The following is a 61,573-nucleotide window of genomic DNA, read 5'->3' as shown; positions in this document are numbered from 1 at the left end:
CGTGTGCTGGCCCGCCCTCGGCAGCCGAGGAACTACTGTGTGTGAAGCGGGCAGCACATCCGAGCAGCGCCAGAGGGCCTACACATCGGCTTTTGATTAATCACGCAGACACGTCTTTAATCGGTGCCAGGGTAGCGGCCGGGGAGCTTATGGGAAAGCAGAATGTTATGCTTTCGTTCCCTGCAGTCCCATAAAGCAATGAAAGATGAGGGACCGAATCGCTGCTCCTTGAACGTTTATCGACCATGCAGACCTAGAAAACACAAATACTTATCTGAATCCAAACCTGACCTTATTTTCCCAACTCGCCGGAAACCATGCGTGTTCCCCTGTGCCTGACCTGCCTGCTTGCCTGTCTACCGAGGTGGAGAGCTGAGCAAAAGGTATGAGTTCTAAAAGTGCTTCAGCACTGAGCGTATCCTCAGTTTTCCGCAACCTTCCTGAGAAAGATGCCTGGAGGTAACCGGGAAGGTATCTACCTCAAAAGGTGCCCGCCTCCAGCCCATCACTATCTTATGAACTGATGTTAGAAGTGCTCATTCTTGCCAGTGGTGGTGGTCAGAGGCTAGGACTAAAGGTTTGGTGGTACACCCCTTTAGTCCCAGGACTCAGGAGGCAGAGGCAGGCAGATCTCTGTGAGTTCGAGGCTAGCCTGATCTACAGAAGAAGTTCTCGTTCTTTCCCAATCTTTGGAGATTTAAGTAAGACATGTGCAGTGAGCTGGGCATGGTGGTACATGCCTTTAATCTCAGTACCCAGAGAGACATTGTCTTAAAAATATATGTGTGTGTTTTGTTGTTACTTTTTTTTTTTTAAGGCAAGGTCTCACCATGTATCACTGGCTGTCCTGGAACTCACTGTGTAGACCAGGCTGGCCTCCAACTCACAGAAACCTGCTTGCATCCTGATATGGTGGAACATGACTTTAATTCCAACACTCCAAAATGCAGAAGCAGGGAGACCTCTGTGAATTTAAAGCCAGCCTGGTCTTTACAAAGTCAGTTCCACCTCAGCCAAGGCTACACAGTGAGACCGTGTCTCAAAAGAAGACACATACTTAGTGTAGCCAATGGCAAACCATGCTCTGTTGCCATAGGAAACAGGGAATGGAGTCAAATACAGAGCTTCCCCTCAAGGATTGGTGATCCAGGAGAAAAGGGTGCGGGTCTACAGCATGAACTGATGTGGGACTGGTGACATCACATGACAGAGAAGATCAAGTATCTGGGTACCGTATCAGGAGGACTTGGGGTCATAGCTCAGCTGCAGAGGTTGGAGAGATGGCTCACAGTTAGAAGCCCTTGCTGGAGCACTTGCTGGCCGGTGATGGTACTCGCCTTTAATCCCAGCACTTGTGAGGAAGAGCCAGATGTCTGTGAGCTTGAGACCAGCCTGGTCTGCAAAGTAAGTTCCAAGATAGCCAGGACCACACAGAGAAACCATCTTTAAAAAGCCAAGAAAGGAAAAAAGGAAGGAAGGAAGGAAGGAAGGAAGGAAGGAAGGAAGGAAGGAAGGGGAATCAAGCACTTGCTACTTGCTGCTTTTGCAGAGGACCTGAGTTCCATCCCCAGAACCCACCCTGGGAAGCTCACAACCACCTTGGCTCCAGTTCCAGGGGGATGCTGCCCTCTTCTGGCTTCCTTGGGCACCTGCACATATGTGTGCACACAAAGACAGATACGCATACACATGATTAACAATAAAAGTACACCTTAAGATTGTTTACTTGTTAAAAGAAAAAAATCTCAAGAGGCTGGAGAGATGGCATAACAATTAAGAGCATCATTGCTCTTCCAGAAGAGCACCCACATGGTAGTTCACAACCACTCGTAACTCCCGGAAGAGAGACAATGGCCATTTCACCTGGGAGACCAGGGCAGACTTTCCTGAAGAGGTGATGCTCCAGCTAAGCCTGATATATGAGAATATTTTATTTCAAAGAAATAAAGGTACCCCAAGCAGGGCAGCACCGTTTCCTTCTGCTATGGCTGGATGTTTTGGGTCCCCAAAGGCTCTTGTGCTAGAAGCTTAGGCCTCAGTGTGGTGGTGTTTAGATGTGGTACACCTTGAAGAGGCAGGACTAGAGACTCAAATGCCAGGAGTATTTATCTGTCTCGCATGCCCTAAAGTCCTGGGTTTGAACCCTAGCACAGAAATGAAGAAATACCTTCTTGGCATTTATGAGCTGGTATTTCCTTTTTAACCTTTATTTTTCTCTCATATATGACATCCCAGTCAAGGTTTTCTCCCCTCTACTCCTCCCAGTCTCTCCCCATCCCCTCTTCCCTAGATAAACTCCTTCTCAGTTTCCCCTCAAAAGAAAAAGAAAAGAGCAGGTCTCCCATGGATATCCACCAAACGCAGCCCAACAAGATGTGGTAAGAATGGGCACAAACCTTCATATCAGGGCTACACAATAGGAGGAAACAGTCCCAAGTGCAGACAAGACTCAAAGATGGTCCCATTCCCATTGTTGGGAGTCCCACAAGAACACCAAGCTAACAACCATAGCGTAAATGCAGAGCTCAGATACATTCAGGGTTCCTGTGAGTCGCTTCCTCTCTGTGAGCCCCTATGAGCCCTGCTTAGTTGATTCTGTGGGCCCTGTTGTCCTGGTGCACTCAACTCTCTGGCTCCTACGATCTTTCCTTCCCCTCTCCTGTGGGGTTCCTCTGGCTGTGGTTCTCTGCATCTGCTCTGATCTTTTTTTTCTAACTTTGTTTTTATTTTATGTGCATTGATGTTTTGCCTGCATGTTTGTGCGAGGGTGCCAGATCCCCTAGAACTGGAGTTACAGACAGTTGTGAGCTGCTATGTGGGTGCTGGGAGTTGAACCTGGGTCCTCTGAAAGAGCAGTTAGTGCTCCCAATCACTGAGTCATCTCTCCAGTCCTCCTCCTTTTCTCTTCCTTCTTTCCTTCCTTCCTTCCTTTTTTTTTTTCTTGAGATAGGATTTCTCTGTCTGTCCTGGAACTTGCTCTGTAGACCAGGCTGGCCTCAAACTCACTGAGATCTCCTGCCTCTGCCTCCCAAGTGCTGGGATTAAAGGTATGTGCCACTACCACCCAGCTCAAGATGATATTTTATTTAATTATGTTTCCCATAATAAAATGATTGATCTATCTAGTTTGGTGCATGTCTATAATCCCAGAACTTGAGAAGCAGAGGCAGGAGTACCAAGAGATGAGTATTTTGTGGGTTGAAGAGATGGCTCAGCAGTTAAGAGCAAGTGCTGTTCTTGCAGAGGAACTGGGTTGGTTCCATGAACCTACGTGGTAGCTCAAAACCATCTGTAACCTTAGTTCTGGGGGGATCTGATGCCTTCTTCTGGCTTCCGCAATACCAGGCAAGTACATGGTGTACATACACACATGCAAGCAAATATATACATAAAATAAAAATTTTTTAACTGAAAAAAAAAATAAGTTAAAGATCAGCCTCAGCTATTCAGCAAGTTTGAGGCCATCCTGGGCAACATGAGACTCTGTTTCAAAACAACAAACAAAGCTGGGCATGGTGGTGCACACCTACTGTGGAATAATTCTTCTGTACACTGTAAAACTGTGTTCTTCTCATTGTTAATACACAGCTGTCTGGCTGATAGCAGGGTTTTGGGGGTAGAGAGAATGCTGGGAAGGACAGAGTCAGAGGAGTTGCCACCCAGGAGGAAAGAAAGCAGGATCTGCAGGAGAGGTAAAAGTCATGAGCCTTGGGGCAGTACATAGATTAGTAAAAAATGGATTAATTTTGACTGTAAGAGCTAGTTAGGAATACACCTGAGCTATTGGATGAGTTTTCATAATTAATAAGAAGCTTCTGTGTGGTTATTTGGAGAGCAGTTGGCGGGACAAAAAGTATGCCTATACACACCTTTAATCTCAGTACTGGGGAGGCAGAGGAAGACACATCTCTCGAGTTTGAAGTCAGCCTGGTCTACAGAGTGAGTTCCAGGATAGCCAGGGCTACATAGAAAAATCACATCTTGGAAAAAAGACACACACACACACACACACACACACACACACAAATAAAATAAAATGCTCCGTCCACAGGCATCTGAAGTCTTGGCCGTCTTTTCCTCCATTAGTTTATGTGTAGAACATACGCTGAGTGTCCAGTATACTTTTGTTAAGGGAGTAAATAAACAAGAGCAGGCACCGGAGCACATTGTGACCAACACAAGTCCTTTGCTGGCCCAGAGCAAGCTTTGACTAATTTTTCCACAGAGGCATTAGAAGGACTCTAACCCCGACCCTGAAGGGGCGCGACACCGTGATGGGGACCCCAGGGAGGGGACCAGGAGAATTAAATCAGAAGACATCAATCGAGAACAGATCATCCGTTGCCACCCAGCCTGTCTCCTGGCTCATACCTCACTCTCTACTCCGCCCTGTCTGCAGACCGTAAGACAGCTAACGTGTCATTTCCTGTCGGGGGTCAATCAGACTCATGTGTGGTGCTTGCTCTTAGTTCTTACCATCCCCCAGGTGGAGACATCCACACCAGTCGGGGTGGAGGCCCAAGCAAAGCTGGCCTTTCCACATGGTGGCAACAGGGGAGGTGGGGTGACTGCTTCCCGCTCCAACCTTCCTGGCTCAGCTCCTGGGTGATTTTATGTCTCTGGTCCTGAATCTGCGTCTTGTGGATGCACCGCAGTTCACTGGCTGCAGCACTGACGTGGGACTGCTTAACTGTGGCTGCTTCCTGGCTCAGAGATCCTGGCCTTTGGAGAGCATGGGAAAGAGACAAGAAAGAGAGCTTTATACGAGGGAAGCCTTGACAGTGGTAATAGCGGCCAAAGACTAACTTACACTTGCACAGAGCCTAACAATTTACAAAGCCCTGGAGGCCTCTATTCATCTTTATGACCCTGTGCAAATGTCACCTCTTTTTACTGAAGGACCGCTCTCCCAGGCAGAGTTGATCCTTCCACCCACACTTGGTAAATTTCCATTATCCTCCTTATTGCCTTGTAAGAAAGGTATGTGTGTATGTATCTCATGCCTCCCATGAAGTCATCAGCTCCTTCGGGGCAGATCGCTTTCCGGCCATAAAAATGTGTATTTTCTTTTCTTTCTTAAAAAGTAATCTTAGTGGTCATTATGCATAAATTTGTAATTGTAAAAGCAATGTTTATGTAAAATAAAAATAAATAGTATATATAGGGTAGCTAGCTGGCCGACTCTGTGGGTAGAGGTACTTGTTGTCAAACCTGATGACATGTTCAGTCTCCAGGACTCACACGGTGAAGGAAGAAAACCTACCTCTGCAAGCTGCCCTCCGACCTTCACATGCACACTATAAATGTGGGATATGTACATTATAAATGCAATTTCAAAAACAGTATGTAAGCCAGAAATGGGGGCACACACCTTCAAGCCCAGCACTCAGACGGGGAAGAAGCAGGCAGATCTCTGTGAGCTCAAGACCAACCTGCTCTACATAGTGAGCTCCAGGATAGTCAAGGCAAGTGCCAATCAGCCACCTTCAGGTTCAGTGAGAGACCGTCTCCTACAACATCGCAGTGATGGAGGAAGATGCCCAATGTTGACCTCTGCACCCTGCCTTCCTGTGGTAAACAGGCAGGCCACTCCACTCAGGAAACTTTTAACTAGAGCAGAGTATTCAGTGTGCCCCTCATAACACCTTGAGTATTTTACCACATCGAATGATTTCGTCTCTCCTTCCCCTATTCTTCCCTTTCTCTCTGCTCGAAACCATCTTTCCTCCTTGGGCTTCCTGTTTTTCTGTTTGAAACATGTTACTATGGAAACGCCGTAGCATGATACAGTGGGGTTTACAAGTGAAGTGTTGAGGATTCTGAGAACCTGCAGAAATGCAAGTCCAAATTATGTGACAGGATTCATGACTTCATACACTGTGTAATAAATACAAACATGGAAATGCGAGCCAGCGGCGAGGAACTAGCTGGGCGCTTTATCAAGATATATGTGCCTAGGTTTTCATTTTCTCACGGACACTAAACACATCCATGAGAAACTCTAAACGCACAAAAGTACAACTTGGGAAGAACATCTGGAAAAGGCAAATGGCAGAATGACCAGCAGGTCCTCATAAAAACACATCTGTGAGTGGACACCCCGGGGATATGGGGAACCTCTGCACTTCGGTCTGTGCCTCGACCGTATTCCTCAGAGCTCTGCACCTCGGTCTCTGTATTCCTCAGAGCTCTGCACCACGGTCTGTGCCTCGACCGTATTCCTCAGAGCTCTGCATCTCGGTCTGTGCCTCGACTGTATTCCTCAGAGCTCTGTACCACAGTCTGTGCCTCGACCGTATTCCTCAGAGCTCTGCACCACGGTCTGTGCCTCGACCGTATTCCTCAGAGCTCTGTACCACAGTCTGTGCCTCGACCGTATTCCTCAGAGCTCTGCACCACGGTCTGTGTCTTGACCGTATTCCTCAGAGCTCTACAAAGCACTCTGAAAAGACCATCTGACTGGCTTGGGTAAGTCCAGGGTCCTTTGTTTCTGTCCCAGCTCTGCCATCAAGCGGATGTGTAACTCAAGAAACTGCCCGACCTCCCTGGACCTATTCTTCATCTATTTTGGGCTTTAATTCTGGTTTACTACTTATTAGGTTCTCTTTATTACATTTTTATTCTCTCTGTCTCTGTCTCCTCTCTCTCTTTCTCTCTCTCTCTCTCTCTCTCTGTGTGTGTGTGTGTGTGTGTGTGTGTAGGGACATGCTTGTGCCATTGCACACATGGAGAGGTCAGAGGATAAGGATGGTTCCTCCATCATGGATTGAACTCAGGTCATCAGGCTTGGCTACAGGTTCCTTTGCCTAATAAGCCCCACTTACTAAGTTCATAAGGTGAGGGCGATGTCCAGTTTCTTCCGGGAGACAGGATTTCAAACCAGCTCCTGAGGCCAGTGCTCGGGGCCTTTCTACTTCAGAGGAACCGGTGTTGGCATGAGCTTCACAGCGACCATTCCACTGCACGCTTTGCCTCTTCGGATCTATTTGCTCATTTACACAATGACTGTAAAGGCGACAATTCCAACCTTTCGTTTTCTTTATAGAAGTTGGGTCCTTATTACTGTGTTCTGGGAAAATTATCCTTCTAAGGCAAGAGTCCACAAAGGCTTTTCACATCTGGTCCTTTCCCTCCGTCCCACAGAGCAAGGCAGTAGTTAAGGACAAGGGCTATATCTTCTGTCTAGAACAGGGCAGGCCCAAAAAAAAGTCAGTAAGTGGCTCTTTGTTAGATAATTTGGAGGGAGGAAGCTGAGGCAGGGATGGGGCTGGTAAAGGCTTTCGGTGCCAGGGGTAAACTTCTGGCTGCTTCTGTAAGCATTTCTCAACTTCCTAAATTCTGGACAAGCAAAAATATCAACAAACCACATGTTAGAGCGTCTTTCCTGGCTTTTTGTCAGCACCACCCTTGTCTCTCATGAATAACACAGTAGCCAATTTTAATGCTGTAAGCCCTGCTTGCTTCTCCAGTGTCTGGTGTGGACGCAGAGTGCAGCTTTCCTTGAAGAGGAGCAACCGTGAAAATGATTGTGTGTTGTGCTTAGACGGCAACAGCCCTGCGTTTGTGGACCTCACACCTGCCATCTCGTCCCGTGCAAGGATGGCAACAGCAACTCCAGGAAAGGTCACTTTGAATTGATCTGTCACTCTGGAAACACACTGTAAGACTCACGGGACATGGAAGAATCTGTCTGAAGCCAAAACAGGCGTAGGGAGTGATTAGCCAGAGACAGAATGAAGTTGCAAGTGGGGTCCACTTTCTGCTGCTTCCCCCCCGCCTGCCCCCCTCCCTGTGCTGTGTAGAGTATCCAGGAATCATCAGGAAGACAACGGGGGCAGTTAACTGCATGCCAGGTCTCCTGCCCTGCGCCTCCTGTTATTCAGTGTTAGAGCCATGTGTAATGACCATGGAGATGCTACATTTGACTCAGTTCCCTCACTTAGACGTATGCCCACACAGATTTTCCTTTGTCTTGCATATTACCATACGCTCTGCCTAGAATGGTGTCAGGCACATATAAGCCCAAGTATTTGTTGAATTAGAGAAATGAACAATGTCATAGGATACGTGGTATTCCTTCCCTCTTACAGACGAATAACGGAGGCACTTGGGGTGTAGATGAACTACCCATTCCCACAGCGGGCTGAGGAGCCAGGACCAAAGCCTGAGCCCCATTAATATTCTTTCCACACACAGAAGGATGAACACGTAGGTGTTGAGGAACTCATGCAGTTCAGGGTATCTATAACCTGCCCAACTCTTAAATGCAACTTTTTACTTTGTGTGCTTGTTCTGAGGCTGGAAATTTTACCATTGTGAAAACGTTTTCGTATTGAAGTGCATGTTTTAATTTCATCTGGGGTAGACATTAGCTACAGTTTTTCATTTAAAATCCTACAGCATAGAGGCTAAAGAGATGGCTTATTGGGGGCTGGAGAGATGGCTTAGCAGTTAAGAGCTCTGGTTGCTCTTCCAGAGGTTCTCAGTTCAATTCCCAGCAAGCACATGGTGGCTCACAACCAGCTGTAATGAGATCTGGTGCCCTCTTCTGGTATTTCACAATAAACAATCTTTTTTTTTTTTTTTTTTTTTTTTTTTTTTTTTTTTTTGAGGGAAAGCTCATTGGTTAAGACAGCCTGGCGTTCTTGTAGAGTACCCAGCACCCATGGCAGGCAGTTCACAACCACCTGTAACTCCAGCTTCAGAGGATCAGCTGCCCTCTTCTGCCCCAGTCCCACACTGCCACCCATATTCACATTCACGCATACACCTCCAAATGTTTAGAATTAAATCTTAAAAAAATAACAACACAATTATGTACAGGACACAATTGTATTATTGTATGTATATCGGGGATACATATTATATATTCCAGACAGCAATGGAATAACATTTCTGAACCTTAAGAGTTACCATGTTAAATATCTTATGATTTGCATGTGGCTTTCCCCATGTAGAATAAATATACAGCCCACAGCCATGTTGCTTGTGTGCCCTGCTATGGGAGAAGACAGATGTGTTAGCGCATTGAAAGCTATTTTTAGCACTCAAGAAATTCTCTGGGAGACTCAAGGACTTTCCAGAAAGCTTTCGTGTCTTCATAATCACCTTGGCATTTCGTAGGGCTTCTGGTCACACTCCTTCAGGGGTGGAGGTGGGTGGGGATCCTTTTTCTTTCTGTCCCACTCTGGCTGCCAACACAAGACCACACAGCCTCCGTGTGACCAAGCCAGTTAACGTTCATGGATCAAAGTGATAGAGTTGTAATCTCTCCACTGCCAACTTTTGATGCTATTTTTTAAACTGTTGTGCTATTTTTAAAGAAATATCCTTTTTTGTGGTTTTTCAAGATAGGGTTTCTTTGTAGCTTTGGAGCCTGACCTGGAACTAGCTCTTGTAGATCAGGCTGGCCTTGAACTCACAGAGATCCGCCTGCCTTTGCCATCCGAGTGCTGGGTTTAAAGGTGTATGCCAACACCGCCCAGCAAGAAATATCTTTTAAAGGCATATAAATCAAGAAAAATTAAGGTTCAACAACTCAAAAGTTAACAAATCCTTTCTAGGCATTTGAATCTTTTTGGATGTATGCATAGACGTCTTTATTTCTTTTAAAACATCACAAGCTTTTCCAGTCTGCTGCTAAGTGTTCACTGTTAGCACGACTGCATACTATCAGCCTATTATAGTCAGACTACAATCTATTTAACCGATTTCTACCATTAGACTTTCAGATTATTAGGCATAAATTTTGCCCATATTTTAGACTATTTCCTTAGGACAGATTCCCAGAAGTGGACTTGGAGGATCGGGGGATACAAACATTTGCAAAGCTCCCCACAGATAGTGCCAAACTGCCTTACAGAAAGCTGTTGCCAATTTACACTTCCAACATTGCCAGTGTGTTTTTTTCTACCAATATGGATCTGTGCAAAAGGATAATAAAATTTAAGTGGAACATACAGTCTGTGGGTTCCTAATGATGCTGGAGAGGCACAGTGACTTCTGGCTCAGAGACCTATGGCAAAGGTCATTCCTATCTCCAGGTCTGCCGTTAATAGTGAGTTAGTGTGAGCACACGTGACCGCAGTCTTCAGCAGTGGGGAGTAACACAATCAGATTTCAGGGGCCAAACTCAAGGCTTTTTTCTTTTCTTTTTTTGTCCGTTGCTCTATTCCAGCTCACAGGATGGTACCTGGCACGGTAGCTACGCAGTAAACATATCTGTTGAGTGAACTAACACAGAATCTTCTTTCAGACGGCTGCAGTAGGGTTTGGTCACTACCAGTTCCTGGGAAACACTGATCAAGCAGTCTTGTAAAGGTCTGCTCCATCTGAAATTCTACCAAAGCCCTGGGAAAGCCGTTCCAATGAGGACAAGAGAGTAAAGATCTGTGTAGGATAAATAAAAAGATTCACCTAAAAGAACACACCCCAGCGCTGGTCACAAGTACCCATACACAGGAATTCCGTTTTTTAGTATTTCGAGAAAGGTTCTCTGTGTATCAGTCCTGGCTGTCCTGGGACTCACTCTGTAGACCAGGCTGGCTTCGAACTCACAGAGATCCCCCTGCCTCTGCCTCCGGAGTGCTGGGAGTAACACAGCTTTATTTCTTAATAACCATACAGTACAACGTCTAATAAGCGATGATGACATGAACGTGCTCAGGGCTGCTCACGGTGACATTTTCAGAATGACTGAGCCGGACTCTCACTACTCACTGGAGTTGGACAGCATCGTCAGCACTGCCAAAGAGGTTCTGAGAAAAATCACAAGAATAATGTGGACGGCGGCTTGTTTAATATCATTTTCAGTGATGGGCAGGGTAAATTCATTTTTGCATCAGAATGTGGTCAAGCCTGGGTTCCCTGGCCTCATACTCTTTTGGCATGAACAATTAATCACCTGTCATTTTTAAAAATATTTATTTATTTATTATGTATACAATATTCTGTCTGTGTGTGTGCCTGCAGGCCAGAAGAGGGCACCAGACCCCATTACAGACGGTTGTAAGCCACCATGTGGTTGCTGGGAATTGAACTCAGGACCTTTGGAAGAGCAGGCGATGCTCTTAACCTCTGAGCCATCTCTCCAGCCCCCCTCACCTGTCATTTTTATATTCGTACTTTATGCACCCTAGACCGGGACAGGCAAGCTGTGGCCCACAGGCCAGCGTCGTTTACCACTTGTTTTCCTCTGGTCCCCATTTACATTTTTTACTTTTATTTATTTAATTTTTTGCATTTAAAATGACTGGGGGAAGGAAATCAAAATATTTTATGAACACTATGAAATTGCAGTTCCAAGATTCATTTATAGAGTTCCACTGGAACGCGGCCACGCTCATCCTTTTCCATATGAGCTAAGTCTGCTTTGCACTAAGAGACTGGATGGCTCACAAAGTATAGAGTGCTTCTCGTACATGGTCTCCTGACAACTGCCCTGGGTCCAAGTCCCCCAGCAGATGTTGGCAGATCTCATTATGGGATGAAGTGTGATACAACTTGCACTATAAATACCAATAAGGCAGAGACCGCAGAACACCAAGGCATGGCCGCCTGGGATAAGATGCAAAAGTCTAGGAAATCGAGGGGGGCTGGTCAAACTGAAGCATCAGCTGGAGAGTGCCAAGCAGGCAGGAACGCAGAGGGCAAAGGCTCTCACTAACTGAAAGACCTGGGGCCTGAGGCACAGCTCCCCCAAGTCTAGCGAGACATGCTGGCAACAATTGGGAAGAGCCGGCAGACCGAGCAGGGCATGCGGTGCGGTGGCAGCTCCCCTACAGTCCTCTGCTCCTTTGCTAAGCGTCTTCAAGTCATTTCCCACCTAGATCTGCAGCTCCGCAGCAAAGGAGGAGTAAGAACAAGAAATGGGTCTGAAAACAGGATCTAGAACACAGGATGTAGCTTCACAATCTTTCTTCCTTAAATGCGTTTCCTTTTCTTTTTCTGAGACAGGGTCTGGGCTACATTGCCCAGATTGGATTTGAACCCCACTTTTCCTGCTTCAGCCTCCCCAGCTCTGGGACTGCACGTATGCACTACGATGTACATCTTGGGGCTACCATTTCAATGACTCAAGATGGACATTGTAGTGCATACCTTCAGGAGACTACAGAACCATCCTCACAGGTTTCTTTTAGTTGTTGTTTGTTTTTTCTTTTTCTTTTCTTTTTTTTGGGGGGGGGGTTTCGAGACAGGGTTTCTCTGTGTCGCTTTGTTGCCTCTTGTAGATCAGCAGGCTGGCCTCGAACTCACAGAGATCCTCCTGCCTCTGCCTCTTGAGTGCTGGGAGTAAAGGTGTGTGCCACCATCGCCTGGCTGTTTGTTTTTTCAAATCAAAGATTTGTTAAACATTTGACCGAAAACACTGTAAAAAATTGCTGTTTAAAAATGTTATTAAAAAAAAAAATAAACTGTGCAGCAGAGGCACGCCTTTAATCCCAGCAGTTGGGAGGCAGAGGCAGGCAGATCTCTGAATTCGAGACCAGCCTGGTTTACAAAGAAAGTTCCAGGACAGCCAGGGCTGTTACAGAGAAACCAACCACCACCAACAACAATAAAAAAATAAAGCAATAAAATGTTGCCCCCCTCCAAAAGATGATTTATTTTATTACTTTGGGTGGGACAGGAAGCAAGCTGAGGTGATTGAGACCGAGAAAAGTAGACAAAAGTCAGTGGCGGAATCGTACCTTCCTAGAAGGTATCTGGCGGGAACACGGAATACAGTAACACGGAACTGACTCTGAATCAGAGTAGGAGTGCAGGTGAGAGCCGGGAGTAAGATCGACGGGAGAGTCAGACGATGAAGCCTGAGAATGATTCAAGGCGTGCAGATGGCCCGCTCTCTCGACGTCCCAGAACGCCAGGCTTGACCCCCTCCCAGGGAGAATGGGACTAGCGACAGCTCTGAAAAGGCTTCCTGACTCTAGGGCCCAGAGGGACCCAATCCTCGTGATTGCTAACGGTGGGAGGGCTTGGTCACTCGCCCCTGTATCATCCCTCCCCATCCCACTCCGGGGATGCAGGAAGACAATTTGGAAGCAGGGCTAGAGCCTAAATGGCCTGCTTCAGTTGGACCACAGCTTAAGTCGGGAGCAGAAAGACGGCCCAAAGATCAGGAAGGAGAGCTGTGTGAGTGGAAAAAATCCACCCGACCAAAGGCCCAAAGCAGCCACACCCGGAGGTGTGGCCCAGAACCAGGAAACAACAGAGGATCCGAGAATCCAAAGCAAACCCGAAGAGAATAGAACGTCTGAAGGGACCGTGAGAAGATGCTGGGGTACGGAGTCATAGCTGAATCTCAGTCTACAGGACCAGGAGCTCAGGTAGCCTGTGGAGTGAGGTGTAGGCCATCAGCGACGACAGGCGCTGCTGGGCAGGACCTCTCCCGTCACCCAGGAGCCCAGGCTCTACTGCTGGGTTCAGTGACGCTGCAGAGCCATATGAGAGTGGACTGAAGTTAGGGTGGTTATTTTACCTCCCCCAAATCTGAGACATCCTGCCAATGCTGAATATTTCTGGGAGAGCCGTGCAAAGTGGTAGTGGGCTGAAATGGCAGTTCAATCTGACTGCTATATGGGACTTGACTTCGGGTAAATAAATAAGTCCCTTTGTGGAAACCACTTAGAACAATCTGAGTTCACACTCCCAACACCCGCTTCTGAGTATTCTGTGCCTAAACCCTAACCGGGGCCATTTTACTTCTGGTGCCTTGTATTTCAATATGGGCCTCAGTCCAGCTTCACTGCCGGGTTCACTCTAACCCACTTACAGGATGAAATAAACCCAGAAATCACTTCTCTCAGGATCTGTGCTATAAGTGAGAGCCAGGAGTGGTGGCTCACGCCTCGAGTCCCAGCACTTGGGAGGCCAAGGCAGGCGGATCTCTGGGAGTTCCAGGGCTGTGAAGAGACCCTGTCTCAAAAAACCAAAATAAAGTAGGATAAAGTAAGATGGAGATAACCCCTGAAAGTGGTGGTTGTGGGATCCCGGTCTCTGCCCACGAACACACTATTCTGTAACGATCACAAGACCAGGGCAAAGATGAAAAAATTTATCAAAATTATTGCAATAGTGGGACCTTCATCCTAAGATGTATTGCCCTGGGTGACAAGCATGGAGGAACCAGAACTTCACCTTACAGGAAGATTTAATGACCTAGAAGTGGGATGTCTTGGAACTACTAAGCAGGGAAAAAGTCTGTAAGTTGCTACTTGTTTTTAAGTTTTTTTTAAAAAATATATATAAATTTTTAAAAATTTTATTATTTTATGCACATTGGTGTTTTGCCATGGTGTTAGGTCCTCTGGAACTGGAATTAAAGACAGTTGTGAGCTGCCATTTGGGTGCTGTGAGATGAACCCAAGCTCTCTACAAGAATAACTCTTAACCACTGAGCCATCTCTTTAGCCCTCAGATATATTTATTTTTATGCCATGTAAACTGAATTGGTGTTTCACCTGCATGTATATTTGTGTGAGGATGTTGGATCCTTTGGAATGACCGGTGAGCTTCCATGTGGGTGCTGGGATTTGAACCCGGGTCCTCTGAAAGAGGACCACCTGTTTCTGCCTCCCAAGTGCTGGGAGTGTGCTGCACCACCTGGCCTTGAAACCTTTTGAAAGCACGAGAGGCAGTAAAGTGAACTAGCCACGGTGCTGGGCACGATTATCAACCTGTATTATTTACGTTAAGAAGCGGCGTCACTAAGTGTCAGACCCCTGGGTAAGGCAGACACTGGCCAGTGCTGAGATGCTGTTGCCTCCCTTCCCTCTGCACCCCCTTAGGCATTCCAAGATGCTTTCTGCCCACGTGGAGTACTTGCAACCCTCTTGAGACAAGTTTCATTTATTCCATGAACTCTGGCAGCGAGGTACGAAGAGACTGTTTAAATTTGTAGGGCCTGCTTTCTTTTGGGGGGGGGGAGCCCAATCAGCTGCTCTAACAAGGGAGTTTATCATAAACCTACCTGCAGACATAGGGGTAGCAATTTATAAACTACTAGCATAAAATTAAGGGCAGAAGAGAGGAAGACCAAAGTTTTCAAATTCCTCAGTTACAACACCACTACCTGCCCCCTGCCTGACCTAAGTATTTTAACTCTAAAAGTGCATTTTCTATTTGCACATGTTCCAAGCCTCATGCTGGACCACTTCCTGTGCATCCTCTCATCTCCTGGTCCTTTCTCTCACCCTTCTTCACACAGATATCGTTAAAAATCATCTCCTCCGTAAACCCCACCTATCCTCAGCAATCTCATTACAGAGCTTCACACCATCGATGCTCAAAACACACTTGACCTCAGTTACTAAATAAATGTTGTTTGTGAATCGGCACTGTATCCCACACTCCCTTAATGTGAGACCTGAGGAATCATCTCATCTCTTCATGGGACATCACGGCCTTCACCTGGGTCTCATGGCTTAAATGTTCTAGGGCCAAACCCTTCTCTTCTAGCAGAAGGAACACCCCAAAGAATGGTGGTCCAAAGTACAGGAGAATGAGACACACCTAGCTCTCCTGTCTGAGAAGGGGAGTTCTGTGAGGTGACTATTGTAGACCAACCCTGAGTCATTCAGGTTAGAGCACACTGCCTTCTGTACCACATTTCTCAGGCCCTGACTGTGAAACAGGCTGAAACAGCAGGATTTCTTTTGGGGTCCCCTCAGAAAATATTTTATGGACATAGAAATAGACTTCAACCAGCGCTTCTCACTGGCATGATCCAGTGGAACAGCAGGATGTGCAGGGTAGCCCCAAGTCGAGCTACAGGCACTGAAGAGAGCCACACTTTGCTGAAATAAAAAACAAACTATCACCAGAAGTCAACAGCCACAAGCCCTCCATGAAGGTTGGGAACAGCAAGGAAGAGGACCCCATAGATCAGTATTATATGTAGATGCATCCTGCCAAGCGTGAAGGAGCCAGAGATGAAAAGAAGATGAGGACAGCTTCCTGGTCAGATTCTGGCGACCTCAGGCTCATTTCAGCAGGATGTGAACCAATCCTGAGCCACCCTAAGGAAAATGCTTGCTGACTGAGGCTGACGCCTGCAGAAGCTGGCTGGAGGGGGTGGGGGTGGGGGTGGGGACGGGGACGTGGATTCTGGGATTCAACACAGGCAGAGAGACATTTCCCTACCAGCTTTCTGCTGCAAAGGACTCCATGTCTCAGGCCTTGTTACCCTTTCCCTCACATATAAGCTGGCTTTTCGCAATTTCTTTTGAATGAATGGTCAGAGGAGAATTCAAATTTCTCGAGTTCAGGCTCATCCTTCAGAATACTCGCTGGAACTTTGGCAGACATTTTTCTCATGTTCAGGTTTTCTTTCAGAATGAGACTAACGGTTTCTTTATCTAAATTTAATCCTTCAGCAGCATTCTCACCGTTAACTGCCTGTTTGAACAAACCGAGTCCTTGACCTTCTGGGTATTTTCATCCTTCCTGTGGGTGACTGGACGACCTCTTCACGCATCATATATAGGCCATCTTCCCGCCCTACCTAAACCCTTTCAAAAGACAGTGGGTCTCACTGGCAGAATTGTTCAATTTCACGCAAAACTTGATACTAATCGTTTGCTCTAGACAGTGACCACTCATTTCGGCATTAAGCTACACAGGAACATGATCAGGCCACGACGGTGAGAAGCCCCGAGGTATCAGTCTCTAGGGTGCTGCTGGCCTAATCATTTCGCTATTCCTGCTCTTCAGGAAGCCACCAGGGAAGTTTCGGCTTTTTCTGAGTTTTCGCCCTTAGCGTCTAGTCGAGATGCGGGGCTGGCAATCTCGCACTAACCGGGTTATAGAGTAACCGAGAGGCAACGCTGGGAAAAATTATCTCTACAACCCACGTTTGCGTCCAACCCGTGCACGGAGTTTGCAAAGCAGTCACCATGGTCGTGCGGATTCTGTGGTCCTAAGAGCTTATGGCGATCCATGCAATGGATGCCTAAACCGCGGCTACTCAAACAAAAAGGATGACGCGGCCGTGGCGTAACGTGGAACTCGCCCCGGGGACCTGAAGAACTACAAACCTACCGGAGAAGCCCGCGCTTCTGCTCGCTCCGGAGTCCGGAAGGCTAGGCCGCATGCGCAAGTTTCCCTCGCGCGGATTGGGCTGTGCGCGTGCGCACTGAAGCAGAGGCGACCGGCTCAGCCGCCTCCAGCCCACGCCCGGTCGGGGTCGCTCGGCTCGTGTGCGCATGCTCGCCTGCAGGAAAGGTCGCCGGCGAGGAGAGGGAGGAGAAGGGCTGAGAGGAGAGAGGGCACCCTCGAGCGCCAGGGTGCATTGTGGGAAGGAGGCGGCAGCGTCCCGGGCGGGCTGGAGGTGCAGCAGCGGCGGCGGCGGCGGTAAATCCTCCCGGCCGCTCACAGCACTGTGGAGCCGCGGCCCCAGCCCGGCCTCGGCCCGCGCGCCCCTCCTGGCCCTCGCGGCTTCGCCTGCCAGCCCCTCCTCCGCGCGCGCGGCCTGGCGGAGCCGGCCGGCCGGCCGGCCCAGCTCCCCTCCCCGGCCCCGCGGGGCGGCCGTGCTGCTGCCCTGACGAGGCGGGGAGGGGAGGGCTGGACCGGCCGGTGGCCGGACGACCATGCCGAACTTCTGCGCCGCCCCGAACTGCACACGGAAGAGCACGCAGTCCGACCTAGCCTTCTTCAGGTTCCCTCGGGACCCGGCCAGGTAGGTGAGCGGGGCGCGGAGGCGGCGGGGAGTCGGGCGCACGTGCGCTGCTGCGCCCTCGGGGACCCGGCCGAGAGGGTGTCACCCCGGGGGCGCGAAGGGGATCCAATGGGCGCCGAGCGCCTTCAGTCATCCGGCTCGGTTTCCTAGCTGTCAAGGGAAGGGTAGGACTCCCGGGTTGCGGTCCCGGCGGCCCTGCCTCTGCTCCTGGGACGGTGTTTTCTGTTTGGAGTCGGGCCGCTTGCTTTGATCTTCAATCGGGTCACAACTGCTGCCTCCTTCGGGGTTGTCATCGCTCGCAGCGTTCAAAGGCAGACCGTTACTCATTGTCTCCCTCGGTTATTGTGGGGAGCTCCGAGGACGCGTGTGAGGGCGTGGGAATAGGTATTGAAACTTCACTCTTCCCTTGGGGCAGCTCATCCTCCGGGTCGTGCTCTGAGAGGCGTAGGAACTGAGTGTGATTGATAGGCAGCAGGCGTTTCACGGGGCTCTCTTGTTGGTCCATTCATTTAAAAGTCAGTGCTTAGCCGTGTTTGGAGTACTCATGTCAGGTGCTGGGGACCCTGGGAATGCTGTCAGGAACCGCAGAAAGCGCCTAATCCGTGGAGGGATCGGGTCTATCAACAGGCGTTGTAATGTAGCATGCTCTTTATTAGTTGGACAAATATTTATCGAAAGCCTACAATTGGTAGAAATTGGTTTGCGCGCAGGGTAACAGATGAGCCAGTGAAAATTCCCTGCTCTCAGAGATTACGTTCAAGTGGTGGGAAACTGGCAAGTAAAATATTTACAGTAGTGTGCCCCAAAATGAGAAAATACCCTGAAGAAAAATACAAGTGAGGTTGGAAGAGTTTAAAGGTAGCCAAGGAGCAACTGGAAAGACGGCTCAGCGCCGAAGAGCACTTGCTACGCTCTTAGAAGACCTGAGTTCACCTCGGGTGACTTAACCATCTGTAACTCCATTCCAGGGGATCTCATGCACAACCTCTTCTTGCCTTTGTGTGTACCAGGCCCAAAGTGTAATACACTCATGCATATAAATAAGTAGATTTTAAAAACACAAAAAACAAAAAAACTATAGCCAGGGAGCTGCGTTTGGTGACATGCTCTATAATCCCAGCCCTGAGGAGTCAGGGAGAATTAGCTTGAATTTTGAAGCCAGCCTGAGTTAAATTAAATTCCAGGACATTTAAGGCTACAGTTGTGAGATCTTGTCTCACCCATTTTTTAAAAAAATTATAAAAGGGGAGGCACAAATGCTATTATAAACAAGAGGGAACAATAAAAGTCTCACCATAGTGAATTTGAGCAAAGAGTTGAATTAGGGCAGGGGACATCCATGAAATATCTTAGGAAATCTGGAAACCGGAAGAGTGAAGTCAAGGCATGCTTGCTGATGAGGTGTGTATGGGAGTCACACACCTCCCATACAGGAAGTTGTCCGTGGGAAACACTCTGGGGTTTATTCTGAGTGAAGCGGGAGAATTTAGAGCTGAGAGAGGTTCTCCCAGGGATTTCTGGCTACTCCTTGTTCATTGTAGGGGAGCAAAAGCAAAAGCAGGAAGACCAGGGATTGACTGTTGCAATAGTCCAGATCAGAAGAGGAGGAAGAGGCACACTGTGCATTTTAGATAAAGTTTGGTGATGAAGCCAACTTGATTTGCCCATAGTTTGGATGTGAGTTATAAGAGAAAACAGTCAAGGGTAACTCCCGAGATTATGTATGTGTATGAGGGTAGTGTAGGTACTGAACCTGTAGCCGGGCTAGTGACCAGCAAGCCCCGGGAAGCCTCCTGTCTCTGCTGCCATAGGGTTAGAGCTACAGACACAGCTTTTCGTGTGGGTGCAGTGATCTGAACTCAGATCCCCAGGCTTGCCCAGTAAGTGGTTCTGCCCACTGAGTCGTCTCTCCCAGACTCCTGAGGCTTTTAACATAAAACAGTTACTGACATAAGGAAGATTGGGAAATACAGTTTGTCGGGGGAATAGTAAAAGCTTGATTTGTAATGCAGCATCTGACAACAGGCTTGTGACAGGCTTGGTGGGGATTCCAAAGGTGTCTTCAGCCAGGGATGGAGTTCAGCACTAAAGACCTTGATTAGCATACATGAGGTCCCAGGTTCTATTCCCTGTGCTGGGGGAAAATAGTTATCTTTATACTACATACAGAAATTAATTTCAGATGGCTGATTTTTCTTTCTCTACATTGTCAATACTTTTTTTTGGGGGGGGGCTTTTTTGTTTTTGTTTTGTTTGTTTGCTTTTTGTTTTTCAAGACAGGGTTTCTCTTGTAACCCTGATTTGCTCAGGCTGACCTCAAACTCAGAAATCTGCCTACTTCTTCTTCCTGAGTGCTGGGATCAAAGTCATGTGCCACACTTGGCACAGATTTCTGTTTTAAGTCTGTTTATAAATATGTTTATATATTTTTAACGAAACTTGTATATATGGACTGTGGCCCTTTAAAAATATCATTGCCTGCTCCAGATGTATTTATTTTATTTATTTGTTTAATCCCAGCACCTGGGATTAAAGGTGTTTATATTAGGCCGGCCATAGTGGCCCATGCCTTTAATCCTAGCACTTGCAAGGAAGAGACAGGTGAATCCCTCTGAGTCCAAGGGCAGTCTGAATTACAAGAGCTAGTTCCAGGACAGCTAGGACTGTTACACAGGGAAACCCTGTCTTGAAAGCCCCCCCCCCCCAAAATATATATACCATGCCTGACTCAGATCAATTATGTTTTGAGATGAGGTTTCCTGTGTAGTTTAGGCTGGTCTCAGACTCAGAGTCTTCCTGCCTCAACCTCCCAAGTACCTAGATTATAGGTGTGTGCTCCTATGCCCAGCTCAAACGCTAAAATTTAAACTTTGACTTTATATTTCATAACTATATTTTGGTTTTGTTTATAGATGCCAGAAGTGGGTTGAAAATTGTAGGAGAGCAGACTTAGAAGACAAAACCCCCGATCAGCTAAATAAGCATTATCGACTATGTGCCAAACACTTTGAGACCTCTATGATCTGTCGAACTGTAAGTAGTAGCTTGGCTTCTCCCCTCTTGCTGTGTCTGGTTTGCAATGTCAGTTTTTATTGAAATGTCTGCCTATACCATTTGAGTTGAAGATAGGTCTGGAGTCTAGTAATACTATCTGTTCTCAAAAACTTGACTTTTTAAACCCCTCTTTTCTTGATGCCCCCTCCCCCCGTCACTAGAGGTAATAACTTTTAAACTTACAGAAAATGTACATGTGTAATACTGTGGCTCTTCATTTCAAGCTACTTTTCTAGAGTTTTTTGTTTGGTTTTAATGTGGTTCTAGGGATAGAACCCGGAGCCTTCTGTACGCTACGCAGCTCTACCACCGAGTTAACCCCAGCCCCTCTCTAGAGCATTCTTGTGAATGGCAGGCTCACCTAGGAATGATGCTCTTGTTCATGGTTTTTAATGTCCTCTTAAGAACCAACACTAACCTTGTTCCCACTGCGTAATTTTAAGGGCTAGCTAGAACAAGAATCTGTATCACATGGGTAACGTGAAACAGTTCTTACACCCAGACCTTTCCCTTCTGGGCTTGTTTCTAAAGAGATCAGAACAAAATCTTAGGGTTTCTAATGTTCTAGGACTCTCTAGTAAGAGAATGTGATTCATAAAAGAAATAGGCAGATTTGATTGGCGTGTGTGGGTCAGAAACCAACAAGAAAGAGTTTGGTAGATCCATAGTGTTCTTAGGTATAACTAACGTTCTGTATTAGGTTTGGATAGACGTAAACTTGACTTGAAGGTACACTATATTATTATGCAGCAATTTATTTTGATATTTTTTTCAGATACATTTTGCAGAGGCATCAGAAAACTAAAGAATGATTGGGTTATTTTATTTCTCAATATTAATTGAAGCAGATACTTGTGAAGTCATTGGGAGGTGAGCCAATTCCGGTTCAACAATTTAATCACAAATATTTGAGGAATTTTTTTTTAACCTTGCTTTGTTACAAGCGTTGTACTGATCAGCCTAAAGGTTTCATATGTTTTAAAGGCAAACTGCTTTTGTGTTCTTGACATTCAGCTAAAATATCATGAATCATTTTAAAATACACAAGCCATGCATTTTTACTTTTTAATTTTAGTATAGTAAATATCATCTTTTAACTGTGTAATTATAGCCTGATTAATCTGAGAAATTTAAAATCTAGCTCACTAATGTAGCTGACTTTAGTCAGAGTATAGAGTAGCTAGTTTTGCTTTTTGTACTTCCCAAATGATTCTTTCACCTTGAGTAAATTAACCTGAATAGGAGACGTGTTCTTTCTGTGTGTGCAGAAAGAACAGCTTGAAGACTGGCCTACATGATAACTGTATTGAAACTTGTGAGCCTGCTGGCTTCGTTAGTTTGGCATTTAAGAGCTTGTTAGCATACGTGAGTAGTTCTGCCAGAGCCAAAACCTCTGTTACCTTTGATGCTAGAGTAAGATAAGTATGTTTCCTTTAAGTTAGGGAAGAGTAACTGTGGTGTGGAGTCAGCATTGTTCATGTGAGTTAGATTTAATCTTTTGACATGTGTATTTATCAATGAATATAGAATATATCATTTTCATTCAAATTCTAATTTTTCTGATCTTTGCTTTGTCTGCTAAATTTGAATTTTGAAAATTTTCTCGACTTATCTCTTCCCTCCTCCAATCCCCCAATCACCTAACTATTTGATGTTGATTGTGTTTAATTTTGAGACTTTGGCTTAGTGAGAAAGATGAAAAACCCAGGCTATCATAGCTGAACTTTTCTCTGTAGCTTTGTCCATACCAATCCCAGCTCAGAGTTCTTAGTCCAGCTTAGAAGCCAAGTATTAAGAAATCGCATTTTGTGCCCTGTGGTGGTAGTGCACTCTTTAATCCAGCACTCGGGAGGCAGAGGCAGGACGATGTGAGTTCGAGGCCAGCCTGGTCTATAGAGTGAGTTCCAGGACAGGCTCCAAAGCTACTCATAAAAACCCTGTCTCAAGAGAGAGAGACGGAGAGAGAGAGAGATGGAGAGATGGAGAGAGAGAGAGAGAGAGAGAGAGAGAGAGAGAGAGAGAGAGAGAGAGAAACTACATTTCAGCCTGGCATGGTGGCTTATAGCTGTCATTCCAACAGTCAAGAGACAGAGGTAGATTGGATCATGAGTTGAAGGCCACTTGAACAGTATGGTGAGACCATGTCTCAACTTATCAAAAAATTAAATATAGTAATTAATAAATTAGACTCTTTTTTGTTTACTGTGATGTATGGGATTGAATTAGAAAACACTGACTCTAACTAGTACTTCTTCCTGAGTGCTCACAGCACCTCTTTGGATGGAATCCAAGCAGATTGTTTCATTTAGATATATTTGTCCTATCTTCCCAGCCTCCCTTACCAACGTGAAAAAAATTCAGAGAAGTCAGCTTTGAAATATCACTACTTCTAAGAAAGTTCTCTGAAATGAAATGTGTTTTGTGTATTTACATGTAACTGGAGGGAGAAATAAAAGTCACTGTCTCCTTGAACTAACTAGTGGGAATAATAGTTATTTATTAGTTACTCTCCTTAATTAATTTCTTGTTGTTCCAGCTTCCTCTTGGCTCACTATGGAAGACTGTCACTATGCAGGTTTAGGTCCAGCCTCTGATGAGACACAGCAGGGCAGAGAAAGCTGCCTTTTTAGTGATCAGATCATTGGGACAAAAAGGGAGTTTAGAAATGCCTAATTGAGTGTTAGTAGAATTGTGATTATGTATTTTGTTATCCTTAGTATGTGAATAATTTCATTTTGGAAGAAGTGATCTACTTGACACCTGACTTCTATTTAGATCAAGAAACTAGAGTCTAAAAAGTCATTGGTCAAGTTCATGTTTTTACTGTGCCTTGATATTTCCCAGTACTAACAACAGTGGAGGGAATGGCAGGTAAGGAGGGAGCATTGTAATTGAACATTAAAGGGCATAGATACTTGGGAGAGCTGTGATTCCTATTGACTTGGTAGCTAATGGAAGGACAGAACAGATAAGATTTCCAGAAGGGCATCGGAATTTGCACGTCTGTACTTTAGAGACAGGTAAAGAAGTTATAGAGAAGTCATTAATGTAGAATTTTATTTACCTTTTTTTAAAGAACCTTTTCTGAATTGATACATTTTCTTTTGCAGAGTCCTTATCGTACAGTTCTTCGAGATAATGCAATACCAACAATATTTGATCTCACCAGTCATTTGAACAATCCACATAGCAGACACAGAAAACGAATAAAAGAGTTGGTATGTCTCTGGCTTCTCAGCTTTGCTCTCTCTGCACATCCTATTAAATCAAGCATGGAAGCACTTGTTAGCAACTCTCCCGTGGTATTCTGTGTCTCCCAGGTAGCGTGCTAGGAAGTGAGCTGTGTTTATTGAGATGGTTAGTCTGTCGTAGTGCTGTTTAATTTGGAAAAGCTCCTCCAGATATAGCCAGCTGATAGTTGTTGGCTTGAGACAAAGTGTGTTGTTGATTAAGGCCACTAGCTCATTGCTTTCCAGGGACTGGTGGCAAGAAAAATGAATTTAGCCTATTTCCAGAATTCAACACAAAGGAATAAAGGAAAGGAGAGAGTTAGAATTTGAGATCTAGATTGTTTTAGATTGGAGAATTTTGCTATTATTGGTGACAGGGTCTAGAAAAAGTTTATAATGTCATATAAATTATATGTGCTTTTATAATCCTTTGCCACCTTTCAGATAGCTAAAACCTACCTATCCTTTGTTGACCTTGGGTGAACACCCTTATACACACGTTACCCCAGTTCATTTCTTTTCAGTTACATAATTATTTATTAGGCACACATGCCATGGCGGCATGCGTGTGGACACCAGAGGAGCCCGGGGTAGGCTTGTGACGCACATGCCATTGCCTGCTAAGCCCCCTCATCTAGTTTTGAAGACAAGTTAGCTCTTACAGTGTTATGTGATGTTTTACTCTTTTGACTTCTTGTGGGGGTCCACCACCCAGCTCCCAAATAAAACACACGGAGGCTTATTCTTAGTTACGAATACTAGTCCTTGACTTGTTTCTTGCCAGCTTTTCTTAAATTATCCCAACTACTTTTTACCTCTGGGCTTTTTCCTTTTCTTACTTCTTTATACCTTACCTTCACTCTTACTCTGTGGCTGGCTGGGTGACTGCGTGCCTGGCCCCTGACATCTTCCTCCCTCTCCCAGATTTCTTCTTCTGTTTATACTCTCTGCATACAGCCCTGCCTATTTCTCTCTCCTGCCTTGCTATTGGCCGTTCAGCTCTTTATTAGACCATCAGGTGTTTTAGGCAGGCACAGTAACACCACTTCACAGAGTTAAACAAAGACAACATAAACAAAAGTAAAACAGCTTGAAATATTCCCCAACACTTCAGGGGTTGTTTCGTTTCAAGAAAAAATTGCGTGTTGTAGACACTGCTCCAGGCTTGGATGGGTGGGAGGTCTGTTTGCTTGCCCAGTTTCTTGGTTTTCTCTTCTCTTGGTTTAATTGTGTTTTCAGAAGTTTACGATCTTCATCTAGAATGTCTCTGTTCCCAAATTACTTCAGTAGTGTTTTCAGAGTTGGTAATTAGTTATCAACAATCACTGTACTTGTGAATTATTTTGCTAGTTTCCTCTTGATTTGGGGGATATACTTTTTTTGTTTTTTAAACTTTTTCTAGCTTTCTGAATATTTTGGCTCACATGTGTATCCCAAGCCAGTTTAGAGGTATATGTAATGCTTGCTTAGCCGCAGTATTCTATAATCTCCTGCAGTCAGCCTCTTCATGTTGTTTATTTCAAATGTTAGGTAGCACACAGAGGGCATCTATAGACCACAGGCTCTTGTGTGTGTGTCTCCATTGTCCCTGAAGTCTGGTGCTTCCTCAAGTGGTCCACTGTTCTTCCTGAGAATTTTCTGAAGGGTTTTGTTGTTGTTGATGTTGTTGTTGTTTTGTTTTCTCGATACAGGGTTTCTCTGTAGCTTTGGTGCCTGTCCTGGAGCTAGCTCTTGTAGACCAGGCTGGCCTCGAACTCACAGAGATCCGCCTGCCTCTGCCTCCCGAGTGCTGGGGTTAAAGGTGTGTGCCACCACTGTCCAGCTTTTCTGAAGTCTTTTATTGTGGACATTTAAATTTTATTGAACAGGGTCAGGCATATAGCCAGGTGTTACAGTGTTTGCCTGGCATTTGCGGGGCACTGGGTTCAGTCCCCAAGCACCACCAAAACAATTAATAAACAAGTACCATAATGTATTTTTCAATTCCTGTATTGAGTAGTCTGATGATGAGTTTACATCTCAGGACTTAATCTTTCATGCTGATTTTTACTTCCTTGCCTTTTCCCTTCTGCTTCTCTGGGATTTGTCCTGGATGAGTGCTCACACTCATATGATCCCTCGCATTAGCTGTTGCTTCCCTGTGCCCCACCTCTCATGACAGGCACACTTCCACACTGCCATTCCTTAACTGCACCCGCTGGGTTAGGGGAGGGCTGTCAACTTAACCAGTGTGCTAATGGTTCTGTTAGTGGCAGTGTCCGAGCTGCCCATCGGGTGCCCTGCTGTCTCTGGCTTTCGTTGGCTCTGTTTTCCTGCCACAGATAGTGGGGGGGGGGGGTGTATAAAAACACTAGAGAGTGTTACTGAGAGAATGAAAGACTGATCTGGAAAGTTCTACCTGTGATGGTTGTTTTGGGGTCTCTTCTGAGCTGGAGCCTCACTTTGTGCTTCCTAGGCCTTCTCATTATCATTCATGAAGTTCTGTAATCAGCAGCCTCCTGGTTTTGTGGCATTTAGGGTTAGGTTGGGAAGAGGAGTCATTGTGTCCTCGTGAATGTGACAAGTGCTGTGGTGTATTTTCATCGCGGTTATCACTCAGTACGCATCTGTCCAGTTAGGATACGTTAGGGAGAAAGTAGGGTAAATAACACGTGACTTTTCCTTTAGTACTTCATTATAAGCTTGGAATCTTGATCACATCACATGGTTTTGGTTTCCTATCATCTGTTTTAAGAATGTATTCAACATGAAGAATTGATTTTCTCTGGAGCTAGGGATGTAGTCTTAGCTGATCAGAACACTTGTGTAGCATGAATGATGGCCTGGGTTCGATTCCTAGCACCACATAAACCAGTACTTGGGAGGTAGAAGCAAAAGGATCAGACGTTCAAGGTCATCCTCAGCTACTTAGTTCAAGACCACCCTGGAGTACATGAGATACTTTCTTTAGAAATAAAACTCCTTAAACTCTTAAATGAGATTTTTTTTTTTTGCTCTGAACAGGCTTCAAGTCTAGATGATTTACTAAAGATGATTGTCTTAAATTTTTTTCTTCTTTTTTAGAGTGAAGATGAAATCAGAACACTGAAACAGAAAAAAAGTAAGTGATAGTGTTAATGACGCACTTTTGAATTCAAATAATGTATTTCATTTCCAAAACCTTCCTTGAGTGTGAATGTAGAACTGTGGTTGACGTTGTCCTGCAGCCTGCAGGATCCTCTGTCTGCAAAGTTGTGCTGTACGCACTGTCATGTGTGGAGTGCGGAGCGTAACTCCTTCTCCCCTGGAGGTACTCTCAGTGTGCTTAGAGTGCCCCTGCAGGGAAGGAATGCGCCAGAAAAGCCAGCCATGCACATCGTGGGACATAATTATTCCTTGGCTGTAAAGGCAGTTGGTGTTTTGGGTGTAGTGGTTACAGAGTCTCTGTAGGTGCTGCTGTGATGTGTAAGCTGTGCCATCAAAGGATGGGGCTAGAAATTGCTTCTTTTCTTACCAGTGGACACCATCTCTCCTCCTTTATCTTCTTCTGCTACTATGGACATAGCTTTGGCTGATACCATTTATCACCCTGTTGCTTTGTTTAAATCCCACAGTAGCTGCATGATACGTAATATTATTTTCCTTCTTTATACATAAGGAAACATGCTCAGCAAAGAAAGGCAGGAAAGATAGAAACACAGAGTAGAACAAAACAAGCCGCTAGATTGAAGTAAACACCCTCATTTAGATGTTGTTAACGTCTCTGATAGCCTATGGCGCTTAACATATGAACCCAGAGGAGAGAGCACAGAGTTCAGAACTTGCAGCGTTGTGAGTTGTTAGCAGTTGGACCCACTGAGGAGTTTGTAATTAGATGACAGCATGGCCAGCCTTCCATGGAGCACTGTGGACTAGGAAAGACAGCTGTGCAGTCAGAAGGGCCAGAACTAGAAGAACTTGTGTGTAGGTGATTCACATACAGAATGGTATCCAAAAGGAGAGAGACTAGGCTTTTACTTTATATTCTTTGTGCTTTATTAAGCATCTTTTTGAAATAATACAGCAGAATTAATACTTGTTGATTGAAAGTGAAGGAATAGAAGAGGCAGAAGGTAGGGGACAGCAAGGAAGGCAAACATCCAGGATAACCTCTTTCTTTCTGGGTGGTGTATGTAATAGAGGAGGAACCACATACACTGAGCGAGGGGGATCTTCCCTGGCCCTGCTGAGCTCTGAGAGCCTGGGGTGCCTAGAAGCACAGCTTACCCTGGACTGCTCTGCCACCTTAGAGCTCTGACTGGAGGGTGTTCCCCAACCCCCTGCTGTGCCTTCCTTGCCCGTGTTCCCCACACTCATGTAATTATTAAAGGCAGCTTCCTGTCCCTCCCCAGGATGCTGTCCAATCTTTGGTTTTCTCATAGACCTAGACTTTAAGAGCTGGGTTTTAAATGATTCTTCAGATTCTAATTCTTTTCCTAGGACCATTACTGACCTGTATGGCTGTAGACAAGACACTTTCCCTGTCCGTATTTGAAAAGACTAGACTGAGCTCGTTAATACTCTCATATTGACCCCAACCCTATTATACGAATCTGTATTATGTTGGCTTTTGTAGAGCTGGCTTCCATATAGAAGAGTGGCTTAACAGATAGAGGCAGCATCTCTGTGGATCCTGGGTTTCGTTTCATTTCTATCCTTGTAATTTTATCTGGGGACTTGGTGAGTTACTTACTGTCCTTTGTCAAATGGGGTTGATGGCATCCGCCTGAAGAAGGTAGTGTGACACATGTAGGATGTAAGATACCTGTCATGGTGTAATGTTATTAAAAATTGTCCCTACTTCATAACAGTGTTTATGTTTATTAAAGTCTGTCCACAGCATTTGTCATTTTACTAACTTAATTTGGGTTCTATTCTGTCGGTGTTCTTTTAATGGTGAATGAATGAGTTTGTAGATTTTAAATATTTAGCCAATCAAAACTGTAATCTGTTTTGTCTTTTGTGGTTCCTTTGTTTTCCAGTTGAGGAAACTTGTGAACAAGAACAGGAAACGAACAACACTGCTCAGAACCCCAGTGCCGAAGCGGGGAGCCAGCAGGATGCAAGCGTGTTACCTCTCACCCTCGAAGAGAAGGAGAACAAAGAGTACCTCAAGTCGCTGTTTGAGATCCTGATCCTCATGGGGAAGCAGAACATACCCTTGGATGGGCACGAGGCTGACGAGGTCCCAGAAGGCCTCTTTGCTCCAGACAACTTTCAGGCCTTGCTGGAGTGCCGGATCAATTCTGGAGAAGAGGTCCTGCGGAAGCGATTTGAGACCACAGCGGTGAACACGCTATTCTGCTCTAAAGCTCAGCAGAGACAGATGCTGGAGATCTGCGAGAGCTGCATCCGGGAGGAGACACTCAGGGAAGTGAGGGACTCACACTTCTTTTCTATCATCACAGACGACGTGGTGGACATAGCAGGGGAGGAGCACCTGCCCGTGCTGGTGAGGTTTGTCGATGAAGCTCACAACCTGAGAGAGGAGTTTGTGGGCTTCCTGCCGTACGAAGCCGATGCAGAGATTTTGGCTGTGAAATTTCACACTACAATAACTGAGAAGTGGGGGTTGAATATGGAGTATTGCCGTGGTCAGGCCTACATTGTGTCCAGTGGGTTTTCTTCCAAGATGAAAGTTGTTGCTTCAAGACTTTTAGAAAAATACCCCCAGGCCGTCTACACCCTCTGCTCTTCCTGTGCCTTAAATGCGTGGCTGGCGAAGTCTGTCCCTGTGATCGGGGTGTCCGTGGCTTTAGGGACGATCGAGGAAGTCTGTTCTTTTTTCCACCGGTCACCACAGCTGCTCTTAGAACTTGACAATGTGATCTCTGTTCTTTTCCAGAACAGCGAAGAGCGAGGGAAGGAACTGAAGGAAATCTGCCATTCCCAGTGGACAGGCAGGCACGACGCCTTTGAGGTCTTGGTGGATCTCCTGCAAGCACTTGTTCTGTGTTTAGATGGCATAAACAGCGACACGAGTATCAGGTGGAATAACTGCATAGCGGGGCGAGCGTTTGTGCTCTGTAGCGCAGTGACAGACTTTGATTTCATTGTTACCATTGTTGTTCTTAAGAATGTGTTATCTTTTACGAGAGCCTTTGGGAAGAATCTCCAGGGACAAACCTCGGATGTCTTCTTTGCAGCCAGTAGCCTGACTGCAGTACTACATTCGCTTAATGAGGTGATGGAGAACATCGAAGTTTATCACGAGTTTTGGTTTGAGGAAGCCACAAACTTAGCAACCAAACTTGACATTCAAATGAAACTCCCAGGGAAATTCCGGAGGGCCCAGCAAGGTAACCTGGAATCTCAGCTAACCTCTGAGAGTTACTATAAAGACACCCTCAGTGTTCCCACGGTGGAGCACATTATTCAGGAGCTTAAAGATATATTTTCTGAGCAGCACCTCAAAGCTCTGAAATGCCTGTCTCTGGTCCCCTCGGTGATGGGGCAGCTCAAATTCAACACCTCAGAGGAGCACCATGCCGACATGTACAGAAGTGACCTCCCCAATCCCGACACGCTCTCGGCCGAGCTGCACTGCTGGAGGATCAAGTGGAAGCACAGAGGGAAAGACATCGAGCTCCCGTCCACCATCTACGAGGCTCTCCATCTTCCTGACATCAAGTTTTTCCCCAATGTGTATGCCTTGCTGAAGGTCCTGTGTATTCTCCCTGTGATGAAGGTTGAGAACGAGCGCTATGAAAATGGACGGAAGCGTCTCAAGGCGTATCTGCGGAACACTTTGACAGACCAGAGGTCAAGTAATCTGGCTTTGCTTAACATAAATTTTGATATAAAACATGATCTGGATTTAATGGTGGACACATACATCAAACTCTATACAAATAAACCAGAGCTTCCCACGAATAATTCGGAAACCATTGAAAATGCCTAATAGATTTCTAAAACGACTGTCATTCTTGTGTTTGCCGTTTGGAAGAAAAGCGTAAGGTGCGGTGGGTCAGTTAACCGCTGCGTGCCTTGCCACGAGACCTCCAGTTAAATGCGTCATTAGCTGTTGGTAGTCCACATATTGGCCCCTGTTTGAACTCTCATGCTTTCCATACCTGTCTGCTCCCGGGAGTTGGCGTTGGGAATGTCAGAATGCCTCCCTGCTGGTGGCACTCGGGAACTGTTTAAGTTAAAGCTGTTTTAGATATAACATTATCATTGTGGATTCAGTTGTCAGCTGTTGCGTTATCAGGCCTTTGAAAAATGAATTTGTGAGAGATACATTTTTTAATGTATTGCGATGAAGTACACCATTGACTTTTGACCTGTAGGAGTTATGGGTGTTTAAAATTTGTGGTAGCAGCACTTGGGAGGCAGAGGCATGAGGATCACAAGTTTTAGTCCAGCCTGGGCTACGTAGTGGAACTGTCTCAAAAAAAAAAAAAAAAACAAGAGCCGGGGATAGCTCAGTGGAGCACTTGCCGAGCACGTACAAGCCCAAACCTCAGGATTGCAAGAGCGGAAAAGAAAGGAAAAAAAGCAACAGAATCCAACTGCATGATGATCAGTCCCAGGAATTACAAAGGAAGTCTGTGAGCTCAGCAAGCAGGTTTCAGTAGTCTGTCCAGGACAGAAGGACCCCAGAGGAACAGGTGAACGGCAGAGCCAGGCGCTGTCTACCCGTTTGGTTGTTGCTGTTTGCATTCCTTTGTTGAGCCCACATTTCCATAGCCCTTTCCACAGGTAAATTCACTTCTGCTCCACGGTGAAGACAGGCAAAGGCCACCCATACAGGCAACCGACTAGTCCGTTTTCTTGTTTTTCGTGATTATGTCTACCGCCGTGTCTTGATTTATAAGCAAACCTACAAAAATAAATGTTTTGTGGTTTATCTAAAAAGTAATACAGAAAATATTACTGTTATTTTTGGTGAATAAAATCAATTTTGTACAGTTTATTTCAATCTAAATAAAATGTGAATTTTGTTTAAATTTCAAAAATCGAGGTATTTTTGGCAGATCAGAACACATTCTTGTACATTTTCTTAAAATGATTATTTAATAATCACCCTCATGATTTACAATTTGAGATGAGGTACTTTCTAGTTCTTTTTTCGTATGTGGCTTAAGGTGTAGGAAAATGCGTTTGTAGGATGTAGGATCATTTGCTGAAGTGCTGGGTCAAGCCCCGTGGGTGTGTCAAATTGGGACAAGTTGCCTATGCAGGTTATAAAAGACGAAACAACTTTATATTGTTGGCATTCTGCACGGTGTTTCTGTCTTTAACAGAGAGAATCGACCAATCAGCCCTGGTCTGTCGTTTGTTTCAAGTTCTTGGGACACTTACGAGTGTTGTGCCTGGCAGATTATCCCAACCAAGGTCTGTTTCCTCCACCATAAGGCGGTCTGTGAGGATTAGATAATTTATTCTTGATGCCTTGTTGCTGCCCAGACTTAATGGCTTAAAGAAAGAATTTCACTTTTCTCTTTGAGATTGGTTAAATGATTTCTTTGCAAGGGTCGTGTGGGCTGTCTTTTGTTTGAAAATTTGTTAGTGTCTAGGTGGGATGGTTGGTCTCTCCATGTGGTCTTTATCTTAATGTCATTGTGGTCCTAAGAGTACCAAGGTGCCAAGGGTACTTTCAAAGTCTGGACTCAAACTCAGGGGGGATCACTTATACATATTGTCGAAGCAGGTCACTTGGCTAGCCTAGGTAGAAGAGATGAGCAAATAGATTCCCTTAGACGGCAGCAGCTGCAAAATGGGTCCCGTTTTCGGTCCACCGCAGCATGTAGCCAGAAGCGTGTGAAGGCGCCATCTTTTGTGTTTGGGAATCTCCAGCTTGGGGCTTTGTGGAAGTTGAAATGTGTGCCAGGCAAGCATTCCGCCAGAGCTGCACCCTGGGTAAAGCCCTAATTTGTTAAAAAGGAGTTTTCATGCCAGGTGTAGTATATGAGGATCTCAAGCAGGAGAATTGCTGTGAGTTTCAGACCAGCCAAGGTTACAGTATTGAGAACCCGGCTGGGCGGTGGTGATGCATGCCTTTAATCCCAGCACTCGGGAGGCAGGCGGATCTTTGAGTTCAAGACCAACCTGGTCTACAAAAGCTAGTTCGAGGAGAGGCCCCAAAGCTACAGAGAAACCCTGTCTCGAAAAATTTAAAAAACAACAACAACAACAACAACAAAAAAAACCAGTGAGAACCCCTTTTCAGTAAACAGAAAAAGGATTTTCATAGTCTGTGTAGCTTTGGTGGAGAATTTCTACTTTATAAAATAATTAGCTGGACAGTGGTGGCACACACCTTTAACCTCAGCACTTGGGAAGCAGAGGCAGACAGATCTCTTAGGTTCAAGGCCAACCTGGTCCCACAGGACAGTCAAGGCTACATGGGGAGACCCTGTCTCAAAAAGCAAACAAAAATTAATTAGAAAATGGTGACTGTGGTGGCTAGCTATATCACAGATATGCCAGACTTCTCCACAAGTATTGGCAATAACCAAGTACACTGACCCATAGAACTTACAGCCTAGAGTTGACCCATGGGACCACAACTGTATTTTATTTCTTAAAGATTAATTTTTATTTAAAAATTTTATATATGTATGGGGGGTATGTGTGTTTGTGAGCAAAGGTTGGAGACCCTGAAGCTGGAGTTAACAGATTGTTGTGAGCTGCCAGACGTGGATGCTGGGAACTACCTGCCCTGTCTTCTACGAGAACACTGAACTCTCTTAACCACCTAACCATTTCTCCAGCCCACCCCCACCCGCAACTCTACTTTTAAATAACCATACAAACAACACGCACAACTTCAGTAGATTAGATTTATTAAAATTAAGGCGAAGGAAAATAAAAGTATCCACGAAAGCCTTGTGTAGTTTGAAGAAGTCTATCTGGACAGCTTGCAAAATGTCATAAGAAATATATTCAAGAATTAACATTGTAAGATTTTGGACAATTCTGAAGCCATTTCTGACAATTCCAAACCCTCTCAGCCTCCGTGCCTTAGTGCTTCCCCTCCTCCCCTGGGAACCAAGGACCTAACAGGTACACATGCACGTACTCAGTTCCTGAACAATTACCCATACACGTATGTTTTGACTCAGTCACCTGGGAAACGGGGTCAAAATGACATCTTACCTCATCTGATCTGACAATAGTTCTCCAGTCAATTATTGGTATTAGCCCTTCTCGAACAAGCCAATCATAATGGTTAAGGAACAACCCCTCTTGTTTCTATGGGGCCTTCTTTAAAAGTAGACTGTACCAGCTAGTTGGGGTCTCTCAGCTTCCCGAATGCTGGGGGACCCTGTCATGACAGAATTAATAAAATCCTCATGCTTTTGCATCGGCTGTGGTATATGAGGTGGTCTCTGGGGGCGACTCCTTCTCGGTTTGGACACTAGAGTCCAACAACATCTAATTTCAGGAATTTTTGCTCTTGGCGTTTACTTTCAGTTCTGGGGGGAAGTTACACAGTTGAATCCTCCTGTGGGCTGGTGGCTCTATAAAATAGACGGGAACGGATCCTTCATTCGAATTCGCATGTAACTTCTGCCTTCTTTGATAGACTCCAGCAAGTTCAGTAGGGGTTTGAGTTGGAAGAGACCTCTTCTGGAGATCGACCCCTCTGTAATAAGTGAGCTGGGTCTGGTTTATTTTCATTTCTTCTGGGGGTTGGCCACTTCTTAGCCCTGCGTGAAGTGAAGTGATTCATCAGGCACAGGGAAGCTGTCTGTGCAGTGTTTGTTAATATTTACACGATACTTCAGCGCTGACAAAGCACCTTCATTATCTCGTTCGTTTCTCCGTGAAGAAAGCAAGCGCACGGAGGTAAATTAATTGTCCAAAATTAAATAGCCAACCAGGACCAGAACCAGGTACTTCAGCCCAGGCATTTGATCTTAAAATTGATTATGAAAGCCACTTCATTCTTCAGGTTTGTAAAGGAAATATTTGTCTTGGACACAGACTTCTTTCATCCACTGCCAGTTTTCAGCACAACATCGAAAATGCACTCATTATAGTTGACGTGGGCTTCTTGTGGGGGGAAATCTTGGAGCCCGCGACTTCTGAGGCTTTACAAACTGGATGTAGAAATGCTGCCACCTTTGTTCAGCTGCCAAGACTCTACCACAAAGGGCTGTGGGCCCAGGTCCATTTATTTCACGAGTGGGTGCAGCTCTCGCCCTGCCACTGTCAAAGGCTGCTCTGGCCAGCTTTCTATGCCCAGGAAAAGCAAAGTCACAGATTAATATAAAACTATCTCCTAGGTCAGCTTCAGGAAATAATTGCTGACTTAGGAACAATAAGTCTGAACTATAGGTTGGCAGTTCCCTTTCCAGACCTGTTTTTACGCCTCTTACTTCCCCACATGCATGCTATATAAATAGAACACAGGACATGCCACTGTGTTTGTGTCCATAAAGCACTTGGATAGAGTGAACAACAGACTTCAAAACTAAGTAGAGGTAGTAAATCTGCCCTCTCTTTAATGAGTTTAAATTTACAGTAGTAGTTTGAACATCTGGAAGTTTAAAGTCCTAATTCGTTCCAAATGTTCGGCAGGGATATACTGCAAAAGAGGATATTGTAATTGAGGGATCAAGAAAGCAGTCAGTGCAGTCGGAGGGCTTTTCTATTTTCTCTGTGTGCATTCATCACTACGCACAAGAGGCTGACAGCAAAGAAGAGCTGGACCCAAACGTCCAAGTTGGGTTCCATGAGTAACTTCCACAGGACGAGTCTAGGAGGGGTGAACCCAAGTGCTACTGATTAACATCTGGGACACAGTGGGCAGTTACCTCCTTTCTCATCTGCTTCTTTATTCTCAAGGACACAGGAATGAGGGTTTCTTTTTTTTTTAATTATTAAAACTGGACTTAGAAAAGTCAAAGACTTCTGAGTTCTAAATTGTAACTTTGATTAATGGGTCTTGTAATCCAAGAACCTGGTCTGCAGCCAATACCTAGCAATAGACTAAGCATTCATTTAATGCAGTTAACTGAGCCCCCGTGGGATGCTTGTGAGGTGCCGACTGGATTCTCCTACAGCAGCAGGAGACTTATTGTTCACAGTAGCAGCTTCTGCTAGCCGCTTTGGTGCATGCCAGGCCTGACCCGATCTATTGCCTGGTCTATCTAGTTGAAACCTCCACCCCATAAAGAAGGTATCCAGGTGAGAGCCGAAGACTCAGGAGTCAGACACCTAGCGAGCTATGGAACCAGGATTCCAGCATGGTGTGAAGGTTTGCTTACCTCTTACCCTAATTTCAAATTAACATCTAATGGCTGCCGAGCTCAAACCACTTAGCCTCAGGTACGAGGCTAAGTACCCTGGATACAGAGAATGAGCAAAGCCTACGCTGTGGATACAAAGGTGGAAGACGGAATCCAGGCCTTCCGTGAGCTCATTCATGCTGGGGAACCAGACATGCAAGCTGGGGACCACCACAGTCAGGGCTACAGGTAGAGAACTAATTGGCCATCCTGATTCTCAAGATAGCATGAACGGACTTGACTTTCTTCCTTCCTTCCTTCCTTCCTTCCTTCCTTCCTTCCTTCCTTCCTTCCTTCCTTCCTTCCTTTCATTTTTTGAGACAGGGTTTTTGGAGCCTGTCCTGGAAGTAGCTCTTGTAGACCAGCCTGGCCTCGAACTCACAGAGTTCCACCCGCCTCTGCCTCCCAAGTGCTGGGATTAAAGGCGTGCGCCACCACCACCCAGCAACATGAACAGACTTTTCATCAGTGCAGAACTTTTCAGATCACCTTGACTAAGGAAACCTCAGGTTGCGAGAAGAAGATTTTATCCATTCAGAGGAGGCAGTACCCTGTGTGGCTTATTACCAGCCTCACTGCCCAGCCTTCATCCTACAGCTTTGATGTCACCTTTTGTAGGCTCTTCCCTAGGTCAAGTAGCTTTTACGCGGGTCCCTGGGTTTGCCCAGGTCATTCACAGGAAGCCCTGTGAGAACCTGTGTGGTTATTGGGTGCTCCTATCTGGAAGCTCGGCATGGACATCACTGAGTGTAGGAGGCTGGCAGGCTGAGCACGTCTACAGTAGCACTAGTTTCCCAAGCATCCTCTTCAAACTACCGAGTGCTGATGGCGGTCAGTCCAACCAGACCCGCCCCTGTCGTTTCCAGTAAAGTCCAGGGAACAAGTTTGAAGCCACTGAGAAATAACATTTGCTAAGAGATGGACCTTTGAAAGTGGTGTTTACCAAGTAACTGAATAGCCCCAAATATTTTTTAACTTTCGCTTGTTTCCTTCCTGGTGAAAACAGGGCTGTTATTTTGATCACCAACCTCCTAAGAGATAAAATACTAATAACTGGGGCTGGGCGGTGGTGGCGCACGCCTTTAATTCCAGCACTCAGGAGGCAGAGGCAGGCGGATCTCTGTGAGTTTGAGGCCAGCCTGGTCTACAGAGTGAGTTCCAGGACAGGCTCCAAAGCTATAGAAAAACCCTGTCTCGGGAAAAAAAAAAGAATTAATAACTGTGATATCTTGTATTCAAGGTCCATGACTATGTAATGCCACTTCCTGACACCACGTTACATTGAATTCTGTGTGTGTGTGTGTGTGTGTGTGTGTGTGTGTGTGTGTGTGGTGTCGGGGGGGCTTTAGTAAAGTGGTTAACAGGCTGTGTGATTCAGCAGAACAATAATGGCTGTCTCTCAGAGGCAAGATCAAGAATCCAGTAGCTTTTCAGTCCTCAGGGCTGGATGTCTCAGCTGTCCCAATCTGGAGCTGGAGTCCTAGGAGAGTCCTGGAGAAATACTGGTTTTCAGTCTCTATTGGGATCCTGAAGAAGGTGAATTTGATATCGGCTGCAGCAACTAGATAAACTTGCCAGTGAGCGTGAGGGCAAGAGGGCAAAGGCCATGTTTCCTTCCACATCTTTATCAGTGTGGGTCTTCCTGCTCCAAATAATCTGATTAAGAAAACCCAGCAGTTTGGGATTTAGTTGATTCCAGATGTAGTCAAGTTGACAACCAGGACTGGCCATCATATAGAGACGGAGCTGGGAGGCATCTCAGAGGCTACATAGACAGCCATTCATTTTACAGAGACCGAACAGGACCGCTTTCTCCAAATCACACCCTTTCATGATGACAGAGGCCAGGGGTGAGCAGAAGTGTCCTGTGGGTACTGTGTTTTGTCATCCCACACAGAAGAAAGACTGAATCATGTCTTGGCAGGTGAGCAGTACCTACCCTTTCAACTCTTACTAATGTAAACAGTGATCCTGGACGGGTGTCAGCTTTACAGGGAGAGATTTATTAAGCAGGCCAGGGTCTAGGGCTAGTGCTTGGCACACCGCTGGTCTTGTTACCATAAAAGTTTTCTCTAAAAACACTTGATATTGATTGCATCTTTTTTTTTAAAGTGTGCATGTGTGCATGCATGCTTGTGCGTGAATACGTGTACATGTTTTCTGCCAGGCCTCCTTAGCCTTATTCCCTAGGGAAAGGTGAGTGCGGCTATCCGCCCCTTCTGCAGCCCCATAACGCAGGACAATCAGACCTCATAGGGAGTCAAGTCAAAGTAGGAACTCAGTTTATTACCATGAGTTTCAGCTTATATAGGTTAAGTGACATCATGTGATGTGGGGATACCTCCAGTCAATGAGAGACAGTCAAGTCCTCCCTCTGGTTGGAGGGGCATTCACCTAGATTTTGCTGTCTCATCCTCACTCAGTAGCTTTGAGACTATCCTTCAAACTTAAGCCAGGCTTTTCTCAGTCCTGTAGGCCTCAAGGTACAGGCCCTGAGATAATTTTGGCCCAACATTTTCCATAATGCTTCATGTTCTATAGTAATACATGTTTTTCTCGTCTTAAACCCCAGTAGCAGCCGGGCAGTGGTGGCGCACACCTTTAATCCCAAGCACTCGGGAGTCAGAGGCAGATGGATCTCTGTGAGTTCTAGGCCAACTAGTCTATAGAGCGAGTTCCAGGACAGGCGCCAAAGCTACAGAGAAACCCTGTTTCAAAAAACCAAAACCAAACCAAACCAAACCAAACCAAACCAAACCAAAACAAAACAAAAAAACAGTAGCACTCTAAAGGAGACACTTTAATATTATTTATGACAACATTTTCCTTTAAGAATATTTGCTATTGGACTGGAGAGATGGCTCAGTGGTTAAGAGCAGTGCCTGCTCTTCTTCCAAAGGTCCTGAGTTCAATTCCCAGCAACCACATGGTGGCTCACAACCATCTGTAATGGGGTCTGGTGACCTCTTCTGGCTTGCAGGCATACACGCAGACAGAATACTCTTTTTTTTTAAAAAAAAAAAAAAAGAATATTTGCTATTTTGGTTCCCCTAGTATACATCGTGTCAGCCATGACTCTGGGTGTGCCATCTGCAAAGACTGCGGTCTAGAGGCAACATGCTTGCCTGCTCATCCTTCAAGCACAGATGTCGACTACCAATCGCTCTCCCCCAGGTACCACCCTCCCTGATGCCAATTGTCGACTATGGATCGCTCTCCCCAGGTACCACCCTTCCTGATGCCACCCTGGTCCACCATCTTTTGCTTTACCTTTTCTGTCTGAGTTTCTTTTTCCAGTGTGGTTGGAACACAAGTGTTCTTCCACACGGAGGCCCTGATCATGAGTGAGGGCCCCATGTGAACTCCTGTGTGCCCACCAGTGGTCTCATCTTCAGTGATTTTCTCGGGCTTCTCTCCCTCGTTCAGCCTATGCAGAGAAGGGTGTTCAGGGTGCCCCATGAAAGCTTCTGGAAGAGCCCCTTCCTAGCGTGGGAGAGGCCAAAGTTCAATGCCCAATATTACAAAAAGCACAAACACACTATGTCTGCAGGTTCCAGCCTCACTCTTAGCTTGCTCTTTGTATCATTCACCTTTTTGCTGTCTGAGTTTACCTCCACTAGGTCCGTGGTTTCAGTGGTTCTCAGCCCATGGCTCACAGCTCCTTTGGGGGTTGCTGAAGGCGTAAGTCACAGACAATCCCACACCAGTTTGGAATTATGATTAATAGAATGGTTATTTATTCAAAGGGGAAAAAACTTACAGATTACCGTCCCAGACAACAGCCCCTCCGCGCGAACAGGAAAGGAGTCCAGGGGCCGGAAACGGAGCCGGAAGACAAAGACAGAGTGGAGGACAGCCGTTGCTTTTTTTAAAGGGAGAGAGACCACGCCCCAATGGGCTGGTAACTCAGCGGCGATTGGCTGAAGGAGCTGAAGGAACTCCCACAGTAGGTTGCAGGTCAGATATTGACATTACAATTTGTAATTACCAAAATTATAGCTAATGAAGTGGCAGTGAAATTATTTTGTGGTTAGGATCATCACACACGAGGAACTGCATGAAAGGGTTGCAGCATTAGGAAGGTTGAGAGCCACGTCTGGCCACGTGCTCGCCAAACCAGGCTTTCTCCTCTCGAATGGCTTCTCTGCAAGGCCTAGACCCATGTCCTGTTCACGGTAGTTGTATCCCCAGCTGTCGGACCAAGCCAGGCAGGTACCAGCTGCCCTGTGCCTTTCTAGTGAACGAACAAAGGGTATCTTAGTGCCAGCGGGGAATGCAGAGTGGCTGGAGGCTTAGAGGAGAGGAAGAGTTTCCAAAGCCAAGCTTGGAAATCTGCTCAGGTGTTGCCTATCAGTCTCTGGTCAAGGGGCATTCAGGAGAGGCTGAGCTTGAAGTCCCACAGTGTGTGAACTGGTCAAGGTCACAAGGTGAACGGGTCAAGGTCACCGGCTGTTGTCCACAAGGTGAATGGGACAGCACCTGCCTTGCAGTTTATAGACATGTTTAGAAAATGACACAGTCAAACGTCGCGGTCACTGCTAATCATGATTACTAATAAAGTCTGTGATTGGTAAAGTCTTTCTCCCAAAATGTTCCAAGATCTTAAGATGAGTCCCCTAGGCCCCGCCACACTAACGGCTCTGGCATGGGACTCACCACCCTCCCCTGTTATTAAATACCTTCTCACGTACCACCAGCTTACCGCTTCCTCTCCTAGTCAAGTAATCCCTGCCTTGGGCTTTTCTTCCCTTCTCAGACCACAGCCCATACATAAAGAGAGTTTTCATTGCTCTCTTTAGAGCAGGCTGCTGTCGGAGCCTGTTAGCAGAGAAGGGTAACAGACCTGAAACAGGCATGTCCCTCTAAGTTATCTACCACACGGCGGCATGTCCCCCAGGATGGCAGCTCCTGTTCCCGCCTTGAAGTGCCCAGGAAGAGAGGTGATGAATTACATTCGAATCTAAGATCTCTAGCAATGGTTAAATTTCCTCTGCAGAACATGGGATTTATTCATGTGCTTAAATAAGAGAAACCTGGGATTGAATTCTACATGCCGCTGGCCAGGTGTTCTCCTACAGAGACAGACAGACACACACACACACACACACACACACACGCTCTCGCGCGTGCAACAATTAGAATCGCCTTCTGTCCATTGTATTCCTGTGCTCACATTTAGGAGGGACAGAATGTCCATCAGCTGCTTCCTCTCTGCCAGGCAGTGTGAGATGAGTCGATCATATCCGCTCATTTGTGACCCACAATTTAATGAGGTGGATGTAATGTCCCTGCAAGTCAACCATTTCAAGAGGTCACTCGCCTCAGGCCAGCATCTATGCAAAGCCAGAGGCCATGATCTGCAGTATTGTGAGACCAGCCTCAGTCCCATCATGGGCCTTGAAAGTAGCACCACAGACCTCACGCCTGCTCAGTCCTCAGCTGGAGGTACTGTCCCTAGGAGACTTGCCAAATGCAGCACCGTGGGCTTCGGCCTCCTGTCTACTTTCCTCTGTCCCTGTGGCTTTCTCACATGCCACTGGGCTGGTTGGAGGAGCCCAGGCAGAGCATGCTGTAACAACAGTAACAACAGCGCCGTCTGGGAGGAGAGGTGAGGCTCCTCATCCTTGGGGAGGCCTGGAGGAGGCTGCCGAGCCCTTCCTGCTAAGGAGAGCAGGGGCAGGCCTGGGAGTTTGAGCGAGGGGGTCAGGGTAAGACAGCAACTGGAGGAAGCAGGCTTTCAGATGAAGCCTGGGCTGAATGCTAACTCGAGGGGCCGGCTGTTGCTTTTCCTTACTGTGTAAACTACCTGAGGAAAATAAGGGACAGATTCACCTTGACTCTGAGTTTCAAAGGTTTTCGGCCTGTGGCCGGCTGGCTCTGCCATTCCTCGGCCCGCGACAAGGAGGACATTGCAGAAGAGAGCATGGAGGAGCAAAGCAGGCAGAGTGCCAAAGCTGTGTACACAGTGTCCCCTTCAGGGACACGCCCCCAGTAGCCAGCTGGTAGGCAATGGTCTAGTCGTGGATGGATCCACTGGGGTTTGTATTCTTTTGCTGGGATCAGATTTGGAGCCCAACCACACTATATCAGAGACTAGAGCCTTGAGGGAATCATGTCAGGTGTGGCCAGCCTGACTGCTAACCCCTCTCTGGACCCCCACCCCCGTCTCCTCATCTGCAAAGCGGGGGTGCATCCGCCGCACAATGAAGGCAAAAATGCCCAGCCGCTCATAAAGCTCTGGATAGAAACTTCTAGGAGTTAGAAAAGGTGAAGTTCACCTGGAAGTCTTGCTGGATGTCTTCAGCAGGTCAGGATGTTGGCCGAGGTGGACAGCATGGTGGATAGGCACCAGAGCTTGGAGCAGGGAAAATATCACTGGTCTCCTCCTCCGTGTCTTCCTCCATCCGTGCCTTCAATACTCATGGCTTGTGTCCCGACTCTGGATTCTAAGAAACTGTTGAGACGTATTTTTGATTGAATAATAGTGTCCAGGGGAACTAGAAAGCAGTTCTACCACGCATTCACTGGTGTTAAGTTGCATCTCAAATCCAAGACCGTTAAATCAAAGGGGAATGTGTATCTGAGGATGGAGAGACATCCTGATCTACGGCTTTAGCACTAGAAATATGGAATTCAAGGCCAGCATTCCAATTCCCATTCTTCCACGGACCAGCTTTGTTATGCCGGGCAGGAAACTGGATTGCTCTGATCAGCTCGTTCTCATGACGGTCTGTAAAATGCCTGGGTTCAGGGGTAAGCAATCAAGGCTGATTTGAATTTCAATAACCGTTCGTTTTGGAAAGAGATCTGCAGGAACGGTATTTATCTAACTAGAAGCTGCTGTGTTTTCAAAACAACTCTGCTTTCTGTCAGGATAGCACGAGAACCACGATTCTCACCCAGGGGCTCGTTTACCCCTTGTGTTGTTTTTGCCAGCGTCTAGAGACATTTTTGGTTCTCAAAGCTATGGAGAGGGGAGGACTCCCAGCATCAAGGGACCAGGGACCAGGAGGAAACCGAGGCCAGGCAGGCAGCAATGTATTCTACAATGCAAGGGAGCCTCAAATGTACAGGTTGATATTAAAACAAGAAGGATAGAGCCCAGGTACACAGATTGGAACCCTGGCTGTGTATCTTGGGGCCGTTTCCTTGACCTCTGTTTCTCAGTGGCAATTGTTGAGAGGATTGACAATAGAGTCATGTGTATTAGGAAAAAAAAAAAAGGGCTGTCAAGATGGCTCTGTCTGTGAAAGCACTTCCAGCCAAGCCTGAGAGCCCGAGTGTGATCCCTAGGACTCACATGATGGAAAGAGAGCACGAACTCCCAAAGATTGTCCTCTGTCCTCTGACACATGCTGTGGTCCGTGTAAGTGTTCATGCTCATGCATGCTTCTGCCTTCTGTGCGCTCTCTCTCTCTCTCTCTCTCTCTCTCTCTCTCTCTGTCTCTCTCTCTCTCTCCCTCTCTCTCTCACACACACACACAAACACACACACTCTAAATGTAACTTTAGAAAGTTCTGTGAGGTTTCAAGGAAATCAAGGGTATGCTAGCACCATGGATACAGTTGAAAGTCTCTCAAATACACTGTATCACTATGATGGCCACAGTAAGAGAATGTTCTGGAGTGAAGCCGTTCTCTCCTGGGCCAGGCTGTAACTCAGTCGCAGGGATGGGAGGGAGAGGTTGGGTTCTCAGCAGCGTGTTCTGCTTCTTAAGTACATCCTCAGCTGTGTGTTGAGGAGTCACCCAGGCTGTGCTGTTGTGTGTGAACTGTGCCTTGCTGCGCACATACCACTTTCCCCAGAGGAGCACTTGGGAAGTCAGAGAGTAGGCCTGCTCTGTAAACTCAGGGAAAAACAGTGCTTTGCTCCGGCCTCGATTTTCTCAAGCATCTGATGAAGATGCTGGGTTAGGAGACAGGACCCCAGTGCCTGCTCTAACCATGCAAGGCTGAAAGAAGAATGTTACAGTAATGAGCATATGTCTAGCAAGGACCGTGCCAAGAAAGTTATACAAATAAACGCATGTACTCCTCAGAACAACCTCATGGAACACTGAATATTATGGCTATGGGTTGATGTCACCAGAGCTCAGAGACCTTAAATAACTTACCCAAGAATGTGCAGCACCAGAAATACAGCACTCTTAGCTGGGACACTCAACAGCACCCCAAGCCAGAATGCCCCACGATCCTGGCAAGCCTAGGTGCTTAATGCTTGTGGGGTTTGACGAATGAATGCCAAGGGGAAATTGAAAGCTAGCATGTTCATCTGAGCTCCGTGCATCCCTGCCTCTCACCCCTTCTCTCCCTTTGCCCGGCCTCCCAGTGCCCGCTCACGCTTGCCAAGAGCTTGACACCCTCTCAGAGGCCATAGAAGCTGCTCTTCAAGGGCATTTCATCAACAGCTACAGATAACACCCTGCTCATAATTCTATCAGGCAGACACACTCTGGGTCAAGCCCTTGAAGGGCTTGATGACACAGAGCCGATACGTCCTGGTGCTTGATGTGAGGGGCTTAGTGTTTGCGGAAGAATTCGGGGAAGACAGAATGGTAGGAAACCTGGCTAGTTCCAGGCCAGTGAGGGCAAAGCCAACCTCAGAGGGCAAGGGGTTAGCAAAGCCACTCTTGGAGTTCAGGCTGTCCTGGAGGGGCGGATCTGGTGGGATTCAGGCTGCCCTAGAGAGGTGGATCTGGTGGGGTTCAGGCTGCTCTGGAGGCAGGTCTAGTGGGGTTCAGGCTACATTAGAGAAGTGGTTCTATGTTTTGTGTGGGCTGGGCCATAGCTTCCCTCCCAGTTCATCCTTCATCTAATGTCCTGATGCCACACGAGAGAAAATGAAGGGATGTTTCCTCTCTAGCAGCTCAGAAACCAGTACTGGGGGAAAAGGAAACAGGAGAGTATGGCTGAGTGCCTGCCATATGCTCCTGTGTAATTTAATTCCACGCTCAGAGGAACCAGAGAGTTGGTGCGCTCTCTCTCTCTCTCTCTCTCTCTCTCTCTCTCTCTCTCTCACACACACACACACACACACACACACACACAGCGCAGTGTAAGGAAGAGGGAGGAAATTAGCTGGTAGGAAATGGCTTCTGAGGAAATTCAAGGTCAAGCAGGTCAACTGGCCTCTTGCCATTTCACACCCACCCCACCCTCGAGGGACTGGGGGAAATGGCGGTGCTGGGTGTCTGCTGAGTCTGGGTACAAGCATAGACAGTTCACTTTGCTCAGAGTCCCACCAGGTGCCGTGGCCAGGCCATCTCACCTGTTGCTTCCATGCATTGTCCAAGGGGACTTTCTAAAAGTCAAGATCAGCCAGGGTACTTCCAGATCCACATCCAGAGGCCACTGGTCTTCTGGGTGAAGCTTCAGATAGGAATGTGGTCCAAGGGAGAGCTTAGGAGAGAAGGACCTTCCCTCTGTCCCTGGGGACTACCCAAATGCTGGCACTCTCAGACCTGCAAGATTCAGGGTCCACATGAGTGGAACTGGAGACGGTCTGATGTTCTGCACGCTCTACTCAAGAATCCAGTCTCAGGCATCCTTCTACCCAGCATTCCCTCGTCCCTTCCTTATTCTAGTTTGCTCCTTCCTCAATGTTTGCTCACTAATATCCTGCTTCTGGTGACTGTCTGGGAACATCTGTGAAGCCATTTTAGAGGCCTTAGTCTTGGTGCAGAAAGCACGAGACAGATACTTGGCTGTACGAGCTAGAACTTGGGCTGAGAAGTGGGATCCAAAAAAGCAGTCCCAGCTTGAGCAAAGGTAGAGACATGAGGACATGCCCTCATCCTTTGTGGCAGAGCCGCGTTTCCTGCCCACATAGCATCTCTCGGGTCAGGGACCTGAGGAGCACACAGCAGGAAATGACGCAGCATAGGGTATAGTGTACAGGAGGGAAGGCATTTGGGCTTTTCCCAGAATGCTCATCCTCAGAGACGCTGCCTGCAAAGATGGTTCCAGTAGTAAACTTGAGAAGCACCAATATTTCAGTGCGTTCACAAGGTGGAGGTGCCATGGTAAAGGTCCCTCCACCCCAAGTTGTGCAGCAAGGTACACACCTGTGCTGGCTAATTTTTATGTCAACTTGACACAGCTGGAGTCACCAGAGAGGAGAGAGCCTTAATTGAGAAAGTGCCTCCATAAGATCGGGCTACAGGCAAGCCTGTTGAGGGTCCAGCCTATTGTGGGGCCACCCCTGGGCTGGTGGTACTGGGTACTATAAGAAATCAGGCTGGGCAAGTCATAGGGAGCAAGCCAGTAAGCAAAGCCCCTCCATGACCTCTGCATTGGCTCCTGCCTCTAGGTTCCTGCCCTGTTTGAGTGCCTGTCCCGACTTCTTCTTTTGATGATGTGGAGATGTAAGCAAAATAAACCCTTTCTTCCCCAAGAGACTTTTGGTCATAGTGAAAACACAGCAATAGAAACCCTAACTATGACACTGCCAAAACTATTTTACCACAAATCCTTATGCTTCAAGGAATATCTGGTGCAGGAGAATTGTCTGTATTCTGTCAATCATGTTTTAAATAAATGCTGATTGGCCAGGCAGGAGGTGTAGGTGGAAAACCAGACAGGAAGTGGAAATGATGCAAGGAGAGCAGGGGAATTCTGGGAAGGAGGAAGCTGATTCCTCCCACTCCTGCCCAGATCACTGAAGCAGCAGGATGTGATCTGCCCAGCTGAAAAAGGTACTGAGCCACATGGCTAACATAGATCAGAAAAATGGGTTAATCAAGATGTGAGAGTTAGCCAGTAAGAGGCTAGACCTAATGGGCCAATCAGCTTTATAACTTATAGAGATCTCAGTGTGATTTTTCTCTGGGACTAAACAGCTGGGGGGCTGGGCAGGACAGAAACACAAACAAGCAGGGCCTTCATGTTACAAATATCTGTATTTGGAAGAGGTGTTTTGTATAGCCCAGAGAATGATGGTTGTATCTTCTGTTTTGAATGAGTAAGTTTATCAAGTAAAATAAGTAAATACAAAGAGAAGGACTGAGCACCTGAGAGAGTAAGAGAACGCAAACACCATCACATTGAGGACAGCCCGCTGGAGCTCCCAATTGAGAAAGTGGTGGGTGGAGCAGAGTGTCCCCTCAGCTGAGGCTTCCAAACAAAAACAGAGAACAGTAGGAAAGCACCATCGTCGAATTGGAGACTTGCAGATATCTAGCAGAAACCCACAGGGGAAGTCAAGGCAGTCATGAGATTCCCAATTGAGCTTTCTGTCCATGGCTGAACTCACTACCGACACGCTAATGTCATGGGATAAACAGCAGTTACCTGATACCTTCTGGCTGCTCTCAGGATCTCAATGCTTTTTACTCTTGGGCTCTTTGGCTCTCCCTCCCTTCCCTATCACAGTTAGGGAGGCCAGCGCATTCCCCAGACTTTAGAGGGCACTTTGAGACACTTGGGTCTGAAATGGGGAAGGGGCAACTCGGCTTCCAGAATCAGCTTCAGAGTGAGATCAAAAACCACATGACCATTGACCAATGGAATGTATAACATGTGCATCTTAGTTCCTTTTCCTGCTGTGGTCGAATTCCTGACAGCTTAAGGGGGAAGAGTTTCTCTGGCTCATGGTTTGAGGGCACACAGTCCATCATGGGGAGAGAATTGATGGCAGAAGACTGAGGTGGCTGGTCGCTTTGCATTCACTGCGAGAAAGCCAAAAGGACTAGTACTCGGCTAGTTTCTCTCTCTCTCTCTCTCTCTCTCTCTCTCTCTCTCTCTCTCTCTCTCTCTCTCTTTCTCTCTGTAGACCCAGCTGCCCTGGAACTCACTAAGGAAACCAGGCTGCCTCAAACTTACAGAGTTTCTCCTGCCTCTGCCTCTGGAGTGCTGGGACTAAGTGCTCCACCCCGCCTGGCCAGCTTCCTTCTTTTTATGCAACCTGGGACCCAAGCCCAGGGAAGAGGGCTACCCACTTTTAGAGTGGGTCCTCTCTACTTAGTTACCCTAAGCAAGATACTCTCTCACTAGTGTGCCTAGGGGAGTGGCTTCTAGGTGATTCTGGACCCTGCTGAGTTGATAATGTAAACCACCCCAGGGAGTAAGGGATGATATTTTGAGGAAGGTATCTACTTAGGGTTTGGATCTATTTCAAATAGAACAGTAGGGGATTCTTTGGCTATTTCTGGTCCCAGATTCTTTTTTTTCTTTTCTTTTCTTTTTCTTTTTCTTTTTCTTTTTTTTTTTTTTTTTTGGTATGGCCCTCAAGCTATGATGCTTTTAGGTTGTAAAAGGATTTTAGTTCGAGGATGTGGCCCAGTTGACAGGGCACTTTCTTAGCATCTCTAAAAAGCCCAAGTTCAATCCCCAGCATGAGAACTGGGCAGGTTGATGAATACCTGCAGTTCCAGTACTTAGTAGAGGCAAAAGGACCAGATGTTCAAGGTCATCCTCCACTGCACAGGGGACTCAAGGCCAGACTGAAACACTGGTGGAGAGCATGTGGACCTGTGCACCTGAGCTCAGCATCCCTGACACAGGCGGGAACAGGCCCTGGGTCTTGTGTGCATGGCTCACAGGGCTGACTTAAAGTGCAGGGTCTTGACTAGAGCTGTGAGCCACTCAGCAAATCTGTGCTCCTCTCAAATTCTTGAGGAGAGGGTTCCTGAAGCCACCCAGCTGGCCACAGGCATCAGGAAACCCAAAAAGAGTTCAGTGAAAAGTGGGTTCATCAACTAGATGACAGGGATTTTCGAACAACTAAGGCTTCAAATGTCATGGAAGCTACATATCTGCCACAGAGTTTCCAGCTCTGGCCAGGGCCAGATTCTCATTCACCAGACAAGCAGCTGTCTGACAGCTAAGCTCAGGATGTCAACCTGATCCCCATGTGCTGTCCTCAGCAAGAAAGGCCCTGTCCCGGCCTTGCTTCCCTCTCTGTCAGATGAAGCCTGCTAGAGTGGAACTCTGCTTTGTTGAGACAATGACATCTTTGCTTAAGATATCTCTTGAAGATTGTTTTTTTTTTATCGTTATGTATATGAGTTTTGCCTGCTTTATTTATGTGTATTTTATGTATGGCTGGTGCCTGCAGAGGATAGAAAAAGGTGTCAGATCCCCTGGAACTGGAGTTAGGGGTAGTTGTGAGTCACCATATGGGTGCTGGAAACCAAGCCTAGGTCCTAAGCAAGAGCAGCAAGTGTTCTTAACGGCTGAATCGTCTCTCCGTTTCCTGTTTAAGATAATATAAAACAGAGCAGAGGATGTGATGCCTAGACCTCCTGTGCTACAAAACAAAAATAAAATTATCTTTTTTTTTTTTTGAGACAGGGTTTCTCTGTAGCTTTTTTAAAAAAATATTTATTTATTTATTTATTATGTATACAATATTCTGTCTGTAGGCCAGAAGAGGGCACCAGACCTCATTACAGATGGTTGTGAGCCACCATGTAGTTGCTAGAAATTGAACTCAGGACCTTTGGAAGAGAAGGCAGTGCTCTTAACCTCTGAGCCACTCTCCAGGCCCTCTCTGTATCTTTTGAAGCCTGTCCTGGAACTAGCTCTTGTAGACCAGGCTGGCCTCAAACTCACAAAGATCCACCTGCCTCTGCCTCCTGAATACTGGGATTAAAGGCGTGCACCACCACCACCCAGCCAAAAATAAAATAATCTTCAGATGAATTTAGTACCCATGCACAAAAGTCAAGTCCAAGAGGATCAAAGACCTCAACATAAATCCAGTTATGCCAAACCTGATAGATGAGAAAGTGGGAAGTAGCCTTGAATGCATTGGCACAGGAGACTATTCCCTGAATATAAAACCAGTAGCACAGACACTGAGTTTAATAGTAAATGGGACCTCCTGAAACTGAAAGGCTTCTGTAAGGTAAAGGACACTGTCAAAAAAAAAAAAAAGAACTTAATAATCCTTTCACACATTCGCCCAATACCACACCTTTGAGACATCTGGAACCTATTGTTCGCAGATCATAGTCCTGACTTGAGTCTCTCTGTTGTGTGTGTGAAGAGGCCGTTACCCCTCTGCTCAGGGGAGGAATGGGCCCTTGACAAACTCCTCAGCACTCAGCAAAGGTGCCAGTAGGCTCCTTGAAGATTATGGCTTATAGGGCTGGAGAGATGGCCCTGCAGTTAAGAACAGTTACTGTTCTTCCAGAGGACTCAAGGTCAGTTCCCAGCACCCACTACAGACAGCTCACAACCCCCTCCCTGTAACTCCAGCTTCAGGGGCTCTGACACCCGCTTCTGGCCTCTGTGGGTACTGCGTGTGTGCATGTACATGTACACACACACACACACACACACACTTTAAAATAATAAAAATAAGTCCTTTTCAAAAAGATTATCACTTATAACTGACCATCTTACAGATTGGGCGGTGAAGGCCAGAACCTGAAGCAGCTTCTTTCTGGCCCCATTAATCAAAGAGGCTTTATGCAGTTAGCGGAGACTGGGCATGCCTGAGGGGAGGGAAGCAAGGAAGAGGCCAGCTGAGCAAAGCGCTCCAGATGGAAAGAGATCCGTTTTGTAGAGGCCAAATATCCCTCCCCAGCCCACCTGGCAGAGCCTTTCTAACCTCCCCTTCTGCCTCCACCCATTCTCTGCCAGAGCCAGGGTGTCAGCCTAAGCTTGGTGACAGCAGCCCTGAAGAGGTGTTGGGCGGCTCCATTGTAGCGGCTTTGGCCTCTTGCAGGAGCCCTGCCCTGCTGAGCTGTGTTCCTGCCAACTAGGGAATGCAGTCTGGCTTCTGAGAGGAAGTCTCTATGCAAGTAACTCAAACCATCCCCTGCAGCCCAGCACCAGTCCTGGATGTCTGAAGGGATTGTAGCCTCATGGTGGGACCTGTGAGCTGCTCTCAGGGCCAGGAGCGGATTACCAGTGGACCTTCCAGTCCAGGACTATGCGGTATAGGGCTGACTGTTTCCAGAGCCCAGGTTCTTTCCCCCAGATTGTTTTGTGACTTTGAGTAAGCTACCCACCTCTCTAGGTCTCAGTTTTGACCCAAGGGAGGCTGACATTCCCAAAAAACTTGCCAACAGAGGGACTGACTGGGGTCTCTTGGGTCTACAGCATTCCTTTCAGAGTTCTGATTGCTCTGCCACGTGATCAAGGCACAGGATGACCCAGTCCTCTCTTCAGGGCAGCAGGGTAGCAGGACCGGCAGTTGCTTCTCAGCCTCTCTGGCAGCACACTCAGAGGCCATATTCTGGGTGTGGCTTCCACTCCCTGATAACCAAGAGCAACTGAATTTTCCTCAGCCCTGTCAGTGCGGGAAGCTTAGGCTGGATGTGAGACCTTTGCAGTGCTTTCAAAAACCAATGTGTGAGGGGACTGTGGAGGGAGCTTTTGCTCGCATCCCCCCTGGAAGTTGTTTTGTTATTATACACATGAAGTAAGCTATGGAAACTTTATTAACATACCTTTCTGGATGACTAGACTGTCCTTCAGATCATGGCTTCTTCATACGTGGGGAGCCAAGAAGCCTTGAGTGAATGTGTATTGTTTGGCATGGGCACAGCCATGTCAAGGACCCAGTGCCTCACTCAGTTCTGCTGGGGTAAGGCTGAGAGGAATTGCAAAGCCTTTCACTACTCTGAGTGTGAATGCTGACAGAGTATGCAGGTGCAAATGTCTACAAACGATTGGCCTATGTGTGCAAAAACCTAGCCAGTGCAGCTTCTGGGGGGCACAGCCTGAGCCAGCTGGCAGGCACAAACCAACCAAGACCAGCTAAGCCCTCTGCCATACTACTGGACATACATGCTGAGGTTCTGGGGTGTTGCGCAGTGCGCATAACTCCGTCAGGGCAGACACAGCCCTCCTGACCCCAGCGCCCTGTTGGACATGTGTCTGTTCTTTCTTCATTCCCTCACCACCCCAGTCAGGCCAAGTCCCAGCCACCCTTGCATTTTGGGATTAAATTTATTTTGAAATACTGTGGCGGTGGCTGTTAAGATTCCCAGCACCCATGTCTAGTTGCTCAAAGCCACCTATAATTCCAGCTCCAGAGACTCTGACAGCCTCTTCTGGCCTCTGCCTGCAAATGGTGCACAAACGCACCTTTTAAGATAAAATCTTCTTGGAATGGTCTTTTTGTTTTTGTTTGTTTGTTTTGGTTTTTCAAGATAGGGTTTCTCCGTGTAGCCCTGGAACTCGCTCTGTAGACCAGGCTGGCCTCAAACTCACAGAGATCCTCTTGCCTCTGCTTCCTGAGTGCTGGGATTAAAGATGTGTGCCACTACCACCCAGCTTGGAATGTTCTTAACAAAATTTAAAAAATTGATGACTTGTTGGTTACCATCTCTTTAGTTCAGAGTTGACAAACCCTAAAAGTTGGGAACCTTCTGGGTTAAATGATCTAATGTCCCATTCTTCTGGAGCCCTTGGGCCAGCATCTTCAGTGACGCACCAGCCAAGGGACACAGGCCTGGGCTTGGGACCCCACCCATCCCATCCCAGGGCGTGGGAAGAATCTGGCTCAAACATTCTTCCAGATGGAGACCTCGGCAAGCTGGACACTGGAAGCTGGACCATGGGGCAGTGAGTTAGACAGCTCTGGGTGGGACAGGCCAGGATGAGTCACTCTCCAGCCCAGGCTGCTCTACAGCTGTTCCATGATACCCCAATTTCCTACCTCCTCCTGCTCCACTCTCCTCCAGCAGACCTCCAAGACACCCATGAAATCTCCAGGGACCCCCATCACCACATCCTGTTTCCTCACGCTCAATTCCCAGGTCACACCTCCCAGACCCAGAAGCCATTCTCTGCCGTATCAGCTCTACTGATACATGGGGACATCTTGGCACTTCGCTAGAAGGTTCTGAGAGTTGTTCAAATCCTACTGCACACTGGGAGTGTAGGAACCTCCACCATAGACATAAAACAATTTGTTAAGCATCTGCTTTGTACCAAAACAATGAGGCAGGGTGAGACTAAGGCTAGTCATTCTGCTGACTAAGTGGCAAGGGTCATATTGTTCCATAAATATGTGCCCGGTGTTCAGGAGCTGTTGATCACTCACATATGGGCTAACGAGCAACTAATCTGTGCCGAAGTCCTTAGAAGACTTCAGAGCACAGGATGGGAGTCTGGGTGTGCCCTAAACAGTCACTACATACTGAAACATGCTGAGACTGATGCCCCTGTAGCTGCTATGCAGGGAAGGAAAATTAATCACGGGATGCTACATGGCTACATTGTTGGAATACTACATGGCTACATTGTTGGAATACTACATGGCTACATTGTTGGAATACTACATGGCTACATTGTTGGAATGCTACATGGCTACATTGTTGAAATGCTACATGGCTACATTGTTAGCCGCCTTGACTTGATCTGGTACTGCAAAGAGTTCTTGTGGCCAAAGTTGTGATGTGGGAGAGATGAGACCCAATAAATAGCTCCAAGATGGTTGAAACGGAACACTCAGTCGTAACAGGAGCTGATACAGGGAGGGGGAGGAAGCATCATTACAGATCACAGGCAAGTCCACTGACCACTGGCATCCTGCTCTCCTGGCTGCATCCTTCCTTGAGTGCCATATCTTTCTCTACCTTGGTTTACTTGCTCATCTCTTCTGCAGCCTGTCTCCAGGGAAGGCGGGAAGACAGCTTTCAGGAGTCTGTTCTCCCCTTCCATTATGTTAGAATTCCTTCCTGGGAGAAAACATAAGCTTTGCCTACTCCCTCTCATTTCACTGAAGTGGGTTTATGGGACTTATTTACAGAGCATAGATGAGGGGTTGCTTGCAGGAGTGTAGTTGACCTCAAAGCACTCACACTGCAAAGTCTTCACCCAGCCTTGATGAGGACTTTCTCATAGGCACATAGATGGAGTCTCCTTCCCCAGACTTCCCCGCCTATACACTGTAGCCCAAAGGCCATGTACAGTTAGGGCAGAATGGGCACGCAGAGGGCTGGGAGGAATGGCTGGATATCCAGGGAATGGTTCAATGACCCCATCCACTCTGAGGGAATCTGTACAGTCCACAGGTCAGACTGTGCTGGACTCTCACAAGTAAGCAGGGTCAACTGAATGGAAGCAGAGGTGCTGGCTTCCAATAGTCGCAGGGATTGAACTCATGTCACAGGGCTTAGGCGAGTTCCCTTACCAGCTGAGCCGTCTTTGCTGACCTGCGGTCACTCCGATCTTAAACTCCTTGTCTCGTTCACAGTACTCTCTCCACCCTCGTTCTAGCCATTCCATTATTCAGAGGCTGAGTTCCTTTGTATGTCCTCTAAATATCTTGCCTTTTCTATGTTCTCTTTATCGTTCTGTTCAATTTTCCCACAACGCTCTTCCAACCATTCTTTCTTAATCCCCACTTTTTGCTATTTTATATTTAATCCCCCCCCAAAATTATTTTTTGTAGCATCCCATTCTTGTTCATGAATACAATACCTCATTTCTGAGAGCAGTAATTGTTTTCTGCGTGAAGCCTGCTTTCTGCACATTCTCTTATCTAAATTTCTATTTAGTTTCCCCCCGGGGGGTTGTTGTAATTTCATTTTGTAGCCTTTAAAGTCTCTGACTGTCCCACTGGGGGTGTCCTCAAGTGCCTGCTTATATCTGAGACTGGAACATTACATCACAGACTTGGGTCTCTGGGAACAAGATAGAACTGTGTACAAGGATCTGACTGAGGCATTTCACATTTCAACACGAATCAAGAGAAAAGTGCCTCTTTTTTTTTCCTGCCTCAACTCTTTCCGTTCATTTGTTTGTTTTGCTTCTGTTTTCAAGGCAGGGTTTCTCTGTGTAATCCAGGCTGTTCTGGAACTACTGCTGTTGACCAGGCTGGTCTCAAACTCACAGAGATGCACCTTCCCAAGTGCTGGGATCAAAGGCGAGTGACACTGTGCCTGGCTCTACCTAAACTCTCTAATTGATTCTTCCTGAGCTAATTACTGGCATCTGCAGAGGGGTGTGGTGTGATGAGGAATTTAAGAGTCTACCCCCTCCTCCCAACTTTTTTTTTTTGTTGTTGGTCTGTTTGTTTTTCGAGACAGGGTTTCTCTCCGTAGCTTTGGAGCCTGTTCTAGAATTAGCTCTGTGGGTCAGGCTGGCCTTGAACTCACAGAGATTCACCTACCTCTGCCTCCCAAGTGCTGGGATTAAAGGCGTGTACCTCCACCGCCCAGCTCCTCCCCCAACTTTAACAAAGTATTTACTTTTATTTTATGAGTATGAGTGTTACCTACATGTACGTATGTGTGCCATGTATATGCCTGGTGCCATGTAATTCAGCGGAGGGCATCAGATCTACTGAAACTGGAGTTACAGATAGTTGTGAATGACTGTGTGGTGCTGGGACTGAATCCTGGTCCTCTGCAAAAGCAGCAGGTACTCTGACCACTGAACCATCTCTCTGGCTCAGGAGTCTGCTTCTTAAATAGATTCCCATGCAGCCTTCCTGTAGTTAGCCTCCGTACCTACCCAGCTTCAGAAGTACTTGGCATAGTGAATTCCAGAAACATCTAAGGCAGTGTAGTCCTCAACCATCCTGATGCTATGACCCTTTAATACAGTTCCTCATGTTGTGATAACCCAAATTATAAAAATATTTTCATTGCAACTTCATATCTGTAACTTTGTTACTGTTATGAATCATAATATAAATATTACAGGGGCAGTCAATCAAGGGGCTTGCAACCTACAGGTTGAGAACTATAGATAGAAAGTTCTGTCCCACCCAATCCCACAGCTGTTCAGTCCCAAAGAAACACACAGAGGCTAGCATCAATTATAAACGGTTTGGCCTATTAGCTCAGGCTTATCACTAACTAGCTCTTACAACTTAAACTAGCACATAATCCTTATCTATGTTTAGCCACGTGGCTTGTTACCTTTTCTGAGTAAGTCATTCTCATCTTTCTTCTTCTGCATCCGGCTGGCAACTGCATCTCTGCTTTTTCTCTTCCCAGAATTCTTTTTTTTTATTTATTATGTATACAATATTCTGTCTGTGTGTCTGCCTGCAGGCCAGCAGAGAGCATCAGATCTCATTTCAGATGGTTGTGAGCCACCATGTGGTTGCTGGGAATTGAACTCAGGACCTTTGGAAGAGCAGGCAATGCTCTTAACTGCTGAGCCATCTCTCCAGCCCATCTTCCCAGAATTCTTAGTCTGGTTCCCCCACCTATGCTTCCTGCCTGGCTACTGGCCAATCGGTATTTTATTAAACCAATATGAGTGACAAATCCTTACAGCATACAAAAACATTATCCCACATTAGAGAACCAGAGAACCGCTGGTCTAAGGGTTTCTGGTGTGTTCTAGGCTGTTTCCACCCCTTTCTTTCCTGTTTAGCACTTGGCCAGTTACTATTCCTGATCTGGTGGGTCTGCCTTCCAATGTTTTGATAAATCATTTTATATTGACTTGATTGGTTTCAGGAAAGACAAGGGACAAGCTCAGCTTGCCATCTTTATCCCTTCAGCTTTTCAGAGAAAAACAACAGCATATGCCTGAGAAAGGAAGATTTACTGCTGACTTATAGACCTCAACAGAGTGTGACCAGACCTTTGTGGGGTGCAGAAGAATCCTTCCACTCCCCCTGCCCCAATCTGACCCATCCTAGCTCTAAATGCTCAAGGGACTTCTTGTGATGCCTTCTTGTCTCCCAAGCTCACACCGTGCCTGACCTGATTGGGCCAACCCAGAGGCAGATGTACCTTGCCAGGGTCATTTCTTTCACACATAGCATTTTCTAGCTACAGGGGTTCAGGGACGTTGGTCCACAGACTGTTTCCACAGCTCTGACAGAGTTAGAATTTGAGCTCTGCTCTGTCCCCTCCCTCCAGGCCCTCTGCCACCGTGGTTGACTTTGAGGCACCCCGAAGGAAGAGGTCACATTCTGTTGAGAAAAGGACATGTGTACTGAAGTTGGCGTAGACACAAGGAAGGCCCGTAGATTTTGTTGGGAGATTGGGTGTGGTATGGAGGAAGAGGGACTTTATTCCATGTGACTGTCCCAGGGTGGTCTTGCAGAGGGGCTGCTGAGCCCACCAGCCCCTCTCAGCCAGGCTTCTTTCATAGAGAAATTGCATTGACTGGAAAAATAACCAGGGCTGGGGTAAACTTTGTGAGTCACTTTCACCAGATCTCTGGTGTTACAGGAACTGGTTGGTGGGTTGGACGCTATCTCTCTTTGAGGCCAGAGGGAGCCAGGATACAGAGGTTAACCTTGCAGCTGCAAAGCTCCGATTCGGGACTCAAATCCTTTCCTTCCAAGGCCAGCCTGACTTCATCTGGTGCCGGGGCTCAAACCCAGCCCTCTACCAACTGAGCTGTCCCCAGGCCTCACTACAATTGTCATTGTCATATAAAACAACAGGTTTCATTATGATATCTTCACATTGACATAGGAGGTACTTTGCTCTTACCTTCCATGGCCCTCTCTTAAACCCTTCCCCCAGCTCCCTCCCTTTTCTTTCATAGGCCCCACCCACTTTGATGCTGCACTTTCTAGATTCTCAGTAAGAGAGAAGATACTGTACTTGTGTTCCTTGGCTGATCATGATGGTTCCCAGGTCCATCCACTTTCCTACAGATAGACTTCATCTTCCTTTATGGTTGAGTAATACCCCACTGTGCTCATTCATTCACGGTTTCTTCATCCGCCCATCTGTGAGAGGCTGAGTTCATGACTTGGCTATTGCTACTGGTGTTGTGACAGACACAGAAGTGAGAGGATTTTAATTATGCACCAGCTTTTGATTCCTTTGGGTGTATGCTCAGGAGGGGTAGGAACATCTGGATCATGTGTCAGTTCTGCCTTTAGTTTTTCCGGAACCCCCATACCGATTTCCGTAGTGGCTACGAGAATTTACATCTCCGTCAGTAGTAGATCACCTCACCCCATCCCTCCAGTCTTTGTTAGTTGCTTTTTTGATGATAGCTGTCTAAGGTGAGACGGATTCTCCATATAGTTTTGATTGATGTTTTCCTGAGCACATTTCGTGTATATATCGATTATCTGTTGTGCTCATCCAAGAGTGAGCTGCCCTCGGTCTGCAGGGATGCCAAAGGCAAAGTGGACAGAGCAGGCCCTTCTCTCTGGCTTTGGGATGCTTTAGTTTCCCACCTGGGAAGTGAGCCCAGTTAGGATGTTGCATGCAGGGGTGCCTCTGCAACAGCCACCCACACAGAGAGTGCCACTCCTGCCTCCCTGGGAGGCTTCTTCCAGCTTTATGGGTCAGCCAGTACAGATGGGAGCATGAAGAGGGGGCTCTTCACTTCCAGGCTGAGTCTACCAGTGAGGTGGGGTGGGGGGCAGCTGGGAGGGCTGGAGGGAGGTTGGGTTGCACAAGCGACTAGCCACGCACCACACCCATCTCCTGCTAGGGACAACCCAGGTGCAAGGTGCTTCCTGAGCTCCTACAGCCTCCATCCCCTCCCCATCAAGCCCTTGGAACATAAGTGTTACAGGGCCAGGGCTGGGGGAGGGGCAGTCAGGCACGGAAACCAGCTTTTCATTGCACCTTCTGTCCTGACCACCCAAAGGGTGTCTGGGATCCAACAGGGAAGTGAGCCAGGCCTCTGGGTGGGCAGCAGCAGGAGGCTTCCCCGCTCAACCCAGGCTTCTTGATGACGGTTTCAAAAAGTTCCTAAAGATAGAAGAATTCGGGGGACAGAATATGCCAAGACCTTCTGTCAGATGCGTCAGTGAAGTACTGGGCTTAAAAGTATAGTATGCAAGAAAGAAAGCCGGACCAGCCTGTGGCCTTGGAAGAGCTGCTGAAGTCTTAACCCTCCAGTCTTCTCTTTTTAAAGAAGGCCACTATGGTGTGGGACGAGAGTGAGGACACGAGGTGTGGTGTTGGGGCCAAGGTGGCAGCTGGCTTTTGAAGTTGATGGGCTGTGGGGCCAGAGAGAGTGAAATGAACGGAACGGAGACGCTTCCCAGGAGGCAGCAAGGGCAGGCAGGTGGTGCCCCTCTTGGAAGGATCTGATGAGCTTAGAATCTTCGGAGAAGGAAACATTCTGTGTCCAGTGAGTCACCTGAAGAGGCCCGGGCTGGGGAGGGACCAGAAGAGCTTCAGTCCGCAGGGACTTGGGTCCAAACAAGTGCCTGAACCTGGTGGGCTTCTCCGGTTGGACAGTAGGTGGCGCTGGAGTTCTGCACATGCAGCCTCCTGGGCTAGGTTACCTGCCCTCACCTGGGAGTGGAGGAGGCCCCCCCCAACTCCAGGGCTTAGCCTGAGAGAAAGGCTCAATTGTGGGGGGCCAGCGCCCTCACTCCTGAAGCATGAAAATACTCCTTTTAAAGCCTCTCGGGGGGTGTGTCTTGGGATGGGCCTCTGGGGCTGCTCTGGCCTAGACTCCTATTTCCCAGATGGGGAACTAAGGCCTGGCGAGGAAGGGGCTGGCTGAGTTGCTGGATAGGTTGGTAAGACAGGGAGATTCTAGTGTGCCAGATGGGCACTTCCTCTCCCACCCAGGCACTTCCTCCTTCTGAGTCTGTTTGCCTCCTTCCTGCCACCCTCCTCTCTCCCTTCCCTAACCTTATCTGCCTGGCTAGGGCAGAACTGCCCAGTCTTCTTTCAGGTCTCTGAGCTGTAGATCTTTTACATGACCGCCCAAGTCCTTCCCCCAACTCCAGGGGACTTTTCTACCCATTGATCTAACTGTCAGCCTTCCCTGCTAAAATCCCTGTCTTGTCTTGGTCACTCGCAGGTTGTTCAGCCTTGCAGCAGGGCCTGTGACAGACACCCGCGTTCTCTTAGCATGCAGATCTGCCTAGGTCCCCTGCCCCTGAAATATTCCCTGCACGGCCCTCTGGTCAAACTGTTGCTCAGCATCTGTGCCTTGGTGGTGGCCTCGGGGACGTGGAGGGTTAGGTGCACCTCCTGGGTTCCTCTGCCTGTGAGGCGCTGTGCCTGAATGCCCTGTGTCTGTCTGCTCCGCTGGATGACTCAGAGCCTGCAGACAGGGCCCTGATACCCGCTCCACCTCCATCCTCCGCCACAGGGCTCACACAGCCATTTTAAATGGGCAGGACTGAGGGAGTGCCTTGCACTGCCCTCCTCCAGCGGGCCAGGCTTTGTGCTTTCCCGTGCAGCCTCTGACAACCTGGCGAGAGCAGAGTGTCTTGGCTTTCTTGACCTGGAGACCTAACCCCCCCCCCCCTCCAGAGGAGCTGCGAGTTTGCTGGCACCACACGGCAGCGTGTGATGAAGGAAGCTCCGTACATTGGCTGGTACCACAAAGCCTGGGGACATGAGCTCAGTGGGTCATGCTGGGGGCTACAGGAATGGAATGGAGCTCTCAAGAGGCCAGCTGGGTTCCCGCAGCGGAGTGCCCTCAAGAAGTGAGGTTTGGGGCTGGAGAGAAGGCTCATCAGTGAAGAGCTTACCCTGCTTTTGCCGAGGATCCACGTTGGCTTCCCAGCACATACTTTAAGCAGCTCGTGACTGCCTGGAACTTCAGCTCTGGGTATCCAATGCCTGGCCCTATGAACACCTGTATACATGTGTGCCTATCTACATATGCAGCACATAATTAAAAATAAAGATATTAAGAAGAAGTGAGGTTCTTTTCCTTCCTATGAGCCCTAACTATTCTGTGTTAGGCACCTGGGCATCATAGACATGGTGTCTATGAGCAGCTAAAGGCCAACGAAGTGGCGAGGTCCAGTGAACGGGAGGCTCTTGGCCTGTGATCTTCCCAAGAAGCCCTGCAGTGAGCTGGCTGGTGCCACACGGCAAGGAGGAAAGTGATGATGTGGCTGCCCCTGGATGGGACAGGCAGGACGCAGGCTGCAAACATTCACTGCTGAGAAACACAATGTGGGCACAGGAGAGAGAAACTGCCAGAGTGGGCTCAGGCCTCCGGGTCAGGAATTAGTGATACGAGGACCCTCAGCTCACAATGTGACTCTGGGCCCTTAGGTACCAGTTAGGAGAAGATTAGCCTGGAGTTCCCCTGGGAACTCTGGGTTCACTGTCCCTGTAGTCCTGAACTATGTGCAGCCAGAGGTGGGGAAGGGACTCTCAGTGTATAAAGCTGCTAGGTGTGTCCAAAGTGTGGCTCATTGTGGGGTACATCCTCTACAAACAGCTGTGCATGCAACCCAACACAAAAACCATAAAGTTATGTAAAAATTTGAGATTTTTTGTTTCTATAACTATTGCACACTTCTTACGTGTAAACTTCATAGGTGACAACATTACATTGCAAAGTCAAAAGGTTGGAGACACCGGGAAGCCTTTAGTGATTTGAAGGAGAAAGAGGCCTGGGGAGGGTTGTCCTTGCCCAAGTCCCACAGTAAGCCAGATCCAGAATGCAGGTCTGACTTCTAGGTCTTCCATTGCCTCCTATTCTGTCAAGGGCACCGCTCAGATCATCTCGGGAGATCCCATCAGTGTGTACTTGGT

At 47.1% G+C, this 61,573-nt stretch overlaps 2 protein-coding genes across 3 annotated transcripts; one reads left to right on the top strand and one right to left on the bottom strand.

Moving 5' to 3' along the window:
* Positions 1-8,787: 8,787 nt before the first annotated feature.
* Gvqw3 (GVQW motif containing 3) lies at positions 8,788-17,125 on the bottom strand. Its single transcript, XM_085682947.2, is given in 4 exon segments — positions 8,788-11,830; positions 16,141-16,376; positions 16,379-16,506; positions 16,508-17,125. Coding segments are annotated over 3 exon segments (405 nt in total). The 5' UTR covers positions 16,600-17,125; the 3' UTR covers positions 8,788-11,830; positions 16,141-16,191.
* A 337-nt stretch (positions 17,126-17,462) lies between these two features.
* Positions 17,463-31,934, top strand: Thap12 (THAP domain containing 12). 2 transcript variants are annotated; one of them, XM_048435074.3, is made up of 6 exons: positions 17,463-17,674; positions 20,587-20,707; positions 23,839-23,946; positions 27,022-27,058; positions 28,959-29,428; positions 29,822-31,934. In XM_048435074.3, the coding sequence occupies exons 1-6, from the start codon at positions 17,586-17,588 to the stop codon at positions 30,875-30,877; spliced, it is 1,881 nt and encodes a 626-aa protein (XP_048291031.3). In that variant the 5' UTR covers positions 17,463-17,585; the 3' UTR covers positions 30,878-31,934. The 2 variants fall into 2 exon arrangements, with proteins under 2 accessions (XP_048291031.3, XP_048291030.3); XM_048435073.3 differs by having other exon boundaries at positions 28,959-31,934.
* Positions 31,935-61,573: the final 29,639 nt, after the last annotated feature.

Source organism: Myodes glareolus, chromosome 24 (assembly GCF_982192425.1).
Source record: "Myodes glareolus chromosome 24, mMyoGla1.1, whole genome shotgun sequence".
NCBI classification, from domain to species: Eukaryota; Metazoa; Chordata; class Mammalia; order Rodentia; family Cricetidae; genus Myodes; species Myodes glareolus.
The sequence above is the reverse complement of the archived record's forward strand: the minus strand, read 5'-3'. Positions and strand labels throughout refer to the sequence as shown.

Bases quoted from the DNA above. Each gene is read 5' to 3' on its own strand.
- Thap12 (XM_048435073.3), top strand. From the start codon at position 17,586: ATGCCGAACTTCTGCGCCGCCCCGAACTGCACACGGAAGAGCACGCAG. The intron at 20,708-23,838 runs GTAAGTAGTAGC...TTTCTTTTGCAG, and splicing joins CCTCTATGATCTGTCGAACT to AGTCCTTATCGTACAGTTCT. The intron at 27,059-28,958 runs GTAAGTGATAGT...TTTGTTTTCCAG, and splicing joins AACACTGAAACAGAAAAAAA to TTGAGGAAACTTGTGAACAA.